Genomic DNA, 72,089 nt, shown 5'->3' on the forward strand with positions numbered 1-72,089 from the left:
CAACACGTGATGCATGAAAGCTTGAAAAACGTGGGAGCCATTTTGCAGTCCAAAAGGCATAACTCTGTATTCGTAGGTACCCAGTGGCGTGAACATGGCCGTCTTCCACTCATCCCCCTCCCGCATGCGAATGAGGTTGTACGCCCCTCGCAGGTCTAATTTGGTGAACACTTTTCCCTTCCGCACCTTCGCCAGGAGGTCGTCGATTCGGGGCATGGGGAAGTCCGACGGCTTGGTCACACTGTTTAAAATGCGATAGTCCACGACCAGTCTTTTTTGGGGCGTGTCTCGCTTTTTAACAAAGAATACAGGACTGCCCCCCGCTGCCTTGGACTCTCGGATGAAACCGCGCTCCAAATTATGATCGATGAACTCTTTGAGTTCCTGCAGCTCGTCCTCCGACATGGAATACAGTTTCCCTTTAGGCAGCGCCGCCCCCGGCAGCAGGTCAATTTTGCAGTCATATGGTCTGTGAGGGGGTAGCCTGTCCGCCTCCTTCTCGCAGAAAACTTCCAAAAATTCTGCGTACTTGTGGGGAATCGCTTGCAGCGTGCCTAGCAGCAGCTGTGACTCCTCTTCCTCTCCTTCCTGCCGGTGCATGATGCAGTGTTCAGCACAAAAGGAAGAGCCGAAGACCAGCTGCCTCTGGTACCAAGCCAGCGTTGGGCTGTGCTTGTCCAGCCAACTCATTCCCAATACAATGGGCGTATCCGATAGTTGAGTGACATTGAAGCTGATGATTTCTTTGTGATTCCCAAGTCGCATCGCCATTGGCGGCGTCTGCTTCACCACTTGCCCCCCTAGCAACTCCCTGCCATCCACCGTGACAACCTGCAGGGGCAGTGTGGCCGGCAGCAACTGTATAGCGTGCTTGTCGACAAAGTCCTGCCCTATAAAGTCCGCGTTGCTGCCCGAGTCCACTGTGATGGGCACGTCCATGGTGATTCCATTGGGCAGCTGGAGAGATGCGGTGAGCCTCACCACTGGTTTGGGCGGGAGGGGGTTCACGGGCTGTAAAATCTCTGGGGACTGCGGCACTAACACGTCTGGCTGGGCCCCAGGGCCTCTTCCTCCAGCCAGACTGCTTCGTTTCCCTGCTGTGTTCCTCCTTGCTGCGTTGCTGCAGTCACCATTGCCGAGGCTGCAGTGAGCTTGTGGAGCCTCTGGGGACACTCTTTCGCCATATGCCCTGGCTCCTCACAGACGTAACACTTCCTGTTCCCTCTAGGAGGCTTCGCTTTCACTGCTGCCGGTGCTAGGGCTCTGGTTGCTGACTGAGCCCTTGCACCTCCAACCTCCATAGGTTCGGCTCCTCCTCCTGGCGGAGGCGTGGATTGTGCCCGCGCTGCTTCTCTGGGAAGGAAGGAGGGGCCCCTGGCTGGTTCGCGCCCTCCACGCCCTTCGTCCCTGCTCCACGGGCGTTCTTCCAGCCTCACCCCCACTGCCAGTGCCCTCTGAACGACCTCCTGGGTGGTTCGGGGTCTCTCCCCCCTCGCGATCTCATCTTTAATCGAGCTGTGCAACCCCTCCCAAAAGAGGTCTCTTACAGGGGCCGAATCTCTGTCCCATTCCAGGGCACTGACCAAGGCGAAAAAGCGGGCATGGTACTGCCTGACGCTGGCCCTCCCTTGTCTTAGCCCATGCACCTCCTTCCGGGCAAGATCCACGTCAATGCTTGATAAAAAACACCCATCCATCGCTTTAATAAAGGCATCTGCATTCTGGAGCGCCGGATCCTTATCTCTCCATAAATTGCGTAGCCATGCTTTAGCATCCCCATGCAAATGAGACATGATGAATCCCACTCTCTCTTGCTCATCTCTAAAGTCTTTATGCAGCAGTTGCAGTGCGCACAGTACGTCTGCTCTAAAGTTGGGATACTGTTGCAGGTTCCCATCGAAGTGAGAGACCAGCCCGCCTGTGCGTCTCGCCAACCCAATTCCCTCCTGCCGGGGTGTCTGCTTTGTCAGCACATCTAACCTGACCTGGAGATCCCTGCAGGCGGCCGCTGCCTCCTCCTCTCTCTTCCTGGATGCGAGAGCCTCGGCATTCAGTTGTGCCACTGCTTTTCTGAGTTCCTCTATCTGCTGCTCAGCCGTCATGTTGTCTGCCGTTCGTGAGCTCGCTAGTGGGCACCTGCTTCTCTCCCCTCCTCGAGGTTGTAGATGCCCACAATTGAGTGAGACGGAGCTTACTGTCAGAGCTGCTTGAAGATCCTAGCTCACAGAGGATCACGCTAGCCAGCGATCATTAAGTAAAAGTCTTTATTGAATTGCAGTTTCCATTCTCACGCTGCTGCGCGCAACTCTACGTCTAGTAGCTAGATCGGCGAAGCTCCGTCTGAGTCTCCGCCCCTTGTGCACCAACTTAATATCCTAGCCCTGCTCCACCTTTTCCGCCTGACTGTCCTCCTCTGGGTCCCTCTACCCCCCGGGGTTTCTTCCTTCCTGGATTCTTCTGACGCTGACCCGGACCCTCCTGCCTCCTTGCGCCGGGCTTTAGGACCTGGTTCCCTTTCCGGGCTGCTTACTGCGCCGCCTTCCTCTGCATTTGAACTTGGCGCGCGCGCCCAACCTTCCACTTTCCTCTTAACCGTTTCTTCGCTCCCCGATGGAGGTGTGGCCACTCCTGACTCATGCCCTCCCTCCTGTGGTGAGCTGCCAGCGCTTGCCCCCTGGCTCCCTTCTTCTTCCCTGCTCCCTGGCGGTGACACTGGTCCCGATTTCCAACTGCTCTCCCCTGAGTCCCCTCTGGCTCTATCTTCCTGGGGTGCCCCCCTAGACTCCCCCCTTGCCCTGGCCACTGGTGCTCCTTTCTGTGAATCCTCTGATTCACTGGAAAGACTAGGAGATCTCGGGTCGTCGTCATCACTCATCTTTTCTTCTGCCTCCTCCCCTTCGCTCTCTGTTTCCTCCCTTGGCCTTGCCTCTGCTCCTAAATCCCTGACACCTGTGAAGAGATCCAAGATTTAGAACCTCAAAGCCAAAGTGAGAGCATTTGGGTCAAAATTAAGGGAGAGAAGAATAACAGAGATCTCATTGTGGGAGTTTACTATAGATCCCCAAGCCAAACGGAGGACATAGATGATGCCTTCCTGGAACAGATGGCCAAGCATGCAAAAGGAAGGGAGATAGTAGTAATGGGGGACTTCAATTACCCGGATATTTGTTGGATGTCAAACTCAGCCAAGAGCATAAGGTCAAACAGATTCCTCACTGGCCTTGCAGACAACTTCATTGTCCAGAAAGTGGGAGAAGCAACAAGAGGAACAGCCATTTTAGATCTGGTCCTAACCAATGTTGATGACCTGGTTAGTGGGGTAGAAGTGGAAGGATCATTAGGCGCGAGTAATCATGCTCTTCTGAAGTTTACTATACAGCGGAAAGGAGCAGCCAAGCATACTAGGACTCAATTTCTTGACTTTAAGAAAGCCGACTTCATAAAACTTAGGGAAGTGCTGGGTGAGATCCCATGGACAGTAATACTAAAAGGAAAGGGAGTTCATGATGGCTGGGAGTTTGTTAAGAGGGAGATAGTAAAAGCACAACGTCAGGCAATACCAATGAGACAGAAACATGGAAGGTGCTTAAAGAAGCCAGGGTGGCTATCTAAAGAACTTTTAACTGAGTTAAGATTAAAAAAGGATGTGTACAAAAAATGGAAAAGGGGGGAAACCACCAAAGAGGAATTCAAACAAATAGCCAGCACGTGTAGACACAAAGTCAGAAAAGCTAAAGCACAGAATGAACTCAGGCTTGCTAGAGAGGTTAAAAGCAAGAACAAAGGCTTTTATGGGTATGTTCGTAGCAAAAGGAAGAACAAAGAAACAGTGGGGTCACTCAGAGGAGAAGATGGTGAAATGCAAACAGGGGACACAGAAAGGGCTGAACTCCTCAATGCCTTCTTTGCCTCAGTCTTCTCCGATAAAGAAAACAATGCCCGACCTGAAGAATTTGGAGCAAATGATTCAGCAAAGGAAACACAGCCCAGAATAACTAAGGAGATAGTACAAGAATACTTGGCTAGTTTAGATGTATTCAAGTCTCCAGGGCCAGATGAACTGCATCCAAGAGTATTAAAAGAACTGGCAGATGCGATCTCAGAACCACTGGCAGTCATCTTTGAGAATTCCTGGAGAACAGGCGATGTCCCGGCAGACTGGAGGAGGGCAAATGTTGTCCCTATTTTCAAAAAGGGGAAAAGAGAGGACCCAAATAATTACCGCCCAGTCAGTCTGACATCAATACCAGGGAAGATTCTGGAGCAGATCATTAAGCAAACAGTCTGTGAGCACCTAGAAAAGAATGCTGTGATCACCAATAGTCAGCATGGATTTCTGAAAAATAAGTCATGTCAGACTAACCTGATCTCATTTTTTGACAGAATTACAAGCCTGGTAGATGAAGGGAACGCAGTGGATGTAGCCTACCTTGATTTCAGCAAGGCATTTGACAAGGTGCCCCATGATATTCTTGTAAAGAAACTGGTAAAATGCGGTCTTGACTATGCTACCACTCAGTGGATTTGTAACTGGCTGACTGACCGAACCCAAAGGGTGCTCATCAATGGTTCCTCTTCATCCTGGAGAAGAGTGACTAGTGGGGTGCCACAGGGTTCTGTCTTGGGACCGGTCTTATTCAACATCTTTATCAACGACTTGGATGATGGACTCAAGGGCATCCTGATCAAATTTGCAGATGACACCAAACTGGGAGGGGTGGCTAACACCCCAGAGGACAGGATCATACTTCAAAACGACCTTGACAGATTAGAGAACTGGGCGAAAACAAACAAGATGAATTTTAACAGGGAGAAATGTAAAGTATTGCACTTGGGCAAAAAAAAAAAATGAGAGGCACAAATACAAGATGGGTGACACCTGGCTTGAGAGCAGTACATGTGAAAAGGATCTAGGAGTCTTGGTTGACCATAAACTTGACATGAGCCAACAGTGTGACGCGGCAGCTAAAAAAGCCAATGCAATTCTGGGCTGCATCAATAGGAGTATAGCATCTAGATCAAGGGAAGTAATAGTGCCACTGTATTCTGCTCTGGTCAGACCTCACCTAGAGTACTGTGTCCAGTTCTGGGCACCACAATTCAAGAAGGACACTGACAAACTGGAACGTGTCCAGAGGAGGGCAACCAAAATGGTCAAAGGCCTGGAAACGATGCCTTATGAGGAACAGCTAAGGGAGCTGGGCATGTTTAGCCTGGAGAAGAGGAGGTTAAGGGGTGATATGATAGCCATGTTCAAATATATAAAAGGATGTCACATAGAGGAGGGAGAAAGGTTGTTTACTGCTGCTCCAGAGAAGCGGACACGGAGCAATGGATCCAAACTACAAGAAAGAAGATTCCACCTAAACATTAGGAAGAACTTCCTGACAGTGAGAGCTGTTTGACAGTGGAATTTGCTGCCAAGGAGTGTGGTGGAGTCTCCTACTTTGGAGGTCTTTAAGCAGAGGCTTGACAACCATATGTCAGGAGTGCTCTGATGGTGTTTCCTGCTTGGCAGGGGGTTGGACTCGATGGCCCTTGTGGTCTATTCCAACTCTATGATTCTATGATTCTCTTCTCATGAGGTGGCCAAAGTCTTGGAGCCTCAGCTTCAGGATGTGTCCTTCCAGTGAGCACTCTGGGCTGATTTCCTTCAGAATGGATAGGTTTGATCTTCTTGCAGTCCATGGGACTCTCAAGAGTCTCCTCCAGCATCATAATTCAAAAGCATCAATTCTTCGGCGATCAGCCTTCTTTATGGTCCAGCTCTCACTTCCATACATCACTACTGGGAAAACATAGCTTTTACTATACTGACCTTGTTGGCAAGGTGGTGTCTCTGCTTTTTAAGATGCTGTCTAGGTTTGTCGTGAGATGATTACCCCTCCTTTATTGCCTGTTCCGGGTTGCCCAACCACTACCCCAGAGTCCTCTCTTGGCAGATCAAGAGGAGCAGGTGACGGCAAAGGCGGCCGGGTTTTGAGCTGGGGCAGTCAGAATAAGGTCCACTCTCGATTCAAAACCCTCAAATGTATTTGATATCATTGATTTTTCATTTCTATTCCTTGCAGATCATCTCGTTGTTTTATTGCTACAACCAAGGGCTGATGCAAATTAAGAGGAAAATGATAATGATGATGATGATAATAATAATAATAATAATAATAATAATAATAATAATAATAATAATAATAATAATAATTATAATAATAAACTTTTATTTGTATCCTGCCCTCCCCGTCCGAAACCGGGCTCAGGGAGGCTAACACCAAATATGTAACACTGGTATAAAATCAAGCAATAACGAAATTACCTCCTGAAAACAAGCCAGGATCAAATTCAAATCCAATTAGATGGCTTTCCGCAGGATTAGGGTTGGGAACAGTAAACGCTCATCAGGCCCAACTCTTATATGGGCCTGTGAGAACACTGGGAGGCCTCTTTCATACTAGTCCTTACACAAAAAGAGAAGGGGAGTCAGGTTGAACCAAAGGCCCGGCGGAACAACTCCATCTTACAGGCCCTGCAGAAAGATGTCAGATCCCACAGGGTCCTGATCTCTTGTGGCAGAGAGTTCCACCAGGCCGGGGCCAAGGCTGAAAAGGCCCTGGCCCTGGTCGAGGCCAGCCTAATCTCCCTGAAGCCCAGGACCTCTAACATTTTTTTATTTGCAGACTGTTAGATCCTCCGTGGAGAGGCGGTCCTAGGCTGTATTCATTCGTTTGGCCCAACGTGGGGCTCGTACCCATGACCCCAAGATTCAGAGTCTCAGCGCTCTGCTGCCTGAGCTACTCACACAGCTGCCCTCTTGTGCACCTCACCTCAAATTTGTCCGAATTGTGCATGCCTGGGATTCACTGCATGAGATGGGAGGTGGGGTGGTTCCCAAAGTCAGAGCTCAGGTAGCCAACGCGGAGCCGGCCCTCACTGCCTTTCAGGTCCTTGGGGTGCTCGTAAGGCGGCTTGTGGAGCACGTTGATCTAGCAAGGGGATTCAAGAAAGCCGGGTTACGGAAATGACATGGGGGTGGGGGACATGAGGCCACATCTTTGAAGTTGTTCCAATGTTACAAATATACATACCTTTGACTTGACAGCCCAAGAAAGACACGCAGAAAATCTATGCTTTAACCGACTCTCCTCATTCCGCCATTTGAACGAATTTGGGCTCCACCTCCCTCCATGAGCCAAGAAGCAGGAAGTCATGTAGGCAGCAGGAACAGGGCATCCCGCCAGAATTCCCCAAGCCTGAGAGCACATACACGGCACCCCACCGAGGGAGGGACCAAGGGGGCAACCATAGACATCTGCCAAGGCAGTTTAGCAAGGCAGGTGTTCTGAATGCCCATCTCCAGACAAGTCCAGTGGGAAAGGACGTGTCAAGAGTTTTATTGTTCTTTCAGTGATGGAGATTTAAGGGGTCTGATAAAGGGACCTCATAGTGAATGCATAACCCTTGTATACCCCTCCTCATTTGTGATGTGCTAGTGATGTAGTGATGATGTATCAACGATGCTGCTTGAAGTGTATTCTGGGGGGAAGAAGGAAGTTTTAAAAGTTGACATTGCCCCATGCTCGGGGTTCTTACTCCTGGGCAGACCTGTGGTGCAACAGTAAGAATCATGGTCTACTGACCACTGTTTTGCTCCAAATTACCGGGCTGGGACTTCCTCCTTTTACTGACAGCATGGACCCATGGGGGACAAGTGCCCCGGTGAGCTAGGCTGTCAAGGAGTCACTCACCCTGGAATTTTTTCACTTAACAGCCATTGGCGCCAATACAGAGCAGGCTTCCTAAACCTTGGCCCTCCAGCTGTTTTCAAACTACAGTGCCCATCATCCCTGACCACTAGACCTGCTAGCTAGGGACCATGGAGCTGTAGGCCAAAAGCATCAGGAGGGCCAAGGTTGAGGAAGCCTGATAGAGAGCTCTACCTCTCTTTCAAATCAGAGCCGGCAAAGGCGGTGGAGTTCCTGCGCGGGTGCCTCGAGGCGGTTGGAGGATGGATGGCAGCTAACTGGTTGAGGTTGAATCCTGACAAGACTGAAGTTCTGTGGTGTGTGGGCGGGTGGGGGGGACTCCCTGGTCCTGAACGGGGCAACTGTGCCCCTGAAGGACCAGCTGCACAGTCTGGGGGTCATTTTGGACCCATGGAGGCACAGGTCTGTTCTGTGTCCAGGGCAGCTCTATCTGGGATGCAGGATAAGACCCTCCCTGCCCACGGACTCTCTTGCCAGAGTGGCGCATGCTCTTGTTATCTCCAGCTTGGACGACTGCAATGCGCTCTATGTGGGGCTACCTTACTGCAATTAATCCAGAATGTGGTAGCCAGACTGGGGGCCGTGAACAGCCGCAGAGACCACATAACACCAGTCTTGAAAGACCTGCATTGACTCCCAGTACGTTTCCGGGCACAATTCAAAGTGTTGGTGCTGACCTTGAAAGCCCTAAACAGCCCAGCAGATGAAACTTTCCTCTGGTTGTCAATATTAAGAGGATGCCAGCAAGATCAAGCCTTTCTGTAAAATAAAGGATTTAAATCCAGTCTGACTGAGACCACATACCACCGGTCCCAAGAGATCTGCTTTGGCTCCCAGTACGTTTCCAAGCACAATTCATAGTGTCGGTGCTGACCTTGAAAGCCCTCAATGGCCTCGGCCCAGTAGACCTGAAGGAGCATCTCCACCCCGGACACCGGGGTCCCTCTCCCGAGGGCCTTCTGGCGCTTCCCTCCCTGCAAGAAGCCAAGTTACAGGGAAGCAGGCAGAGGGCCTTCTCGTGGTGACGGCCGCCCTGTGGAACGCCCTTCCATCAGATGTCAAAGAAATAAGCAATTATCTCACTTTTAAAAGACATCTGAAGGCAGCCCTGTTTAGGGAAGTTTTTAAATATTTAATGCTGTCTTGTGTTTTTAATATTTGGTTGGCAGCCACCCAGAGTGGCTGAGGATACCCAGACAGATGGGCAGGGTAGAAATAATAAATTATTATATATTATTATATATCCAAAGCCAACATGAAAGCATTCAAACTCTGACGGAACGGAGCGGCGCACACCTCTTCACAGCATAGACCCACCTTGTCCAGGCAAAGGTTCCCATGTCTCTCGGCAATAGCCTTTCGGAAGCCGTGAGACAGTGGATACAGCATGCTGTGATGGGGGTGCACCGAAGGGAGCCGGTTCTTCTCCAGCTGGTCAGCCACAATACTGACAAGCTTCTTCATTCTCTCGTCGTAATCGGTCCAATCACAGACGATCTGAAAGGGGGCAAAGAAAACCAGGGTTCTAGATTCAGGTAGGTAGCCATATTGGTCTGATGAAGTCAAAATATATATAAAAATTGTCCAGTAGTGCCTTAGAGATCAACAAAGTTTGTTCTTGGTATAAGCCAGGCACCCCAAACCTTCGGCCCTCCAGATGTTTTAGACTACAATTCCCATCATCCCCGACCACTGGTCCTGTTAGCTAGGGATCATGGGAGTTGTAGGCCAAAACATCGGGGGGGGCGCAGGTTGGGGATGCCTGATATAAGCTTTTGTGTGCATGCACACTTCTTCAGATACACTGAAGCGGAAGTCCCCAGACCCTGATATACAGAGGGAGAAGTCCCCAGACCCTGCTATATAAGAGTAAGGAGAAGCCCCCAGACCCTGATATATAGTGGGAGGGTGAGTTGGGGTTTTCTCCGAAGGGTAGTAGGAGTCAATGGGTATGGTCCACCTGCTGGCAACTGTGAATGACTGAAAAAACAAGGGATGGTACGCAGATGACCTGAAATAGTTTTAGGATATGTAATGAGACACAGTCGTCCACAGGTTGACCATACCGATTGAGTCCTACTACCGTTCAGAGAAATACCCCGCCCCACCCTCCCTCTAAATATCAGGGTGTGGGGACTTCCGCTTCAGTGTATCTGAATAAGTCTGCCTGCACATGAAAGCTTAGACACAGAACAAACTGAGTTGGTCTCTAAAGTGACATTGGACAATTCCTGAATTAGGTGACGCTTTTACCATTACCGTGGTACCTTGGGACTCAAACGCCTCGGTTCCCAAATGCCGGAAACCCTGGGAGTGTTGGCCCTTAAAACTCTGCCTCACCTGCAAACAGTGCGCCAGGTTGCAGTAAGCGTCAGGAAAATCCGGCTTCAGTTTCAAGGCGGTGCAATACGAAGCAATTGCCTCTGGGATGTTTCCGGAATCCTAGAAAGGGAGGGATATTTCAGCAATTGCCACTAGCTTTTTTTCTCAACCATCAAAACCAAAGATGAAGAACAAACAGAAGGCACGATGATCCACACCTGGTAGACTTATAAAGTAACATTCAACAATCATTGGAATAGAACAGGGGTCGGCAAACTTTTTCAGCAGGGGGCCGTCCACTGTCCCTTAGACCTTGTGGGGGCCAGACTAGATTTTGGGGAGGGGGAAAAAGGAACGCATTCCTATGTCCCACAAATAACCCAGAGGTGCATTTTAAATAAAAGGACACATTATACTCGTGTCAAAACATGCCGACTCCCGGCTAGATTGAGAAGGCCATGGGGCCGTAGTTTGCCTCCCCATGCTATAGAATAATATTGAGTATCAGCATGTAAAAATTCAATAGAAACCTACTCTTAACAATTACAATAAATTGTAATTAATCGTACAATAAATGAATATTACAATGAATGATTATTGTAATTGATCATAGAATAAATGTTACAATAAATGGTTATAAAACAATGGCAAGTCACAGTGTCTACAATAGCCGCAGCGAGAATCTTAACAGACAAAGGATGGAAAGGAGAATCCCATCCCTACTAAGTTGGCGTAGCTAGCAAAAAGGCTAAAATACGCAGAATTAGCAAGATTATAATACAGGCAGAATTACGAGAGGTTTTGGAAGAAACATTTCATAGAGAACAGGACACTTGCAGAGTACAGTGGTACCTCTGGATGTGAATGGGATCCGTTCCGGAGCCCCGTTCGCATCCTGAAGCGAATGCAACCCGCATCTGCACGTCGCAATTCGCCGCTTCTGCGCATGACATCATTTTGAGGGTCTGTGCATGCGGCGAAACCCGCAAGTAACGTGCTCCGTTACTTCTGGGTCACTGCGGAGCGCAACCCAAAAATATTCATCCTGAAGCATATTTAACCCGAGATAGGACTGTATTGTCTAAATTTACAGGGGTGCCCAAATTTTCCCAAAGAGGGCCAGATTTGACATGAGGGCGGGGCAAATTTGTTGAGCTGTTTTAGGATTTAACCCCAAGGTTGTTGAGCTCTTTTTAGGATTGAAGTTGTTGAGCATTTGGGGGGGGGGGGGTTGCCCCAGTAAGTAAACCAGGTTACGCTCCCTGGCCACACGCTGGACATGTGTGGTCTAAAAAAAAATGTTGGGAAAATTTAAATTCTTTGGCAGGTGTGGATTGACAAAGGACAGCAGGAAATATGACAAAACCAATGCATTTTGAGATCTAGGAGAGACGAGCAAAAGGGCGCCATCGGAAATGTGACGTAGGGGTGATTGGAAGTCACAATGAGATTTTTGGGTGTGGAACTCCACCATACTTTCCGTCTATATAAGCCACCCTCTATTTGGGGGGGGGGCTCAAATTTAAGAAAATGAGCCATTCACCCACCCAATCACCCGTATAAGACCTCCCCCCCATTTTTATTTCAAAGTAAAAATAGCAATTTTTTCATTTTCCTTTTAAAAAAATTATTTACAAACAAACACATAGACACAAAACAAAATTCGTATTACCCTACCACCCAAAATTTCAGACATTAAAACCACCCTTGTGGCTTCCCTCCACCGCCCCTCACCCTCCTATATAATATTTCACATTGCCATTTTTATTTCCCCCCTATTTATTTATTTATTTTTGATTTCATTTTACATGCTAGTTGCCGTACATTTTCAACACTATACATTACATATATGGATTCCCCACATCTAACCCTATACACAACTCAGCATTTACCCAAATACCCACGTGACTTCCTTCACTCACATTGCAATTTTTATCTAAATTTATATTTCTTAACTCTTTTAACTTACTATTTATTATTATTATAAACCAGATTTACAAACATTAAACCAAACATATCAACATGTTAGTTTTTGAGCAGTACTTGAACACATAATCTTCAAACCATTTCCATTATATTTTTATTTTCCAGTTTGATTGGTACCTTATTACTGCACTTGACCTTGCCAGTTCTATAAATTCAATTAGTTTCTTTATCCAGTCATCCTTTGTGGGTATATATTTCCTGTTCCAGTTTTGTGCAAGGAGTAGCCTTGCTGCAGCTGTCGCGTATAAGAATAATATCTTCCCATCTTGTGGTATTTCTTTACCTCTTATACTCAGTAAATATGCCTCTGGTTTCCCCCTCTAAATTAATTCTGATCATCTTTTTTATTTCCTCATGAATTTTTTAACGTTTCTGTAGCCCCACCATAAACGTATCGGCGTGCCCTCTGCCTCCTCAGACTTCCAGCATAAATTCCAATTCTCCCCTTTTTCTTTTTGTGCCCCATCTCGGTTTGGGACGGCTTTTGCCAGTTGTTTTCCTTTTGTAAAAACTAAGATTCCCCTGCTGCCCCCCCCCCCCCAGTTTTTTTTTAAAAAAAATAGATTTAGCAGAGACACAAAGCTTACCTTATGGATGGAAGCGAGGTTGCTGTGGGCATCGGCAAACGCAGGATTTATCTGGATTGCTCTTGTGTAGCATTGCAGAGCTCCCTGGACGTCTTGCATTTCCTTCAAGGTGTTCCCCATGTTGGAATAGGCGTCTGCAAAAGTGGGACTGATTCTGACATGGAGGGGGAGAGAAAAAGTGCCATTTTGGTACAAAAATACTCTGAAGTTACGCTGGAAATGTAAGGGTCAAGAAGGCTCTTTCTATCCTATACGGTGGTCTTTAGGGCAGTTCATTAAAAAAACTTTTTTTAAAAATGCCTTCTCCAAAGCCTTCACAAAATAGGAAAACGTCCAAGAAAACAGCTGTTTTCATGGAGGGTTGAGATATTAACTGATATGCACAAAATTTCAGATATAGCTATATAATCCCTAGTGTAGTAAGATAAGACCTTGGGAGCAGGCATCTTCAAAAAAGTGTTTTTTATGAACCACCCTAGTGGTCATGTGAGACAGTGAGACCTTGGTTCTCAAATGTTTTTTATACAGGTTTCTTTATACAGAAGGTTTTTTATACAGAAAGGTTCAGCATTGTGGCATCCTCTTCATACGGACAAGCAGCACTTTCCTTTTGGGAAATTCCATGCTCCTCAATTCTGGCAATTATTAATCACTCTCAATTCCACCCTAATAATTGCCACCTGCCCGGATTTTAACTTGTCTGAATTAATTTTTATTTGAATTACTTGATGTCTGCTTTTAGGCTCGTTGTGTTGTTTTTATGATGTTAGCTGCTCTGAGCCCAGCCTTGGCCGGCGAGGGTGGGATACAAACAAAAACAAATTATTATTATTATTATTATTACTACTACTCAAACGCTTTGGTTCCCAAATGCCGAAAACCCAGAAAAAGTGTTCCAGTTTCCAGGCGTTTTTCGGAAGCCAAACATCAAATTTGGCTGTCAGCTATTCTTTCTGGGGCGCCTGCACCAATCAAACAGACTTCGGGAACAGATTAAGTTTGGTGCTTTGGTTTTTGCAATTTATGTGGTGTTTTTGTTTCGGAGGCTTTTTTGGTTCATTTGTTTTTGCGACTGTGCGGATCCCAGTTTAGTTACTGATTGATTGATTGATTGATTGATTGTGTGATTGCAGAAACGGATAGAAGCCCCGGTCCCCATCCGAACAATGACTATCATCAGTGCAGGTGAGGAAAAAAAATAATTTTCATTTTTATCATTTACAAGACTGTTGTATTTATTTTAGAGTACAGTACATGGATGACTGCTTTCATTTTAGGGATCAGTGGTCTCGTTAGATAGTAAAATTCATGTTAAATGGCTGTTTTAGGGATTGATTTTCAAAGTCTGGTACGGATTAATCCGTTTTGCATGACTTTCTATGGGAAAGTGCACCTTGGTTTTGGAACACATTCAGTTTGAGAACCAAGGTACCACTGTATAATTAACTGGGGGGGGGGGGGAGAGAGAGAACATTTGTGTAAAAACCAGAAGCCTTTCTAATAGGTTTAACGGGTGAAGAAATACCAAGAGACCTAAAAAGACAGTGTATTCTATTTATGCCAGAATGTTCTTAGCCCGGATGTGGAAGGAAGAGAAGGTCCCAACAAAAGAAGAGTGGATTATCAAAATGACTGTGAAGATCAGACATCAAGATGATAGGAAATTTAAGCAAAGAAAAAAGTTAAAAGGACAAAATGGGGAAAATAATGAAGATGAAATGTGAAAAAGCATGGTGCAAAAACCTTAAGGATATAACCATCGTTAGTTCAAAGATGGCAAAATTAAGGGAGAATGAGATAGGCAGGAGAAGTAAATATTTAAAAAACCAGAAGAGGGAAGCTGGGGGAGATTGGGATTCATCTATGCTGTCTGCAAGAATGATGTTTGTGTTGAATATAAAATGCTAAAACTTAATAAAAACTATTTATATATATAAAAAAATTAAACAAGAATGGGAAAAATTTATTGAATACCTTAAAGATACATATTTAGAAATAATAATAATAATAATAATAATAATAATAATAATAATAATAATAATAATAATAATTGTATCCCGCCCTCCCTGGCCGAAACCGGTCTTAGGGCAGCTAACATCAAATATATAACATTAGTATAAAATCAAACAATAATTAAATTACCTCCTAAAAACAAATCGGGATCAAATTAAAATCGAATTAGATGGTTTTCCACAGGCAGGATTGATATAACATTGATGAAGCCAAAGTAGCAAATAAGGAAATGGAATAGAACGAATCATTGTAATTACATGCAAGAAAAGATGGCAAAATATGGAAACGGGGGGTGGGGGGTGGGGGAGAGTCCAAGGGGTTTGTATAATCCCAGTATTGTATATATTGAAAATGTTTGGAGTGTATGGAAATAAAATGATAAAATAAAAAAACTGAATAATAATAATAATAATAATAATAATAATAATAATAATAATAATAATAATAAAATTATTTATATCCTGCCCTCCCCAGCCGAAGCCGGGCTCAGGGCGGCTAACAACAATCAAAATAGTCCAACATTTTAAAACATTCATTATAAAATTAATTAAATCAAATTAAAATCAAATTAATGGCAACCATCAAGCAAAATTCTGTGCAGGTTGCCAGAGGAGGGAGTCAGTCTGCGCCCTGACCAAAGGCCTGGTGGAACAGCTCTGTCTTGCAGGCCCTACGGAAGGATGTCAGGTCCCACAGGGCCCTAGTCTCTTGTGACAGAGCGTTCCACCAGATTGGAGCCGCAGCCGAGAAGGCCCTGGCTCTAGTTGAGGCCAACCTAACCTCTCTGTGACCTGGGATCTTTAGGGTGTTTTTATTTGCAGACCGTAAATTTCTCTGTGGGACATACCAGGAGAGGCAGTCCCATAGGTACGAGGGTCCTAGGCCGTATAGGGCTTTAAAGGTTAAAACCAGCACCTTAAACCTGATCCTGTACTCCACCGGGAGCCAGTGCAGCTGGTACAGCACCGGATGGATATGATCTCGCAGCAAAGACCCCGTAAGGAGTCTCGCCGCGGCATTCTGCACCCGCTGGAGTTTCTGGGTCAGTCTCAAGGGCAGCCCCACGTAGAGCGAGTTACAATAATCCAGTCTGGAGGTGACCGTCGCGTGGATCACAGTGGCTAGGTCAGGGTGAGAGAGATAAGGAGCCAACTGCTTAGCTTGGCGGAGATGAAAAAATGCCGCCTTTGTTATAGCTGTAATCTGCGCCTCCATGGAAAGGGAGGTGTCGAAGATTACACCCAAACTCTTAACGGACGATGCTGGCACTAATTGCACCCCCGCAAGAGATGGGAGTTGCCCCCTCAATCCCATATCGCTCCGTCCCAGCCAGAGGACCTCTGTCTTCGAAGGATTTAACTTCAACCGGCTCCCACGTAACCATCCAGCCACAGCTTCCAGACATCTGGTCAGTGTATCTGGGGCCGAGTAAGGATGGCCATCCATCAACAGATAGAGTTGGGTGTCATCGGCATACTGATGGCAACCCAGCCAAAAACTCCGGACAAGCTGGGCGAGGGGGCGCATAAAGATGTTAAAAAGCATCGGGGAGAGTATCGCACTCTGAGGCACTCCACACACCAAGGAGTGGCGCGATGACAATTCCCCCCCCAAGCGCCACCCTCTGTCCCCGACCGGAGAGAAACGAGCGCAGCCATTGAAGGACTGTGCCCTGGATCCCCACGTCGGCAAGGCGGTGGTCCAGAAGTTCGTGATCGACCATGTCGAAGGCTGCTGACAGGTCTAGAAGAATCAGCAGCCCCGACCCGCCTCGATCCAGCTGCCTGCGGAGATCATCTGTTAGGGCGACCAGAGCCGTCTCGGTCCCATGACCAGCGCGGAAGCCGGACTGGAATGGATCGAGAGCAGATGTTTCATCCAGAAACCTACCAAGCTGTTCAGCAACCGCTCTCTCAATCACCTTACCCAGGAATGGAAGATTCGAAACCGGGCGGTAATTGGATAGATCTAAAGGATCTAATGATGTTTTCTTTAAGAGCAGACACACCACTGCCTCCTTCAGTTTCCCTGGGAATATCCCAGTGCCAAGGGACAAATTGATGATATCCCCCAGGGGGGCCCGCACCTCGTCTGGGCACGCTCTAATCAGCCAGGACGGGCACGGGTCAAGAGGACAGGTGGTGGGCTTTCCAGCTCGGAGGAGTCTGTCCACATCGGCTGGGGATATCCGGTCAAAGTGGTCCAATACTGGACCCGAGGACAGTCGAGGGGCCTCCAGTTCCTTTATTGTATCCAAATTGGCAGGGAGGTCATGGCGGAGCAACAGGACCTTCTCCGCAAAAAAGCTCGCAAATGCCTCGCAGCTGTGTGTCGAATTGTTATTTAAATTTGGCTGTCCTTCAAGGGACAAAAAATAAAATAAAAATAAAAAATAAAAAATAAAAAAACCTAAAAGAAAAAGAGAAAGTGCTTTATCCACAAGAGGAGAGCTTTCCCACAGGCACCAGACCAGCGCATGAGGAGTAATAATAATTATTAACAACAGCAACAATAATTTATTATTTATACCCAGCCACTCTGGGCGGCTTCCAGCAAAAGATTAAAATACAGTAAGGAGGAGCTCTTTCAATCTATTTTCCCCATGGCTTTGGAAGCTCACCTGATGGCCTCCTTGTAGTGCATGAGGGCCTCCTGGAGCTTCCCCTGCTGTTGCAAAACACTGGCTAAATTTGAATGCGCAGCTGCAAACTCCGGGAAGACCTGCGGGGAAGAAGCTCACTCTTAGTTTCCCTGAGAAGCATTCTAAAGAGACGGAGGCTGCTCTTTGAGGCTCAAAGGTTGTGGGCGTGAAATAAATCCTCATTTGGATTGACTTGCAAAAATTAAGGAGGAGGAGGAACCTATGGACTGCCTTTTTAGCATGCATAGGAAATACTGTTGGGAGATCAGACTGTCAAATGACCAATGCCATATTTTAAAGAGCCCCTCTTTGATGCTCAAATGTGGCAGGGGCTGGCTGCAAAATAAATCACCGTTTGGAATGATTTGTGGTAATGATAATAATAATAATAATAATAATAATAATAATAATAATAATAATAATAATGGGCCTATGAACTGCCTTTTTCGTACGCATAGGAAATACTGTTAGAAAATAAGACTGTCAGGGGATCAAGCTCAGCCGACACAGAGAACAGCATGTGCCCAGCTTTTATTTCAATTTCTGTACCGTTCCTTAACACCTTGCATTGTTCTTCTGATGAAAAAGCAGATTTTTGGTCATTCCAGGAGGCCTAGGAATATAAAAAGGGGGACAGACCCTCTTCCTTCCAAAGGGGACTTATCGGACCATGCTTTGTCGAGCCTCAAAATGCTACTTCACTTTCACTTCTTCACCATTATTTCCGTTATTGATCAAGAAAAATTTGATCGGCGATTTTTAAAAAGACCCAGACTAGGAGTCCAGGGTACGCATGCCTAACCCTTATATGTCAATTTAATTGTTGTAATTCTCCACGCACGTACCTCAAGAGCTTTCCGGTAGAGGCGGACAGCCTCCTCGATATTCCCTTGTTCTCGCTTGATGTTCGCCAGGTTATTAAGAGAATCCGCGTGAGTCGGACATAAACGGAGAGCTGTATTGTAGCATTCCTCGGCTTCGGCAACCTTCGAAACACAAAACAGAGTTTTTACACGAATATTAGTATGTCTTTCACAGGAGCCCAAAAGGCTGCTCTGTGATGTGATGGCTGGATTGAGGTTTGATACGGCCCCTCAGCTCCTGACGGTAACTTGGTATTAGAGCGGTTCATAAAAAACTCTTTTTTTGAAAATGCCTGCTCCAAAGTTCTTCTCTTACCAACAGTAGAGATTATATAGCTATATCTGGAATGGCATGCATATCAGTTAATATCTTTTATATATATATGCCAGCTGTCCTTTGTCAACAACCAATTGTTGCTGTTTTTTATATTGAATATATGCTATATGGTAACTGTTGCACCTCATAGGTAACTCAAGCCTTCTGCACGTCACAAAAGATGTATTTTATCAAAGTCATTGTTGAACTGAAATACAATTAAGAAGTATATTAATAGTGAAATGCAATTAAGAAGAAGCATATTAACAGTAAAACCCCACAATTGTTGAGCCTTTTTAAAGAATTTGACCCCAGAGGTGCTGACCTTTTTTTAGGATTAAGGTTCTTGAGCTTTTTGGGGGGAAGTTTTGCCCTAGTAAATAAACCGCCACGAGGGCCGGATTAAATCGACCAGAGGGCCAGATTAGGCCCCTGAACTGGACTTTGGACATGCCTGGTCTAAAAGAACATTGGGAAAATTTAAATTCTTTGGCAGGATAGCAGGAAATATGACAAAACCAATGCATTTTGAGATCTAGGAGAGATGGGTGGAAGGCCCCCAAAGTGGACTTTGGACATGCTTGGTTTAGGGGAACATAAATACAAGAGCAGACTAATCCGATTCAAACTCTCTTTCCCGCACACTTACCGTCTTTTGCAAGATGTATTTAAGGAAGACAGTAAGGGAAATGGTTTTGGTCATACTAAATCAAAATTAAGAGACAGAGTTGCTAGATAGTAAAAGAAAATCATTGCCAAAAACGTATAAGAATGGCATACAAAGGATGAAGAAGTTAAGTCGGTTATGATTAAATGGGCTCAAGATTTTGGTCATAACATTGAATTAGATAAGTGGGAAAGATTATGGGCAAAAACAATTTATTGAATGTACAGCACTAATTAAAAATTTAATGAAGGTGACGTATAGGTGGTATTTGACGCCGACTAAACTTGCTAAAATATATATAACTCAAGATAAGGCACGCTAGAAATGCAAGGAGAAGGAAGGGAATTTCGTCCATAGGTGGTGGATGTGCACTAAAGTCAAAGTCTACTGGGATATGATTTACAAAGAATTGAAAAAGATCTTTAAATATACTGTTATTAAAAAAACCAGAGGCTAATTTTTGAAAGTGATTTACAAATGCTAAAGTAAATTGTTTTAAGTAGAGTAAGAAGGTAAATAGGGCGATATATGTTCAGGTAGGCAGCTGTGGTGGTCTAACGCAGTTGAAATATATAAAAAATATATAAATTGTCCAGTAGCACATTGCAGACCAACTCAGTTTGGTCTTGGTAGAAGCTTTTGTATCTGAAGAATTGGACCTGCATACAAAAAATTATACCAAGAAGAAGCCAAGTTTAGCAAGCCCTGTTTAGGGAAGCTTTTAATGTTTGACGGACTATTGTATTTTAATATTTTGTCGCCAAGAGTGGCTGGGGAAACCCAGCCAGATAGGCGGGGTATAAATTTTATTATTATTATTATTATTATTATTATTATTATTATTATTATTATTATTATTATTATTATCATCATCATCATCATCATCAGGTGCTACTGGACAATTTTTAAAGGGTGATATAGAAATGCTAAGAGGATCGTGACTGCTTAAGAAAGCCAGGGAGTGGGAGCGGGGGAAGGGGGAGGGGAGTCGACGCTTGGTATGAGCAAAGTTGTATGTGACGATATGACAAAGGAAAAAATAAAAGAGGACTTCTTCTAGGTTCTGTACCCCAAATCCCCCCCCCCAAAGAGCCCAATTTCGAGGTCACCATCATCCGGAAGGCTTTTTTCAGCAAACCCTCTGACATACAGAAAGCAAAAGGGACCGGTTTCATTTTCTTTTTTTAATTTTTATTTTATTTATAACATAGTCCACAACAACTCATACATACAAACAGACCCACCACCATTGACTAATTATCAAAATTAAACTCCTATCCCCTTACACAAAGAAAACATAACATAAAAATAAAAGACTTTATTCTGTTAAATGGCCGCCTTATTTACCTCTTGTATACTATTTCTTTTGTATGGGATTATTACAATTTTTCCTAATTATGACTTAAACCACAAAGTCTCCTGTAGAAATTAATTGAAACAAGTCCAAGTGTATATTTTGGGGCACTGTTTGGTAAAGTATTCTCTGCATTTTCCCCATTCCTTTTGGAATTCTTGTCTGGGTTGTGCCCTAATTGTCTCTGTTAATCTGGCCAATTCAGCATGGGGTAAAAGCCTAAGAAAAAGCTAAACAACTTCAATCCTAAAAAAAGTTCAACAATTTAAACCCTAAGAAAAGAGCTCAACAACTTCAATCCTTAAAAAAAGTAAACAACTTTGGTCGGCCCTTATGGCCCTTCACTTCATCAAATCTGGCCCTCTTTGAAAAAAGTTTGGACACCACTGCCTAATAGGAAAGTTTCTGTATTTTTTTTTCACAGGCCCACCAGAAATGTATAAGTGTCCCTTCTTCTTTACTGCACCTCCAGCACAGTTTTTTTGTTTTATACATTTTAGCTATTTTGGCAGGTGTTAAGTACCATCTATAAAACATCTTTTATATAGATGTTCCCCCCACCCCAAGGCAAAAGGGACCAGTTTCTTACGCTGCCTTTCTCTTTCAGCGCGTTGGCCAGGTTGCAGTAGGCGTCAGGGAAGTGGGGCTGGAGCTCAATGGCCCTCTTGTAGGTATCGATTGCCAGATCGATCAGCCCCTGTTCGTAATACACACATGCCAGGTTGCCGTGGACAACAGCGTGGTTGGGACTCAGGCTCAGGGCCCGTAGGTAGGCTGCAACGGCTCTGAAATGAGATCAAGGACTGGTTCAGTTTCATTGTCACCAGGGTGGATAAAAATCTGTTTTTTAAAAAATAAAATGCTTTGGGAGGACGATTAAGAGGATCGAGGCGGGCCGGGACTGCTGATTCTTTTAGATTTGTTAGCGGCCTTCGACATGGTCGATCACAAACTTTTGGACCACCGCCTTGCCAACGTGGGGATTCAGGGCACAGTCAGACAATGGCTGTGCTCCTTTATCTCAAGTCGGGGACAGAGGGTGGCGCTAGGGAGGGAGTTGTCGCTGCGGCACTCCTTGTTGTGTGGAGTGCCGCAGGGCACAATCCTTTCCCAGATGCTTTTCAATATCTTTATGCGCCCCCTTGCCCAGATTGTCCGGAGTTTAGGGCTGAGTTGTCGTCAATATGCTGATGACACCCAACTTTATCTGTCAATGGACTCGGCCCCAGACACACTGACCAGATGCTTGGAAGCCGTGGCTGGGTGGCTGCGTGGGAGCCAGTTGAAGTTAAATCCTTCGAAGACAGAGGTCCTCTGGCTGGGTCAGGACAACATGGGGTTGGGGGGCCAACTCCCATCTCTTGTGGGGGCGCAATTAGTGCCAGAGCCTTCTGTCAAGAGCTTGGGTGTAACCTTCGATGCCTCTCTTTCCATGGAGGCACAGGTTGCAGCCACAGCAAAGGTGGCATTTTTCCACCTCCGCCGTATTAAGGAATTGGTTCCTTACCTTTCTCGCCCTGATCTGGCCAGTGATCCATGCGATGGTCACCTCCAGGCTTGATTATTTTAACTCGCTCTATGCTTAGACTCACTCTGACACCCTATATGGGATTTGGTATATAAATTTTCCCGTGGCTTTTTTGCTGGCCCATGTAGCACCAGCATGGATAGCTGGCTTGGGTGAATAGCTGATGTTTCCTCCCTTTGTAGTCTTGATGAGGCTGCATTTTAAGCTGTATTTTAATTAACTGGGGTTTTTTTCTATTCTATTTTATTGTAATTTATATTTGGTGTTAGCCGCCCTGAGCCAGGCCCTGGCCAGTGAGAGCGGGGTAGAAATAAATAAATAAATAAATAATTCGGGGAAGAATTATTTGTTTTAAGTTTTTCATGTGTGCGAAAACTCAGTCCAAGTTTTTCTTGGGGAAAAAATGTTTCAGCACATCAGTTAAGCAACATGGATACATATGCTACCATTTTACTGTTTTAGTGAAATAAATTGCTTAAATTGTTATGAAGGAAATGTTTCTTTTCTCCTTCCAATCAAGTACAGCAGAAAAGTTGTTCAAATAAAAAGTGTTCACTTATTAAAACTCACCATCATTTCGTCACAATCGGGCTGTATATAGCAGAACCAAATCATTTTGATATAACTGTAGAAAAGACTCTGAAGTTAGGATTCCAAAAAGGAAACCTGCCTCCGATTGTCAATATTAAGAGGATGCCAGCAAGGCTGAACCTTGCGGTAAAAGGGGGATTTAAATCAAGTCTTATGGATTTGGGATTTAAATCAGTTTGCTTTAAATAAAATCAACCCTCTAGGCAACAATGGGAGTTAGTTTGGGTATGGGTGCAACCACTAAACTGAGAATATAAGACGTAATGTGATTATACGCAAAACCAATAAAAAACATTTATATAAAAAAGAGAATATAAGCTCTATGCCTATTTGCTTACCTGTCAAATATACGCGCCTCCTTCAAGACGTTCCCCAGATTAATGTAAGCATCCAGGAAGTTGGGGTCCAGGGTCACCGCCTGAAAATATTTAAGATAATAGATTTTTGTTACTAATACAGTCATACCTCAGGTTGAAGTAGCTGCGGGTTAAGCATTTTCGGGTTGTGCTCCGTGGCGACCTAGAAGTAACAGAGCCCGTTACTTCCGGGTTCTGCAGCTTGCGCACGTGCAGACACTCAAAATGATGCCACACGCATCTACGGAAGCAGCAAATTGTGACCCGAGCATGTTCGCTTCAGGATGCGAACGGGGCCCCGGAACGGATCCCGTTCGCATCCAGAGGTACCACTGTATAACAGCATGGTTACTTTTAAATAAGTGGGTCAACTTTGACCTAGGCTGCCTCCTACCTACCTTCCTACCTTATCGATCTACCGACTTTATCTTATTATCTATCTACTTGCCTACCTATCTTATCTATCTATCTATCTATCTATCTACCTACCCTATCTATCAAATCTATCTACCTACCTACCATCTAATCCAGGTGTGGCCCAACTTGGCCCTCCAACCCCCATCATCCCTACCTAACAGGACCAGTGGTCAGGGACAATGTGAGTTGTAGTCCCAAAACAGCTGGAGGGCCAGGTTTGGCCATGCCTGAATCTATCTACCTACTCAATCAATCAATCTAACTAATCTATCTATCCATCTACCAACCTTTCTTATATATGTATCTATCTAATCTACCTACCTAATCTATCTAATCTAATCTAATCTAATCTAATCTAATCTAATCTAATCTAATCTAATCTAATCTAACTATCTATCATCTATCTAATCTATCTATGCAAGGAATATCAACTGTACGAGAAATGGTACCAACTAATGTACTAACAGGACACCGGAGGCCCATTGCAGCTGAAAAAATGCCTCCAGTTTTAATATAAAAAAGAATGGGAAACGTTTATTGCATATTGACAAAAGCAGTGCACACAGGTTAATACATTAGCAGGATTAATTTTTTTAAAAAAAACCCACCTGTAATGGTTAAATTTAAAGTAGAATCATAGAATCATACAGCTGGAATAGACCACAAGGGCCATCGAGTCCAACCCCCTGCCAAGCAGGAAACACCATCAGAGCACTCCTGACATATGGTTGTCAAGCCTCTGCTTAAAGACCTCCAAAGTAGGAGACTCCACCACACTCCTTGGCAGCAAATTCCACTGTCAAACAGCTCTTACTGTCAGGAAGTTCTTCCTAATGTTTAGGTGGAATCTTCTTTCTTGTAGTTTGGATCCATTGCTCCGTGTCCGCTTCTCTGGAGCAGCAGAAAACAACCTTTCTCCCTCCTCTATGTGACATACTTTTCTATATTTGAACATGGCTATCATATCACCCCTTAACCTCCTCTTCTCCAGGCTAAACATGCCCAGCTCCCTTAGCCGTTCCTCATAAGGCATCGTTTCCAGGCCTTTGACCATTTTGGTTGCCCTCCTCTGGAGTAAGGACAGTCCCCGGATTTACAAATCAGTCCCCATACAAAATCCATTTAAGTTGAAAAGTATCCCCGGACTCATTGAAAAAAAATCTGATAACCTTAAATTAGTGATGATGATTTTATTGAAGAAGAAGAAGAGTTTGGATTTGATATCCCGCCTTTCACTCCCTTTAAGGAATCTCAAAGCGGCTAACATTCTCCTTTCCCTTCCTTCCCCACAACAAACACTCTGTGAGGTGAGTGGGGCTGAGAGACGTCAGAGAAGTGTGACTGGCCCAAGGTCACCCAGCAGCTGCATGTGGAGGAGTGGAGACGCGAACCCGGTTCCCCAGATTATGAGTCTACCGCTCTTAACCACTACACCACACTGGCTCTCCAGTGATGATAATGAATGATGATAATACAAAGGAACCAGGGGAGGCAAGTCAAATAATCCCATAATGTGGGATTAACATTGATTGTGTATACAGTTGTTTTTTAAAAAAATATTATTTAATTTAATGATTTGGTTTTTTGTGAAAACTAAAAAAATATTATACAGTGGTAGCTTGGGTTAAGTACTTAATTCGTTCCGGAGGTCTGTTCTTAACCTGAAATTGTTCTTTTTTAAAATAATAATAATAATTTTTATTAAATTTTCCTATTTACAAATTCGCCATCCCAAACAGTATTCACAAATTTCAACTTTTTGGACTTCCACAAGCTTTTCCACCAATCCATATTTTCTATTTTTATGCATTCTCTAAATTTATATTGCCATTTAATATTATCCTTTCAGTTCTATTTCTTTTTTACAATACATCTTTAACTTTCACAAAGCCTCTTTAAATCCCACTAGCGTTGTCTGTTCGTCACATATGCTTTTCCGATAATCTGTAAACTTTCCCGAGTCCTCGATGAACTTGTGATCCCATTGATATCTAATCTTCCCAGTCAGTTTATCCAGTTCTGCATAGTCCATAAGTTTCATTCTCCACTCTTCAAGGGTCGGTAGCTCCTCTTGTTTCCATTTTTGGGCCATTAATATTCTTGCCGCTGTTACTGCGTATTGGAAAAGTTTGTAATCCTTTCTATTTATCTCTCTTCCAGTTATTCCTAACAAAAAGGCTTCTGGTTTCCTTACAAATGTGTATTTAAGCATCTTCTTCAACTCATTATATATCATTTCCCAGAAACCCTTTACCTTCTTACATTCCCACCACATATGGAAAAAAGATCCTTCTTTTTCTTTACATTTCCAACACTTATTACATGTTTTGAACATTTTTGCTAACTTAACCGGTGTTATGTACCATCTATATACCATTTTCATAATATTTTCCTTTTTCCATTTTCATAATATTTTTCCCAGTCAGCCAATTGTATATTATAACCAAAGTCTCTGGCCCAATGTATCATAACCGACTTTACCTCCTCGTCCATCGTTTGCCAATCCAACAACATTTTATACATTTTTGACAATATCTTATAATCATTGTTTATCATCTCTATTTGAAATTTCGATTCTTTTTCCGTATATCCACTCTTTTAAATCCTTTTTAAACATTTCATTTACCTGAAAATAATGCAACCAATCAAACACATGTTCTTTTACTTGTTCATATGGCTTCATTTTCCATTTCCCCCCTTCTTTAATTATTAGCTCTCCGTAAGTGATCCAATTCCCTCTCATATTGATTTTCTTTACACTCATAACCTCTAATGGAGACAACCAGTGTGGAACTTTGGGTTCTAATATATTTTTACACCTATCCCATATTTCTATTATGGAGCTCCTGAAAATGTGATTCTCAAAACCCTTGTGACTTTTCTTCTTCTCCAACCACAAATACACGTGCCACCCAAATCTATTATCAAATCCTTCTAACTCTAACAGTTTATTGTTTTTTAATTTTATCCATTCCCTTAACCAGCAGAGACAAGACGCTTCATAATATAATTTCAAATCTGGCAGCGCAAAGCCTCCTCTTTCCTTTGCATCTGTCAATAACTTACATTGTATTCTTGGCTTTTTGCCCTGCCAGATATATCTTGAATTTGCCACTCTTTGAAAGTCGTTGTCCCCCTAATTATAGGAATCATTTGGAACAAAAATAACATCTTTGGAAGCACACTCATTTTGATCATTGAGATTCTACCCCAAAAAGAAAGTTTCATCCTTCCCCAAACTTACAAAACTTTTTTGATTCTGTTCCACACCGGTATATAGTTGTTTTGAAATAAATCAATATTTCTTGGAGTTAACCATATTCCCAGATATTTTACCTTCTTCGCCACTTCAATCCCTGATTCTCGTTGCATTACTTCTATTGCACTTTGGTCCATATTCTTAATCATTACTTTGGTTTTTTTCTTATTTAATTGTGGGAGCCAGGAAGTCATGGAAAAGGCTTGTAGTGCCACCTGGTGCCTTGCTGACCTCGGTGACCAGCACTCTGAGCTTACAATGTATTAGAATGTATTGACCCTATAAGGAGTTAGGTTCCCCCCTCTGGGCACTGTAACCCTATATGGTTTGTGGGTGGGTTAAAGCTTGACCGGATGAGGTAACGTGAGACATTGGAATGCAGCCATGCGGCTGGAGAGAACAAAGGATAATAAAATCGGAGGAGAGAGAGGAAGGAGCTTTTTTGCCCTCCGTCCATGGAGACATTTGCCTTTGTGTGTGTTTTTTCTTTGCCTTGCACCCCAAAATGACGGCTGGTTTCCGTCAACTGGTTCCCACAAGTGGTGCCCTCTCTGAGGCAGAATAAAAGGATACGGCTGAGGTTTTTAAAAGGGAAAAAAGAAGCAACTGGAAGCAAACAGTCTGAGGCAGACTAAGAGGATTTTAAAAGAAACTGAGAGGATTTTTGATCCAAGCAGTGGTTATCATCGACTCACTACGTCCGGCAAGGATTGCAAAGCGCTCTACATCTTTAAAAAAGATCCCGGTGAGTTCGATCCCTTCTATTATATTGATTTTTGAAAAATGGGCAGCTCTTTGACTACTCCCCAACAGAAATTTTTAAAAGACTTAAAATTTCTCCTCTCCTCCAACAAACTGGAAGTTCCCGAGGGTGATTTGATACAGCTCATTCTGGCCATTGATGAACATTCTCCCTGGGACTTGGGTGTAATTGCAAATGGGACTTGGGAACTGAAACTTTGGGACAAGATTGGTGAACATTTTCATGAGCTCCCCAGCATCAGTACTCGGATTTTAAATGCATGGTGCAAGGTTCATTACGCTATGGGCTCTTTATCACCAAAAAATATCTCCCTGGCTGCATTGCCATCACAACCTCCAGCTTCTTTAATCCAGTCTGCTGTGTTAGAGTTTGTTCCAATCCTTGCCCTGCCAGCAGCTCCAGAACCCAAGCCTCCAGATTATAGTTCCTCACTAGAGGACCCAATCCTGCAAAAATATCGTGGTCTGGCTGGAAATGACCCTGCTCTTTCAGCAGCAGAACCAGCTACCCCCTTTCAACGTGCAGCCCTTGCCTGTTCCTTATCTCAGGATACCATGGCATTCCCTGTTATTGTGCCCCCTGCTGGTGCTCCAGCAGGAACTCAAGCCCAGCACCAACCTTTTGACTTTAAAATCTTGAAAGAGCTCCAATTGTCAGTCAGGACAAATGGACTGCAAGCACCATTCACACAGGCTCTTTTGGAAGCCACATTAGCCCAGCTGTTGGTTCCAGATGACATCAAGCTTTTGGCACGTACAGTTTTACCTCCATCAGCTGGTGTATTATTTGCTCATGAATGGGAAATCGCCTGTCATGGTTATGCTCCTGCCTTACTGCAACAAGCAAGAGGGAATAATCCTAATATTACCCTCGCAGATGTGATGGATGCTATGATGGGCCGTGGGCCCTTTGCTCAGGCTTCAGTACAAGCCACACTGCTGCAGATTTTATTGAGGGATACTGCTCTTGCTGCTCAACAAGCAATGAGAAAAATCCCAGAACCCACCAGTATTCAATCAAGGTGGGGTTCAATCAGGCAAGAGGCAAGAGAATCATATTCTTCCTTTATGGACAGGCTGATTACAGCAGTGAGTAGACAAATTGAAAATCCTGAAGCCAAACAAATAATTATCAAACAATTGGCCTTTGAATATGCCAAAGAGGATTGTAAGGTTGCGTTAAGACCGATAATACACAATCCTGCCACAGACACAGCAGCCATGCTTCGCATTTGTCAGTCTGGTGATACAGCCACCCACAAGATTCATCTGCTAGCAGCAGCGCTCAATGAAAACCAGCCTGTAGCCACCGATACAACGTTTCCAGCGTGGCGAACCAGGATCACCGATACCTCAGTGTGGGTAGAACGGTGGCCTCCACCAAAAGAAAAATCCGCAGCAATGGCACCATCCTGTTTCTGAACAGCTTATCTCTGAACAATTGACTTTCGGCCACATTGAACCATCTTCATCCCACTGGCTCCAGCAGACAAGGAACAGTTTGCTTTTACATTGCCAGTATATCACGATTCGCAACGTTATCAGTGGATTGTCCTCAAGGCATGCGGAACTCCCCTACACTTTGTCAACATTTTGTGGGTGAAGCATTGAAACCTTTCCACATGCGCCACCTAGAGGTGCTGCACACGAGCTGCACCTGGCCGTATTTGCTACATCGTTGCCAACAGGAATTTTATATGCTCAGGCGGAACAAGAAGAAGACTATCTGCATTATAGAATGGTTACATCTACCACATACCCCACCGAAGAACATTTATTCAGTAATTGAATCCACATCAGACATTGTTATCAAAGGACGTTCACGTGCAAATTGCTTTAGCTGATTTTATAGGTGTCATCATTTTTAACCCTCCAAAGGATGACCGTTTGACATTTCTGACACAGGTCACCTATGTTTGGCTACCCCCTTGTCTCTCACACCTCTCCCCTCTGCACTAACCCTCTTCATGGATAGAACAAGAAGTAGGGGGGTGGTGACATGGGAGGAGGGAGGAAAATGGAAATGTTTATATACCCCTCCACAGTCTTCTGCCCAGTGAGCTGAGCTAGCAGCTGTGATTCTTGCCTTTCAATCCTTTCCTACTCAACCTTTCAATCTTATTGTGGATACTCAGTATGTATATCGCCTTTTTGCTAGTTTACCAATATCTTATATAACTCCTTCCTTGGATTCTGACTTGTTTTCCTTGTTTCTTGGCCTGCAGGCCTTACTTCAGCACAGAGGGTTATCTTATTATGTTGCACATCTTCGCTCCCACACATCACACCCAGGGTATTTAGCAGAGGGCAATGCAAGAGCAGATGTGGCTCTGAGGGACATTTCTACCTTTTCTCTCTTTTCTGACCCTATACTAGGTCATAACACCTTTCACCTTCCTGCGAAAGCATTGGCAAAGCATTTTTCTATTCCTTTGGCCCAAGCAAGGGATATAGTTTCCCAATGTGCTTCTTGTTCTAAATCTCAGCTGGCCATTCCTTTTGATGCTGTCAATCCTAGGGGCACGTCTGCATTGGCGTGTTGGCAGATGGATGTCACACACACACCTGTGTTGGCTCCACTCTCCAAGGTTCACCTCACGGTGGACACCCACTCTGGATTCATATGGGCTACGCCCATGAGGGGGGAAACAGCTCGGCATGTCATTCAGCACACTATCCGCTGTTTCTCAGTCATGGGTAAACCTGCGCGTATCAAAACTGATAATGGTCCAGCATATATTTCTAAAACATTTTCGGAATTTTGTATGTTGTGGAATGTGAAATTAACTCATGGCATACCCTTTAACTCCACAGGTCAAGCTATAGTGGAAAGAGCACACCTGACGTTCAAAACACTATTGCTTAAACAGCTTGGCGGCCGAAGCATACCAACGGCAGATATCCCTTCGGCTGTTCACCAAGTTCTTTTTGTACTTAACCATCTTTTATATCCACATAATAGGACCCATACTCCCGCGGAATTGCATTTTAGGAAGGAGGAGGCACTCCCCCGCCCCTTGGTGGTGTACCGACGCTTGCCTGATCCCGCGTGGCATGGACCTGTTCCGCTGATCACGTGGGGACGAGGGTACGCGGCAGTGGACGTCGAGGACAAGCCTTTGTGGGTTCCAGCTCGATGCGTGCGGCCATGGCGAGTCCCTTCAACTACAGAAGTGCCTTCCTAACCATTTGCCTTGCCATCTTTTGCTGCATCATTATACAAGGATGAGAAGCAGACGACACAATCCAGTTGCAGCCACCATATTTCACCTTATCGGCTGGCAAGCAGCTGTCGCCTGAATCCTACTCTGGCTGGCAGTATCCACGGCTCAGCCACTCTCGAACTATAAGAACAGCATTGTTGAATAAGACTTTTAGGGGAGAAAATTATCATAAGATATGGAGGAATAATATTTTTGTACAAGATATGATTAAGTTTACCAGTTTATTGCATGCTTCTAAATGTTGGTTATGTATGCACATGCCGCCCTTTGCCAGTCATTCAGGCATAATGCTTCATGGCGTGCCTGTCAATGGATCTTTTCAATTTACTGATATTATATCCCCTAAGCAAACTTTTTGGCCTCCAGTACAATTGACCCTCCATGAGCCTGCCCCCATTTGTTTTCAAATTAAAGAGGGGAAAGAATCATGGGGCATATATCCAAACTGTCAATATACATTGAAATTCATGTTTAATAGCTCTTGTTCTCTTACAGGAACATACAGTGACCAATCTCAGTGCTTTAGAAGCGATACCAGTGCATGGCTAAAAACTAGGAAAGAAACCTACCATGCAAATTGGAGTCTGAATTCTTCTATCCCTGGCTTAGCAAATGCCACAGATGAGCAATTTCATATCAGTTCCTTATTTACTGAAGCCTTTAATTGGTCCCAACAGAGTAGTAATATCAGCTATTTACTCCAAAGAGAGTTATGGTTGCTTTGTGGCGAAAAAGCATACAAAGCCATTCCTCGAAACCTCACAGGCACATGTACATTGGGTCTCGTGGTTCCGTTGTTGTATAAGGTTGATAAGTTACCATCTTCTCTTAGACTACGAAATCGTCGGGAGGTAAATTCACCCATAAATCAATATATCGGTACCCAGGTCTCTCGGGCCTTGCTGCCCTCGGTGGGTGCAGCAATGAACTATAGGGACCTCCATCGGCTAGCAAATTGGACTGAAGGATTATTCAATGATACCATAAAAGCTTTGAAGGAACTCAACCAGGAGGTGTCTGCAATGAGAGAAGTGGTTTTACAGAATCGTTATACTTTGAATGTGATTTTAGCTTCAAAAGGAGGAATTTGTGCGCTTGTTCATTCTCACTGTTGCATGTTTATTCCTGATAATAATGTCAGCATATCTGCGACAATCGACCATATGGAAACCATGGTAGCCCACAATCCGTTTGCCCCCCCTCCTTCCGTTGATCCATGGGCATGGTTATATTCTTGGCTTCCGGATGGAAGTTGGCTTCGACATTTATTGATTTTAGTGATCATTATAGTAGTTATTTGCATTATTTTGTGTTGCTGTATACAATGTATTCCTTCTTTAATTTCTGTATGTACTGCATGGTTCTCCAGTCCGCGGCCCGCTTCCGGTCTCACAAGAGTCGCCTATCGCGCTCGATATAACCGTATTGGTACTGACATATATGACTCTGATTAAATAAATAAAGAAAGAGGGCATGTGGGAGCCAGGAAGTCATGGAAAAGGCTTGTAGTGCCACCTGGTGCCTTGCTGACCTCGGTGACCAGCACTCTGAGCTTACAATGTATTAGAATGTATTGACCCTATAAGGAGTTAGGTTCTCCCCTCTGGGCACTGTAACCCTATATGGTTTGTGGGTGGGTTAAAGCTTGACCGGATGAGGTAACGTGAGACATTGGAATGCAGCCATGCGGCTGGAGAGAACAAAGGATAATAAAATCGGAGGAGAGAGAGGAAGGAGCTTTTTTGCCCTCCGTCCATGGAGACATTTGCCTTTGTGTGTGTTTTTTCTTTGCCTTGCACCCCAAAATGACGGCTGGTTTCCGTCAACTGGTTCCCACATTTAATATAAACCCGGCCACCTTGCCAAATTCCATCTCCACATTTAAACTCTTTAAAGGATCTTCTATCGTTATTACCAGGTCATCAGCAAAGGCTTTAACTTTATATTCGTTTTGACCTACTGTCACCCCTTTTATTAATTCATTTCGTCTAATTGCACTCAAGAGGACTTCCAGAACCATTATGAATAACAGTGGCGAGAGAGGACAACCCTGTCTTATACCCTTCCATATCTTCACTTCTTCTGTTATTACATTATTCACAATCAATTTAGCTCTTTGCTCTGTATAAATCGCCCTTATTCCATTATAGAAATCGTTCCCCACTTCCATAAATTCTAAATTTTTTAACACAAATTCCCATGATATACAGTGGTGCCTCGCAAGACGAATGCCTCGCAAGACGGAAAACCCGCTAGACGAAAGGGTTTTCCGTTTTGGAGGCGCTTCGCAAAACGAATTTCCCTATGGGCTTCCTTCGCAAGACGAAAGCCCATAGGGAAATCTCCGGGACAGCGGGGAAGCGCAGCACGTCTTCCCCACTGTCCTCGGACCTCCTCCGAAGGCTGGCGGTGGTGTGGAGACCTCCTCCCGCCGCCAGCCTTTGGAAGGCTGCTCTGAAGCCTGGCGGTGGGGTGGAGAAACCTCCTCCCGCCGCCAGGCTTCGGAAGGATGCTCCGAAGCCTGGCGGCGGGAGGAGGTCTCTCTGCCCCACCGCCAGCCTTCAGAAGGCTGCTCCGAAGCCTGGCGGCGGGAGAAGGTCTCTCCGCCCCACCGCCAGCCTTCAGAAGGCTGCTCCGAAGCCTGGCGGTGGGGCGGAGAGACCTCCTCCCGCCGCCAGGCTTCGGAAGGCTCTCCGAAGGCTGGCGGTGGGGCGGAGAGACCTTCTCCCCGCGCCAGCCTTCGGGTGGCTGTCCTGAAGACTTGCGGTGGGAGGAGGGTTTTCCTTCCCACCGCCAACATTCAGAATGCTGTTCTGAATGTTGGCGGTGGGGAGGAAAAACCCTCCTCCCACCGCAAGCCCCGGGAACAGAGGAGAAGCGCTGCGCCCCTTCCCCTCTGTTCCCGTATCTGTCCTGAAGGCTTGCGGTGGGGAGAAAAGCCCTTCTCCGCACCGCCAGCCTTGAAAGCGGTTTCCATAGGAACGCATTAATTGATTTTCAATGCATTCCTATGGGAAACGGTGCTTCGCAAGACGAAAAACTCGCAAGAAGAAAAAACTTGCGGAATGAATTAATTTCGTCTTGCGAGGCACCACTGTATTATCAAATGCCTTCTCCGCATCTACAAACATTAGTATAGCTTGTTTCTCATTCCTAGCAGACAGATATTACAAAACATTTATTATATTTCTCACATTATGTTTCATCTGCCTGCCTGGAAGAAACCCTGCTTGATCATCGTGAATAAATTCTCTCAATACCTTTTTTAATCTTTTTGCTAATATTCCAGCAAAAATCTTATAGTCTGTGTTTAACAATGAGATCGTGTGTTAAATCAGAATCTTGCTTGGGAATAAGTATGATGAAGGCTTCTTTCCAAGTTTCCAGAATATCTTTTTCCTTCAAAATATTATTCATAACTTCTTTCAGTGGTACCGTCAGGGTGTGCCTCAATTCTTTGTAATAACTGGCTGTAAATCCATCTGGTCCTGGAGCCTTTCCTTTTTTCAATTCTTTTATGACCTCTATTATTTCCTCATTCTCAATTGGGGCATTCAGTCTGTCTTTCTTTTCTGTCGGGATCTTTTGCACCTTTTTTTCTTTTAAATATCTTTCTATTCTCTTCAAATTGTTCTTTTCTCTGTTGCTGTACAAATGATTATAAAAGTCCAAGAATCCTTTTCTAATGCCTTTCGGGTTCTCAATCTCTTCTCCATCCACAATAATTTTGTTGATTATGTTTTGTTCCTTTCTTTTCTTAATTTGCCACGCGAGCCATTTACCTGACTTATTGGCATTGTCCATAAAATATTCCATCAACTTCTTTTGCGCCTCTTGTATGATTTTTTGATCACCCAAGAGGTAATCGTTAATTCTCCATCTAAATGATCTTTCTTCATAACCTTTAATTTCCAATTTTATTGGACTGTGGTCTGAAATTACTCTTGGCTGAATTTCAATTTGCCGAATTCTTGGAGTTAGTTCATTCGAGACCCAAATTTGATCTATTCTTGACATTGACTGATTTGGTTCCGAATAAAATGTAAACTGTTTCTCCAGTGGATGTCTAAGTCTCCAAACATCAATTAGATTACAGTTTTTCGTCATTGAAAAGAAAGTCTTGGGTAGTTTTCCTTCTTTGCTAACCTGAAATTGTTCTTAACCTGAACTTTAGCTAATGGGGCCTCCTGCTACCATTGAGCCGCCAGAGCACGATTTCTGTTCTCATCCTGAAGCAAAGTTCTTAACCTGAAGCACGATTTCTGGGTTAGCGGAGTGTATAACCTGAAGTCTATGTAAAACGAGGTACCACTGTATATATTTAAAAATTGCATCCAATTTTGACAGTGTTATTACAAACCACTTCATTCAGCCCTGCAACATCTTGCGAAGCAGCGATATACTAATATGCATCTGTTATTATGTGACATTGGTCAAGGCTTTCTGGGAAATAATATATGATGAATTTAAAGAAAATGTTTGAAAATACATTTGTCAAAAAAGCCAGAAGCCTTCTCACTAGGTATAAGACTTCTTATGTCTGCAACGACGGCAGCAAGAATGCAACTAGCCCAATGGGGCTTAAATTGGATTGTTATGAATGAAAAAAATTAGTAAAAAAATATTTCAAAAGAGAATGCTACTTGCCCAATTAATGGGGCTTAGATCAGGTTATTCATGAAAGAAATGATAAAAAAATATTTAAAAGAAGAGAGAATGCTACTAGCCCAGTTAATGTGGCTTATATTTGATTGTTATTAATAAAAAAATTAATAAAAAATAATTTAAAAAGAGAATGTCACTAGCCCAATTAATGGGGCTCATATGGGATTGTTATTAATGAAAAAAATAATGAAAAAATAATTTACAAAGAGAATGCCACTTGCCCAATTAATAGGGCTTAAATCAGATTGCTATGAATGAAAATAATAAATTCTTTAAAAGAAGAAGAGAGAACGCTACTAACCCAATTAATGGGGCTTCTAATGGATTGTGATTAATGAAAAATTAATAAAACATTATTTAACAGAAGAAGAGAGAACGCTACTAGCCCAATTAATGGGGCTTATATTGGATTGTTATCATTATCATTATTTTTCCAGGCCTTCCCATCTAGAGCCCAGAAACTCTGTAACAGTTACCTTCTCAAAGTGATGAATCGCCAGCCAGATTTCCCCTTGCGCATTGAACACACAGCCGAGGTTACTCCATGCCACAGCAAAGTTGGGTTGGGTCTCGATGGCTTTCAGGTAGCAGGCCTTGGGAGGGTCGAGAGGTAGGTAGGTACAGGGGGAAGGGGGTATTTGCACAAAAGAAAAGCAAGAGAAAAGTCCCAGTTAGCAGAGGCTTGACAACCATATGTCAGGAGTGCTCTGATGGTGTTTCCTGCTTGGCAGAGGGTTGGACTCGATGGCCCTTGTGGTCTATTCCAGCTGTATGATTCTATGATTCTACTTTAAATTTAACCATTACAGGTGGGGTTTTTAAAAAAAATTAATCCTGCTAATGTATTAACCTGTGTGCACTGCTTTTGTCAATATGCAGTAAACGTTTCCCATTCTTTTTTATATTAAAACTGGAGGCATTTTTTCAGCTGCAATGGGCCTCCGGTGTCCTGTTAGTACCATTAGTTGGTACCATTTCTCGTACAGTTGATATTCCTTGCATAGATAGATTAGATCAGTGTTTCCCAACCGGTGTTCCGCGGCACACTAGTGTGCCGCGAGAGATTGCCTGGTGTGCCGTGGGAGGGAGGCGGGCGAGTCGGGCGGCGAGAGGCGGGGCGGCGGCGGCGAGGATCCGCGTCGAGCCGGGGGCGGCTCCTCGGTGGTGGTGCCGAGGTTTCTCTCTCCATTCTCCCCTCACACACACACATAGGAAATAACACAGGATCAGCTGACAGGACCCGGCCAATGGGGCGGCGGTGGGGCAGCGCGCGCAAAAGGGAGGAGCGCGAGACAGCGGACAAGGAGGTGGCCGGCATGTCCGGGCAGCAGCAGCAACAGCAGCAGCAACTCCCGGCGACTGCTCCTCAAGCCCCGGGCAACCCTACTCCCTCACCGGCCTCGGCCGCCCTCCTGCTCCACCGCCGCCGCCTCCCCCGCCGCCGCCGGCTACCTCGGCCCCGCCGCCGCTCCCTCCTCCGCCCGCTATCGCCGCCACCACCACAACAGCCGCCGCCGCCTCAGCTGGGCCCATGCCTGCCGGGAGCGGTGGCGGCAGCAGCAGCAGCAGCAGCGCCCCGGCGCCCTTCCCTCACGGCGGCGACCCGGCCCTGCAGTGGCGTAGCGTGGGGGGTGCAGGGGGGGCCGGCCGCACTGGGCGCAACATCTGCGGGGGGCGCACTCGCAGCTCTCTGCCCCTCCCGAGGTACTATTTCTGGGTTAGCGGAGTCTGTAACCTGAAGCGTATGTAACCCGAGGTACCACTGTACTTCCAAGTCAGCGTGCAAGGGATTGCAGGACCGGCGGACTTGGCGGTGGGGGTGGTTGCTGGAGCCTTGTCTGTCCTTTCAGCCCCGCACCCACCGCAGACCCCTTCCTATGCCACTGGTAGCTAGGCGAGGCGGGGGGCACTGGGCGCCACACCTCGGTGCCTGCAGCGTGCCTGAGCCATGCGTCTGCGGGCGAACTGCCCGCAAGCTCCGCTCTGGCCTCTGCCCACCGCCTCAGCCTCCCTACAGCTGAGGGGGAGGCTGCAGCGAGGCTCCACGCAGCGCGCCCTGCCATGGCTCGCCCCCATGGCACTCGCCCCTGGCTGCAGGACGCGCGCGCCGCCCCGGGCCCCTGAGCGGCTAGCTGCGCCGCTGCGCTGAGCGCAAGGAATACGTCCTCTCCGAGTTCGGCGTCCTCTTCGTGGGCAGCGCGAACCGCATCTCCAGCTTCGGGTGGAACTTTGGCCAGGTAGGGGGAAGCCTTTGGGCGGGGGGGGGGGGGGCTGGAGACCGGGGTGGGGAGGGGTTAGGAGAGACGCTACCGGCCCCGTCCAGAAATGCCCAGAGCAACTGGAGCTCAGCTACACGCACACATGCGCCCTCCAAATCCCGTTTCCCACCCCTTTCTCAAAAGAAGAGAGAAAAAATGGGTCCTGGGTGTGAAACCAAAGGACCTTTCCAGCTCCTCCTCAATTCCAGGTGTGGATGGCAATGCCTCGTGTCTCCTCCCCCGCGACCAGAGCACACTTCCTAGGCTGGTTGGACGGTCCCTGGGGGTCTTCGGGTTGCCACATTTTGAAGAGCAAAAAACAGGACACATTTGTCGACTTCTGCTTTTAGCTATGGATCAGTGGCCTAGCGTGGGGGGTGCAGGGGGGGCCGGCCACACCGGGCGCAACATCTGGGGGTTAGTGTTAGGGGGCGCAAATCCACGGGTTAGGGGGCGCAAATTACTTGCATTGTCCCGGGTGCTGACAACCCACGCTACGCCACTGCGGCCCTGAACGAGCAGGAGAAGGAGCTCAAGTGACGCTGCACGCTGACGTCACGGGGCTGTAATGGTGGTGTGCCTCGAGATTTTTTTCATCAAACAAGTGTGCCTTTGCCCAAAAAAGGTTGGGAAACACTGGATTAGATAGATGATAGATAGTTAGATTAGATTAGATTAGATTAGATAGATAGATTAGGTAGGTAGATTAGATAGATACATATATAAGAAAGGTTGGTAGATGGATAGATAGATTAGTTAGATTGATTGATTGAGTAGGTAGATAGATTCAGGCATGGCCAAACCTGGCCCTCCAGCTGTTTTGGGACTACAACTCACATTGTCCCTGACCACTGGTCCTGTTAGGTAGGGATGATGGGGGTTGGAGGGCCAAGTTGGGCCACACCTGGATTAGATGGTAGGTAGGTAGATAGATTTGATAGATAGGGTAGGTAGATAGATAGATAGATAGATAGATAGATAGATAGATAGATAGATAAGATAGGTAGGCAAGTAGATAGATAATAAGATAAAGTCGGTAGATCGATAAGGTAGGAAGGTAGGTAGGAGGCAGCCTAGGTCAAAGTTGACCCACTTATTTAAAAGTAACCATGCTGTTATACAGTGGTACCTCTGGATGCGAACGGGATCCGTTCCGGGGCCCCGTTCGCATCCTGAAGCGAACATGCTCGGGTCACAATTTGCTGCTTCCGTAGATGCGTGTGGCATCATTTTGAGTGTCTGCACGTGCGCAAGCTGCAGAACCCGGAAGTAACGCGCTCTGTTACTTCTAGGTCGCCACGGAGCACAACCCGAAAATGCTTAACCCGCAGCTACTTCAACCTGAGGTATGACTGTATTAGTAACAAAAATCTATTATCTTAAATATTTTCAGGCGGTGACCCTGGACCCCAACTTCCTGGATGCTTACATTAATCTGGGGAACGTCTTGAAGGAGGCGCGTATATTTGACAGGTAAGCAAATAGGCATAGAGCTTATATTCTCTTTTTTATATAAATGTTTTTTATTGGTTTTGCGTATAATCACATTACGTCTTATATTCTCAGTTTAGTGGTTGCACCCATACCCAAACTAACTCCCATTGTTGCCTAGAGGGTTGATTTTATTTAAAGCAAATTGATTTAAATCCCAAATCCATAAGACTTGATTTAAATCCCCCTTTTACCGGAAGGTTCAGCCTTGCTGGCATCCTCTTAATATTGACAAACGGAGGCAGGTTTCCTTTTTGGAATCCTAACTTCAGAGTCTTTTCTACAGTTATATCAAAATGATTTGGTTCTGCTATATACAGCCCGATTGTGACGAAATGATGGTGAGTTTTAATAAGTGAACACTTTTTATTTGAACAACTTTTCTGCTGCACTTGATTGGAAGGAGAAAAGAAACATTTCCTTCATAACAATTTAAGCAATTTATTTCACTAAAACAGTAACATGGTAGCATATGTATCCATGTTGCTTAACTGATGTGCTGAAACATTTTTTCCCCAAGAAAAACTTGGACTGAGTTTTCGCACACATGAAAAACTTAAAACAAATAATTCTTCCCCGAATTATTTATTTATTTATTTATTTCTACCCCGCTCTCACTGGCCAGGGTTGGGCTCAGGGCGGCTAACACCAAATATAAATTACAATAAAATAGAATAGAAAAAAACCCCAGTTAATTAAAATACAGCTTAAAATGCAGCCTCATCAAGACTACAAAGGGAGGAAACATCAGCTATTCACCCAAGCCAGCTATCCATGCTGGTGCTACATGGGCCAGCAAAAAAAGCCACGGGAAAATTTATATACCAAATCCCATATAGGGTGTCAGAGTGAGTCTAAGCATAGAGCGAGTTAAAATAATCAAGCCTGGAGGTGACCATCGCATGGATCACTGGCCAGATCAGGGCGAGAAAGGTAAGGAACCAATTCCTTAATACGGCGGAGGTGGAAAAATGCCACCTTTGCTGTGGCTGCAACCTGTGCCTCCATGGAAAGAGAGGCATCGAAGGTTACACCCAAGCTCTTGACAGAAGGCTCTGGCACTAATTGCGCCCCCACAAGAGATGGGAGTTGGCCCCCCAACCCCATGTTGTCCTGACCCAGCCAGAGGACCTCTGTCTTCGAAGGATTTAACTTCAACTGGCTCCCACGCAGCCACCCAGCCACGGCTTCCAAGCATCTGGTCAGTGTGTCTGGGGCCGAGTCCATTGACAGATAAAGTTGGGTGTCATCAGCATATTGACGACAACTCAGCCCTAAACTCCGGACAATCTGGGCAAGGGGGCGCATAAAGATATTGAAAAGCATCTGGGAAAGGATTGTGCCCTGCGGCACTCCACACAACAAGGAGTGCCGCAGCGACAACTCCCTCCCTAGCGCCACCCTCTGTCCCCGACCTGAGATAAAGGAGCACAGCCATTGTCTGACTGTGCCCTGAATCCCCACGTTGGCAAGGCGGTGGTCCAAAAGTTTGTGATCGACCATGTCGAAGGCCGCTAACAAATCTAAAAGAATCAGCAGTCCCGGCCCGCCTCGATCCTCTTAATCGTCCTCCCAAAGCATTTTATTTTTTAAAAAACAGATTTTTATCCACCCTGGTGACAATGAAACTGAACCAGTCCTTGATCTCATTTCAGAGCCGTTGCAGCCTACCTACGGGCCCTGAGCCTGAGTCCCAACCACGCTGTTGTCCACGGCAACCTGGCATGTGTGTATTACGAACAGGGGCTGATCGATCTGGCAATCGATACCTACAAGAGGGCCATTGAGCTCCAGCCCCACTTCCCTGACGCCTACTGCAACCTGGCCAACGCGCTGAAAGAGAAAGGCAGCGTAAGAAACTGGTCCCTTTTGCCTTGGGGTGGGGGGAACATCTATATAAAAGATGTTTTATAGATGGTACTTAACACCTGCCAAAATAGCTAAAATGTATAAAACAAAAAAACTGTGCTGGAGGTGCAGTAAAGAAGAAGGGACACTTATACATTTCTGGTGGGCCTGTGAAAAAAAAATACAGAAACTTTCCTATTAGGCAGTGGTGTCCAAACTTTTTTCAAAGAGGGCCAGATTTGATGAAGTGAAGGGCCATAAGGGCCGACCAAAGTTGTTTACTTTTTTTAAGGATTGAAGTTGTTGAGCTCTTTTCTTAGGGTTTAAATTGTTGAACTTTTTTTAGGATTGAAGTTGTTTAGCTTTTTCTTAGGCTTTTACCCCATGCTGAATTGGCCAGATTAACAGAGACAATTAGGGCACAACCCAGACAAGAATTCCAAAAGGAATGGGGAAAATGCAGAGAATACTTTACCAAACAGTGCCCCAAAATATACACTTGGACTTGTTTCAATTAATTTCTACAGGAGACTTTGTGGTTTAAGTCATAATTAGGAAAAATTGTAATAATCCCATACAAAAGAAATAGTATACAAGAGGTAAATAAGGCGGCCATTTAACAGAATAAAGTCTTTTATTTTTATGTTATGTTTTCTTTGTGTAAGGGGATAGGAGTTTAATTTTGATAATTAGTCAATGGTGGTGGGTCTGTTTGTATGTATGAGTTGTTGTGGACTATGTTATAAATAAAATAAAAATTAAAAAAAGAAAATGAAACCGGTCCCTTTTGCTTTCTGTATGTCAGAGGGTTTGCTGAAAAAAGCCTTCCGGATGATGGTGACCTCGAAATTGGGCTCTTTGGGGGGGGGGGATTTGGGGTACAGAACCTAGAAGAAGTCCTCTTTTATTTTTTCCTTTGTCATATCGTCACATACAACTTTGCTCATACCAAGCGTCGACTCCCCTCCCCCTTCCCCCGCTCCCACTCCCTGGCTTTCTTAAGCAGTCACGATCCTCTTAGCATTTCTATATCACCCTTTAAAAATTGTCCAGTAGCACCTGATGATGATAATAATAATAATAATAATAATAATAATAATAATAATAATAATAATAATAAAATTTATACCCCGCCTATCTGGCTGGGTTTCCCCAGCCACTCTTGGCGACAAAATATTAAAATACAATAGTCCGTCAAACATTAAAAGCTTCCCTAAACAGGGCTTGCTAAACTTGGCTTCTTCTTGGTATAATTTTTTGTATGCAGGTCCAATTCTTCAGATACAAAAGCTTCTACCAAGACCAAACTGAGTTGGTCTGCAATGTGCTACTGGACAATTTATATATTTTTTATATATTTCAACTGCGTTAGACCACCACAGCTGCCTACCTGAACATATATCGCCCTATTTACCTTCTTACTCTACTTAAAACAATTTACTTTAGCATTTGTAAATCACTTTCAAAAATTAGCCTCTGGTTTTTTTAATAACAGTATATTTAAAGATCTTTTTCAATTCTTTGTAAATCATATCCCAGTAGACTTTGACTTTAGTGCACATCCACCACCTATGGACGAAATTCCCTTCCTTCTCCTTGCATTTCTAGCGTGCCTTATCTTGAGTTATATATATTTTAGCAAGTTTAGTCGGCGTCAAATACCACCTATACGTCACCTTCATTAAATTTTTAATTAGTGCTGTACATTCAATAAATTGTTTTTGCCCATAATCTTTCCCACTTATCTAATTCAATGTTATGACCAAAATCTTGAGCCCATTTAATCATAACCGACTTAACTTCTTCATCCTTTGTATGCCATTCTTATACGTTTTTGGCAATGATTTTCTTTTACTATCTAGCAACTCTGTCTCTTAATTTTGATTTAGTATGACCAAAACCATTTCCCTTACTGTCTTCCTTAAATACATCTTGCAAAAGACGGTAAGTGTGCGGGAAAGAGAGTTTGAATCGGATTAGTCTGCTCTTGTATTTATGTTCCCCTAAACCAAGCATGTCCAAAGTCCACTTTGGGGGCCTTCCACCCATCTCTCCTAGATCTCAAAATGCATTGGTTTTGTCATATTTCCTGCTATCCTGCCAAAGAATTTAAATTTTCCCAATGTTCTTTTAGACCAGGCATGTCCAAAGTCCAGTTCAGGGGCCTAATCTGGCCCTCTGGTCGATTTAATCCGGCCCTCGTGGCGGTTTATTTACTAGGGCAAAACTTCCCCCCAAAAAGCTCAAGAACTTTAATCCTAAAAAAAGGTCAGCACCTCTGGGGTCAAATCCTTAAAAAAGGCTCAACAATTGTGGGGTTTTACTGTTAATATGCTTCTTCTTAATTGCATTTCACTATTAATATACTTCTTAATTGTATTTCAGTTCAACAATGACTTTGATAAAATACATCTTTTGTGACGTGCAGAAGGCTTGAGTTACCTATGAGGTGCAACAGTTACCATATAGCATATATTCAATATAAAAAACAGCAACAATTGGTTGTTGACAAAGGACAGCTGGCATATATATATAAAAGATATTAACTGATATGCATGCCATTCCAGATATAGCTATATAATCTCTACTGTTGGTAAGAGAAGAACTTTGGAGCAGGCATTTTCAAAAAAAGAGTTTTTTATGAACCGCTCTAATACCAAGTTACCGTCAGGAGCTGAGGGGCCGTATCAAACCTCAATCCAGCCATCACATCACAGAGCAGCCTTTTGGGCTCCTGTGAAAGACATACTAATATTCGTGTAAAAACTCTGTTTTGTGTTTCGAAGGTTGCCGAAGCCGAGGAATGCTACAATACAGCTCTCCGTTTATGTCCGACTCACGCGGATTCTCTTAATAACCTGGCGAACATCAAGCGAGAACAAGGGAATATCGAGGAGGCTGTCCGCCTCTACCGGAAAGCTCTTGAGGTACGTGCGTGGAGAATTACAACAATTAAATTGAGATATAAGGGTTAGGCATGCGTACCCTGGACTCCTAGTCTGGGTCTTTTTAAAAATCGCCGATCAAATTTTTCTTGATCAATAACGGAAATAATGGTGAAGAAGTGAAAGTGAAGTAGCATTTTGAGGCTCGACAAAGCATGGTCCGATAAGTCCCTTTTGGAAGGAAGAGGGTCTGTCCCCCTTTTTATATTCCTAGGCCTCCTGGAATGACCAAAAATCTGCTTTTTCATCAGAAGAACAATGCAAGGTGTTAAGGAACGGTACAGAAATTGAAATAAAAGCTGGGCACATGCTGTTCTCTGTGTCGGCTGAGCTTGATCCCCTGACAGTCTTATTTTCTAACAGTATTTCCTATGCGTACGAAAAAGGCAGTTCATAGGCCCATTATTATTATTATTATTATTATTATTATTATTATTATTATTATTATTATTATTATCATTACCACAAATCATTCCAAACGGTGATTTATTTTGCAGCCAGCCCCTGCCACATTTGAGCATCAAAGAGGGGCTCTTTAAAATATGGCATTGGTCATTTGACAGTCTGATCTCCCAACAGTATTTCCTATGCATGCTAAAAAGGCAGTCCATAGGTTCCTCCTCCTCCTTAATTTTTGCAAGTCAATCCAAATGAGGATTTATTTCACGCCCACAACCTTTGAGCCTCAAAGAGCAGCCTCCGTCTCTTTAGAATGCTTCTCAGGGAAACTAAGAGTGAGCTTCTTCCCCGCAGGTCTTCCCGGAGTTTGCAGCTGCGCATTCAAATTTAGCCAGTGTTTTGCAACAGCAGGGGAAGCTCCAGGAGGCCCTCATGCACTACAAGGAGGCCATCAGGTGAGCTTCCAAAGCCATGGGGAAAATAGATTGAAAGAGCTCCTCCTTACTGTATTTTAATCTTTTGCTGGAAGCCGCCCAGAGTGGCTGGGTATAAATAATAAATTATTGTTGCTGTTGTTAATAATTATTATTACTCCTCATGCGCTGGTCTGGTGCCTGTGGGAAAGCTCTCCTCTTGTGGATAAAGCACTTTCTCTTTTTCTTTTAGGTTTTTTTATTTTTTATTTTTATTTTTATTTTATTTTTTGTCCCTTGAAGGACAGCCAAATTTAAATAACAATTCGACACACAGCTGCGAGGCATTTGCGAGCTTTTTTGCGGAGAAGGTCCTGTTGCTCCGCCATGACCTCCCTGCCAATTTGGATACAATAAAGGAACTGGAGGCCCCTCGACTGTCCTCGGGTCCAGTATTGGACCACTTTGACCGGATATCCCCAGCCGATGTGGACAGACTCCTCCGAGCTGGAAAGCCCACCACCTGTCCTCTTGACCCGTGCCCGTCCTGGCTGATTAGAGCGTGCCCAGACGAGGTGCGGGCCCCCCTGGGGGATATCATCAATTTGTCCCTTGGCACTGGGATATTCCCAGGGGAACTGAAGGAGGCAGTGGTGTGTCTGCTCTTAAAGAAAACATCATTAGATCCTTTAGATCTATCCAATTACCGCCCGGTTTCGAATCTTCCATTCCTGGGTAAGGTGATTGAGAGAGCGGTTGCTGAACAGCTTGGTAGGTTTCTGGATGAAACATCTGCTCTCGATCCATTCCAGTCCGGCTTCCGCGCTGGTCATGGGACCGAGACGGCTCTGGTCGCCCTAACAGATGATCTCCGCAGGCAGCTGGATCGAGGCGGGTCGGGGCTGCTGATTCTTCTAGACCTGTCAGCAGCCTTCGACATGGTCGATCACGAACTTCTGGACCACCGCCTTGCCGACGTGGGGATCCAGGGCACAGTCCTTCAATGGCTGCGCTCGTTTCTCTCCGGTCGGGGACAGAGGGTGGCGCTTGGGGGGGGGAATTGTCATCGCGCCACTCCTTGGTGTGTGGAGTGCCTCAGAGTGCGATACTCTCCCCGATGCTTTTTAACATCTTTATGCGCCCCCTCGCCCAGCTTGTCCGGAGTTTTTGGCTGGGTTGCCATCAGTATGCCGATGACACCCAACTCTATCTGTTGATGGATGGCCATCCTTACTCGGCCCCAGATACACTGACCAGATGTCTGGAAGCTGTGGCTGGATGGTTACGTGGGAGCCGGTTGAAGTTAAATCCTTCGAAGACAGAGGTCCTCTGGCTGGGACGGAGCGATATGGGATTGAGGGGGCAACTCCCATCTCTTGCATGGGTGCAATTAGTGCCAGCATCGTCCGTTAAGAGTTTGGGTGTAATCTTCGACACCTCCCTTTCCATGGAGGCGCAGATTACAGCTATAACAAAGGCGGCATTTTTTCATCTCCGCCAAGCTAAGCAGTTGGCTCCTTATCTCTCTCACCCTGACCTAGCCACTGTGATCCACGCGACGGTCACCTCCAGACTGGATTATTGTAACTCGCTCTACGTGGGGCTGCCCTTGAGACTGACCCAGAAACTCCAGCGGGTGCAGAATGCTGCGGCGAGACTCCTTACGGGGTCTTTGCTGCGAGATCATATCCATCCGGTGCTGTACCAGCTGCACTGGCTCCCGGTGGAGTACAGGATCAGGTTTAAGGTGCTGGTTTTAACCTTTAAAGCCCTATACGGCCTAGGACCCTCGTACCTATGGGACTGCCTCTCCTGGTATGTCCCACAGAGAAATTTACGGTCTGCAAATAAAAACACCCTAAAGATCCCAGGTCACAGAGAGGTTAGGTTGGCCTCAACTAGAGCCAGGGCCTTCTCGGCTGCGGCTCCAATCTGGTGGAACGCTCTGTCACAAGAGACTAGGGCCCTGTGGGACCTGACATCCTTCCGTAGGGCCTGCAAGACAGAGCTGTTCCACCAGGCCTTTGGTCAGGGCGCAGACTGACTCCCTCCTCTGGCAACCTGCACAGAATTTTGCTTGATGGTTGCCATTAATTTGATTTTAATTTGATTTAATTAATTTTATAATGAATGTTTTAAAATGTTGGACTATTTTGATTGTTGTTAGCCGCCCTGAGCCCGGCTTCGGCTGGGGAGGGCAGGATATAAATAATTTTATTATTATTATTATTATTATTATTATTATTATTATTATTATTATTATTATTATTATTCAGTTTTTTTATTTTATCATTTTATTTCCATACACTCCAAACATTTTCAATATATACAATACTGGGATTATACAAACCCCTTGGACTCTCCCCCACCCCCCACCCCCCGTTTCCATATTTTGCCATCTTTTCTTGCATGTAATTACAATGATTCGTTCTATTCCATTTCCTTATTTGCTACTTTGGCTTCATCAATGTTATATCAATCCTGCCTGTGGAAAACCATCTAATTCGATTTTAATTTGATCCCGATTTGTTTTTAGGAGGTAATTTAATTATTGTTTGATTTTATACTAATGTTATATATTTGATGTTAGCTGCCCTAAGACCGGTTTCGGCCAGGGAGGGCGGGATACAATTATTATTATTATTATTATTATTATTATTATTATTATTATTATTATTTCTAAATATTTATCTTTAAGGTATTCAATAAATTTTTCCCATTCTTGTTTAATTTTTTTATATATATAAATAGTTTTTATTAAGTTTTAGCATTTTATATTCAACACAAACATCATTCTTGCAGACAGCATAGATGAATCCCAATCTCCCCCAGCTTCCCTCTTCTGGTTTTTTAAATATTTACTTCTCCTGCCTATCTCATTCTCCCTTAATTTTGCCATCTTTGAACTAACGATGGTTATATCCTTAAGGTTTTTGCACCATGCTTTTTCACATTTCATCTTCATTATTTTCCCCATTTTGTCCTTTTAACTTTTTTCTTTGCTTAAATTTCCTATCATCTTGATGTCTGATCTTCACAGTCATTTTGATAATCCACTCTTCTTTTGTTGGGACCTTCTCTTCCTTCCACATCCGGGCTAAGAACATTCTGGCATAAATAGAATACACTGTCTTTTTAGGTCTCTTGGTATTTCTTCACCCGTTAAACCTATTAGAAAGGCTTCTGGTTTTTACACAAATGTTCTCTCCCCCCCCCCCAGTTAATTATACAGTGGTACCTTGGTTCTCAAACTGAATGTGTTCCAAAACCAAGGTGCACTTTCCCATAGAAAGTCATGCAAAACTCTATCTAGTGAACAATAGTGAACAATGTGGTGACAGAAGAGCTTCAGATTGAAAAAGGTACACGTCAGGGGTGCCCCCTGTCCCCTTTATTGTTTATCTCAGTCCTGGAGGTTTTGCTGAACATGATAAGGAAGGATCGGCAGGTACAAGGAATACGGGTCGGAGTGAAACAATATAAACTGAAAGCATTTGCAGATGACTTGGTTTTAACATTACAGGAGCCAGAATCTAGTACAAAAAGAGTTCTGGAACTGATACAGAAATTTGGTCGGGTGGCGGGTTTCAAGTTGAACAAACAAAAAACTAAGGTGTTAGGGAAAAATTTGACAGCTACTGAAACAGAAGGGTTTCAGAAGGAAACAGAACTAAATATTGTTAAAAAAGTGAAATACCTGGGGGTCAATCTCTCCTCCAAGAACCTGAATTTATTTAAAGATAATTATGAGAAATGTTGGTCAGAAGTTAAAAAGGATCTAGAAATTTGGTCAAGACTGAAGTTGTCCTTGTTAGGCCGAATTGCAGCTATAAAAATGAACGTTTTGCCAAAGATGTTGTTTTTGTTTCAGGCCTTGCAGATTGTGGACAGAGTGGAATGTTTTGGAAAGTGGCAGAAGGATATCTCTAAATTTGTCTGGCAGGGCAAAAAGCCCCGAATAAAGTTTAAAATACTAACTGATGCAAAGGAAAGAGGGGGATTTGCCCTGCCGGACTTAAGGATATATTACGAAGCTGCAGCCTTCTGCTGGATGAAAGATTGGATCTTGTTGGAAAACACTGATGTCCTAGATCTGGAAGGCTTTAATAACTCGTTAGGTTGGCATGCGTATTTGTGGTATGACAAGGCAAAAACATATGGAATGTTTAAAAACCATATTGTCAGGAAAGCAATATTTATGGTCTGGAAAAAATACAAAGACTTACTAGAAAGCAAAACTCCGAGGTGGGTATCACCAATAGAGGCCAAGGCTCGGAAAAAACCCAATATGGAGGCCGGTTGGCCGAAATATTGGGAAATAATAGAAAACATTGGAGATAATTGGAGGTTGCAGAGCTTTGAAAGGTTAAAGGGTAAAGTGCAAGATTGGTTTCATTATGCCCAAATTAATGAGGTTTTTAAGCTAGATAAAAAAACAGGATTCCAGGTGGAAAAAATCGAAACTTGAGACAGAATTGTTAGAACCAAAGACCAAGCTATTATCGAGAATGTATAACTTGCTGCTTAAATGGAACACTCAGGATGAGACAGTTAAATCAGCCATGATAAAATGGGCCCAGGACATTGGTTATAACATCATGTCTGAGGACTGGGAAAGGTTATGGACCACCGGTATGAAGTTTACGGCATGTAATGCCTTGAAAGAAAACATTATGAAAATGGTATACAGGTGGTACATGACCCCAGTCAAGCTTGCTAAGATCTACCACTTGTCCGATAATAAATGCTGGAAATGTAAGGAGGCTGAAGGGACATTCTTTCACCTCTGGTGGACCTGTCCAAGAGTGAAGGCCTTCTGGGAAATGATATATAACGAGTTAAAAAAGGTGTTTAAATACACTTTCCCTAAGAAACCAGAGGCATTCCTCCTGGGCATTGTCGGCCAGAAGGTGTTAAAGAAGGATAGAACTCTTTTTATGTATGCTACTACTGCAGCAAGGATTCTTATCGCTAAGCATTGGAAGACTCAAGATTTGCCCACACTGGAGGACTGGCAGACGCAACTGATGAACTACATGGAACTAGCCAAGATGACTGCAAGGATTCGAGACTTGGGAGAAGAAGCAATGGAGGAGGACTGGTGTAAATTTAAGGACTATTTGCAAAAGTATTATAAGTTATATGAATCTTAAGACGCCGTATGATTTGGAATATCAGCCCCAGCAACAAAATGGTTTATATAAGAAATTGGATAATTTTTACGAAAGAATCAAGGTTTAAATGGGTAAAAATGACAATATGTTATATTTTAAAAGTAAATTGAAAACAAGAGATTTAAACTTAAACTGCAATTGAAAGTAAAAAGAAACACATGAAACAAGGTTATAATTTGCTGATAATTTTATTGTTAAGAATGCACTATGTGGGAGATGTGGGGAAGCCCGATAGAAATCTGAAATAAGTTGTTGAAATGGTTGAGATTTTCTGTTTTTTCTTTCTTTCTACTGTCTATGTTCTTTCTTTTCTATTTGTAATCTGGAAAAAAACGTAATAAAAATTATTATATAAAAAAAAAAGAAAGTCATGCAAAACGGATTAATCCGTACCAGACTTTGAAAAACAATCCCTAAAACAGCCATTTAACATGAATTTTACTATCTAACGAGACCACTGATCCCTAAAATGAAAGCAGTCATCCATGTACTGTACTCTAAAATAAATACAACAGTCTTGTAAATGATAAAAATGAAAATTATTTTTTTTCCTCACCTGCACTGATGATAGTCATTGTTCGGATGGGGACCGGGGCTTCTATCCGTTTCTGCAATCACACAATCAATCAATCAATCAATCAATCAGTAACTAAACTGGGATCCGCACAGTCGCAAAAACAAATGAACCAAAAAAGCCTCCGAAACAAAAACACCACATAAATTGCAAAAACCAAAGCACCAAACTTAATCTGTTCCCGAAGTCTGTTTGATTGGTGCAGGCGCCCCAGAAAGAATAGCTGACAGCCAAATTTGATGTTTGGCTTCCGAAAAACGCCTGGAAACTGGAACACTTTTTCTGGGTTTTCGGCATTTGGGAACCAAAGCGTTTGAGTAGTAGTAATAATAATAATAATTTGTTTTTGTTTGTATCCCACCCTCGCCGGCCAAGGCTGGGCTCAGAGCAGCTAACATCATAAAAACAACACAACGAGCCTAAAAGCAGACATCAAGTAATTCAAATAAAAATTAATTCAGACAAGTTAAAATCCGGGCAGGTGGCAATTATTAGGGTGGAATTGAGAGTGATTAATAATTGCCAGAATTGAGGAGCATGGAATTTCCCAAAAGGAAAGTGCTGCTTGTCCGTATGAAGAGGATGCCACAATGCTGAACCTTTCTGTATAAAAAACCTTCTGTATAAAGAAACCTGTATAAAAAACATTTGAGAACCAAGGTCTCACTGTCTCACATGACCACTAGGGTGGTTCATAAAAAACACTTTTTTGAAGATGCCTGCTCCCAAGGTCTTATCTTACTACACTAGGGATTATATAGCTATATCTGAAATTTTGTGCATATCAGTTAATATCTCAACCCTCCATGAAAATAGCTGTTTTCTTGGACGTTTTCCTATTTTGTGAAGGCTTTGGAGAAGGCATTTTTTAAAAAAGTTTTTTTAATGAACTGCCCTAAAGACCACCGTATAGGATAGAAAGAGCCTTCTTGACCCTTACATTTCCAGCGTAACTTCAGAGTATTTTTGTACCAAAATGGCACTTTTTCTCTCCCCCTCCATGTCAGAATCAGTCCCACTTTTGCAGACGCCTATTCCAACATGGGGAACACCTTGAAGGAAATGCAAGACGTCCAGGGAGCTCTGCAATGCTACACAAGAGCAATCCAGATAAATCCTGCGTTTGCCGATGCCCACAGCAACCTCACTTCCATCCATAAGGTAAGCTTTGTGTCTCTGCTAAATCTATTTAAAAAAAAAAAACTGGGGGGGGGGGGCAGCAGGGGAATCTTAGTTTTTACAAAAGGAAAACAACTGGCAAAAGCCGTCCCAAACCGAGATGGGGCACAAAAAGAAAAAGGGGAGAATTGGAATTTATGCTGGAAGTGTGAGGAGGCAGAGGGCACGCCGATACGTTTATGGTGGGGCTACAGAAACGTTAAAAAATTCATGAGGAAATAAAAAAGATGATCAGAATTAATTTAGAGGGGAAAACCAGAGGCATATTTACTGAGTATAAGAGGTAAAGAAATACCACAAGATGGGAAGATATTATTCTTATACGCGACAGCTGCAGCAAGGCTACTCCTTGCACAAAACTGGAACAGGAAATATATACCCACAAAGGATGACTGGATAAAGAAACTAATTGAATTTATAGAACTGGCAAGGTCAAGTGCAGTAATAAGGTACCAATCAAACTGGAAAATAAAAATATAATGGAAATGGTTTGAAGATTATGTGTTCAAGTACTGCTCAAAAACTAACATGTTGATATGTTTGGTTTAATGTTTGTAAATCTGGTTTATAGTAATAATAAATAGTAAGTTAAAAGAGTTAAGAAATATAAATTTAGATAAAAATTGCAATGTGAATGTGAGTGAAGGAAGTCACGTGGGTATTTGGGTAAATGCTGAGTTGTGTATAGGGTTAGATGTGGGGAATCCATATATGTAATGTATAGTGTTGAAAATGTACGGCAACTAGCATGTAAAATGAAATCAAAAATAAATAAATAAATAGGGGGGAAATAAAAATGGCAATGTGAAATATTATATAGGAGGGTGAGGGGCGGTGGAGGGAAGCCACGAGGGTGGTTTTAATGTCTGAAATTTTGGGTGGTAGGGTAATACGAATTTTGTTTTGTGTCTATGTGTTTGTTTGTAAATAATTTTTTTAAAAGGAAAATGAAAAAATTGCTATTTTTACTTTGAAATAAAAATGGGGGGGGGGGAGGTCTTATACGGGTGATTGGGTGGGTGAATGGCTCATTTTCTTAAATTTGAGCCCCCCCAAATAGAGGGTGGCTTATATAGACGGAAAGTATGGTGGAGTTCCACACCCAAAAATCTCATTGTGACTTCCAATCACCCCTACGTCACATTTCCGATGGCGCCCTTTTGCTCGTCTCTCCTAGATCTCAAAATGCATTGGTTTTGTCATATTTCCTGCTGTCCTTTGTCAATCCACACCTGCCAAAGAATTTAAATTTTCCCAACATTTTTTTTTAGACCACACATGTCCAGCGTGTGGCCGGGGAGCGTAACCTGGTTTACTTACTGGGGCAACCCCCCCCCCCAAATGCTCAACAACTTCAATCCTAAAAAGAGCTCAACAACCTTGGGGTTAAATCCTAAAACAGCTCAACAAATTTGCCCCGCCCTCATGTCAAATCTGGCCCTCTTTGGGAAAATTTGGGCACCCCTGTAAATTTAGACAATACAGTCCTATCTCGGGTTAAATATGCTTCAGGATGAATATTTTTGGGTTGCGCTCCGCAGTGACCCAGAAGTAACGGAGCACGTTACTTGCGGGTTTCGCCGCATGCACAGACCCTCAAAATGATGTCATGCGCAGAAGCGGCGAATTGCGACGTGCAGATGCGGGTTGCATTCGCTTCAGGATGCGAACGGGGCTCCGGAACGGATCCCATTCACATCCAGAGGTACCACTGTACTCTGCAAGTGTCCTGTTCTCTATGAAATGTTTCTTCCAAAACCTCTCGTAATTCTGCCTGTATTATAATCTTGCTAATTCTGCGTATTTTAGCCTTTTTGCTAGCTACGCCAACTTAGTAGGGATGGGATTCTCCTTTCCATCCTTTGTCTGTTAAGATTCTCGCTGCGGCTATTGTAGACACTGTGACTTGCCATTGTTTTATAACCATTTATTGTAACATTTATTCTATGATCAATTACAATAATCATTCATTGTAATATTCATTTATTGTACGATTAATTACAATTTATTGTAATTGTTAAGAGTAGGTTTCTATTGAATTTTTACATGCTGATACTCAATATTATTCTATAGCATGGGGAGGCAAACTACGGCCCCATGGCCTTCTCAATCTAGCCGGGAGTCGGCATGTTTTGACACGAGTATAATGTGTCCTTTTATTTAAAATGCACCTCTGGGTTATTTGTGGGACATAGGAATGCGTTCCTTTTCCCCCCTCCCCAAAATCTAGTCTGGCCCCCACAAGGTCTAAGGGACAGTGGACGGCCCCCTGCTGAAAAAGTTTGCCGACCCCTGTTCTATTCCAATGATTGTTGAATGTTACTTTATAAGTCTACCAGGTGTGGATCATCGTGCCTTCTGTCTGTTCTTCATCTTTGGTTTTGATGGTTGAGAAAAAAAGCTAGTGGCAATTGCTGAAATATCCCTCCCTTTCTAGGATTCCGGAAACATCCCAGAGGCAATTGCTTCGTATTGCACCGCCTTGAAACTGAAGCCGGATTTTCCTGACGCTTACTGCAACCTGGCGCACTGTTTGCAGGTGAGGCAGAGTTTTAAGGGCCAACACTCCCAGGGTTTCCGGCATTTGGGAACCGAGGCGTTTGAGTCCCAAGGTACCACGGTAATGGTAAAAGCGTCACCTAATTCAGGAATTGTCCAATGTCACTTTAGAGACCAACTCAGTTTGTTCTGTGTCTAAGCTTTCATGTGCAGGCAGACTTATTCAGATACACTGAAGCGGAAGTCCCCACACCCTGATATTTAGAGGGAGGGTGGGGCGGGGTATTTCTCTGAACGGTAGTAGGACTCAATCGGTATGGTCAACCTGTGGACGACTGTGTCTCATTACATATCCTAAAACTATTTCAGGTCATCTGCGTACCATCCCTTGTTTTTTCAGTCATTCACAGTTGCCAGCAGGTGGACCATACCCATTGACTCCTACTTGTTGTAAATAAAAATATGCCCTTTTCCCTTATGGGGTATCCAAGAGCCCATATAGAGTCCTTACATAGGTTCCCTATTGGTAGGAGAAAATAACAGAGGCCAACCAGAGAATATTGAGAAGCAAAGCAGCTAGTAAGCTTGATCTTTATTGATCTGTTGCAACAGGGTACCCCCCTCACACGCAGGAGAGGAAGAGGACCCAGAACAATGGCCTGCGAGGCCTTATAAAGACTTTTGAAATTCCCCTTCTCTAGATCAGGACCACCCCCAGAAACATTATGCATACATCACAGAAGGGGTGTAACCTAAGACCACCCCTCAGATACATCCCACCTACATCACAGAAATTTAAATGTTGTTTTTCTCTTCTCCTTGTTTATCTCCTGTCTAGCAGGTTACTTGATTGGATTTTCTGGGGAGCCTGGCCATTCCTTTGTAATGCTAAAATACTTATTTCCTGGGCCAGGTCACAGGCTCACACCTTATTCAAACACAGATTAAAGGAAGAGACAATGGGGAGGCTTTTCCATTTTTAACCTTGCAGAGAAAGGATTTGGTCAGTTTAGGAATCAAAATGGTTCCAGGTCGGCCTTCTTGTACTGATCTATGTATGTGCAGTTATGAACATTACTATATATCTAAAACCATAAAATTCCTATCACAATATTCCCCCCTTTGGGGCTAGAATTTTTCTTAAAAATTTTTGCCCCACAAATAATAACATCGGATGTTGTAAATGGATGTGTTTGTATAAATATATCATAAAAATAACACATGTTGCGTTTTGCTACTAAATTACTTGTGGCATTTTAACACCTTGGGAGAGACCATTTACTCAATAGTGTTCTATGCTTTACACCTAGCAGGAAGGTAAGGTCCACTAATGACTGAAAAGTGCAGTTTGCTTCCCCCCCCCCGCCATTTTTGTGTTCTCAGGTGTCAAGGTAGCTCTTCTGTGGTCTCACACTGACATAGTGCTACAGCAACACATCCCTTCTGTTGAATCCCCTCAGGGCTTTCATTTAACCATGTCGCCTGGCATTCACCATAGCTGGCACAGGTTTTGGGCATCTCGTGAGGGAGAGGTCTTCGCCTTGGCCTTTAGCTATGGTTTTTTATTATAGGCTGTGGTCTCGCACTCGCACAATGGGAAGTTGCTCACTTGCACTTAAAGGACCAAAAGCTAATTGCAGCCTGGATACACTTGCCCAATTCAAACTGAGTCCAATTTGAATTTATCTTGCCCCATGGTTCTCAACTCTTCAAACCAATCTGTTAAAGAAAACCATTCTTAACAAGGGCAGTTGTCCAAATAAGTCAATTTAAGTCTATAAGAAATCATTCCTGCTAAACCAAAGCATATCCACCCTCATGTTTCTTAGAAGCTTCTCCTTGGTTTAGCACATTTTTTAAAATGGGTAGGGAAGGTTGGCATAGTGCCAGGTGGGACAACGAATTGTGGATATCTAAACATTGGACTACACAATAGTGTGAGCTATTAGAAAGTATAAAATGCATGAGAATTCTCCATTGGTGTGTAAGCAATAAGACATTAAACATAAAAACAGTTACACACAATATTCCCCCCTTTGTGGAAATTACACTGTCAGACACATTTCAACATTCTTACATAATAAGACATAATACAAAACAAAATAATTCAATATCTGTTGCATATCTTGACACAATTGTGATCTTTTACGTATGTATCTTTTGAATCCTGGAGCAGAGGCTTGAGGTTCAAGTGAAAAAATGTCCTTGCAATTCAACTCCTCCCCCCTTTGTCAGTTCAACCCCTCCCCCCTTTGTCAGCCCCACTCCCCCCTCAGTCTATAGCCTTTGAAAGAGATAACTGTGGGCACTTTGAAAACTCTGGTGTTGCAGGTCTTGTGAGTTGAGGGGTTGTTGCTGCTTTTCATCATTGCACATCTGTAGAAGTGATATCCTGTAAGGGGGCAGGGTTTTGGGGAGACTTAAACACAGTTAGACAAGGAAGGGGGAAAAGGCAAAAGGGATGTCCTTGAGTTTTCCGTGGGAAGCTGCAGATAAATAAAAATCTTAGCACATTAAGCATTTTATTTATTTCAATATTATTATCACATTTCCACATAATTACTGTTATTATCTGCTAAGTTTGTTTGCTTTCCTTCACTTAATTTTTGTTGTTGTTGTTCTTTTCATATTATAAAATAAAAATTACTCCACATGTATAGAAAGAGAACTGTAAAAAATACAAAGGTTAAAAAATAAAAAGAAAGCAAAAAATTAGATTACCAGTTAGATGAAAATGGACTTGACACAAAGACATCAGATTCAGAAAATAACTATTATTAAATAGTACAAAGATATTATCAAAACCACACAGATTACTACTGGACTGGGGGAAAAAGGGAAAACAATGGGGAAAACTTAAAATTCACCATGTGCTATCCAATAAAAGGACTTCATGAAACTGACTTTCAACATGTGATGAACATGTCCCCAAAGTAAAACACACACACACAAATGACCTATGAGGAACCAAAAATAAATAAATGCTAAGACACACAATTAATAAGCAACCTGAAGTAACCTGAAGTAATCTGTTTTGGCATTCTAACATCACAAATGAAAATAAAAGTGTTTCTTGATGTGACATCAGCTGTAATGTTAATAGCGGAATATTGGGAAATGAGTTAATACCAATAAAAATGAATGGCAATTTAAAGTTGTGCAGGTACCTTGCACTAGCCAAAATGACAGAATTAGTAAGAAATGCTCAAACAATGTTTGGTTGTGCTTCGATTAACTTCATAGACATCATGGAGAAACTGATTAAATAAATGAAAACAGATTATTTGTAACTTAAAGTGTCAAAGGCACAAAGAGATGGAAGTTACTAATACAGCAGGGATTCAGACTTGTTTCACAGAACAGAAAGAAAGTTGCTGTTTGGCTTTAAGGGAAGAAAGACAAAAAGAAAAACAAATGCAATTACTTTTTATAGAGTATTTAAATCACTGTTTGCATCCCCTCATTATCATTTGTGCTGTGGGAGAAAAGAAAGGACACTCTGTTGAAAGGGAAAATTATTTCATGTGAGAGGTCTGTCAGGAAATGCTGTTCCTAAAATGCATAGGCATATACACACCTGTTGAAAGGGAAAATTATTTCATGTGAGAGGTCTGTCAGGAAATGCTGTTCCTAAAATGCATAGGCATACACACACACACACACACACACACACACACACACACTGTTATAAAATCTACTCAAGAGAGGAACTCACAGTGGGAGTGCTTTGATATTACCTGTGAAAAGAATTTGACATGTCCAGTACTTAACTCTTTTGTATTAAGTAGCCCCTGGAGCAAAACACATTAAGGGTGATTTCCCTCAATGGCTATTTGGAAAGGTTTCTCCCTGCAGCACACTGCTCTCCAAACCTTCTCTCTCCCCCCTCCAATCTCTCTCTCTCTCTCTCTCTCTCTCTTTTTTTTTTAAGCTGATCTAGCCTCTGTGCATGTGCAGAGTTCATGCCTCAGCAAACCTTTTATACCATTGAAAATGTTGCATCTTTTGGCTCAATTAGAATAAGGAAGGGAAAGGTAAGGAGTAGATTTTAAAAATATGGTTAGATTTTAAAACAAAAAAGAGAAACTCAGCAATTCAAGTATTCACCATTCAGCCCAAGCAAAGGAGTGCTTCCTTTATGTACAGGAAAGGGCTAATATCCCTCTGGCCATTCGCGGAACAATCAACCGCTCTCTTATTTATGAGTAAAAATGGCCAGAGAGTTAGAATTCATAGGATTATTTTATTTTATTTTTTTAACATTCTCAGTCATGGTCAAGGCTAATTCTACTTAACTATATGAATTTTTATGTGCTTAAACTTTGAGTAGACTTTTAAGTCTGATTTTTGTAAATAATAGACAAAATGATAAACACTAATCACTTAAATGCCTGATATCACCAGTTCTGCTTCAAACATCACGAGCAAATCTGGGCTGAATTTCAACACATCAGTTACAAATTGGGAAAGTTGAAAGGGACCTGGGGTCATCTAGTCCAACCCTAAAATACAGGGTTCATAGCAAGATTTGTACTACCAGAAACACACACATTCACCTCTCACCTTTAAAAACAAAGAGCAAATCTGGGCTGGATTTCAACTCATCAGCCACAAATTGGGAAAGTTGAAAGGGACCTGGGGTCATCTAGTCCAACCCTAAAATACAGGGTTCATAGCAAGATTTGTACTACCAGAGAGACACACACATACTTATGTACACAGACACAACTGGGGAAGAGACCACAAGCCATGCGCCTATCATGTACTATGGAAGAGGAAAATAAAAGTACCCAACCCTTTTAGCAGATCTTGAAGCTAGTTTGAGTGAGTGTTTACTTCCTTAGACTAAAGAGTGAAAGTTCCTAGATAAATTATCTTTAAAGACTGAAGTGAACATTTTTCCTAAGATAGGGAGAGGATCTCTTATAAAGCATAGTTAAAACAACCATAGATTTGATTTAAAAGGAATACAAAAGTGACAATTTTTCCTGAACTTGCAGAGGAATAGTAAGCCTAATCTATGCCCCCCCCTTTGCAGTTTCCTTTAAAGGAAGCTTACTCGGGAGTAAATTTACCTGTGTGATAGGAATTTTATGGTTTTAGATATATAGTAATGTTCATAACTGCACATACATAGATCAGCACAGGAACCATTTTGATTCCTAAACTGACCAAATCCTTTCTCTGCAAGGTTAAAAATGGAAAAGCCTCCCCATTGTCTCTTCCTTTAATCTGTGTTTGAATAAGAAGAGTGACTAGTGGGGTGCCACAGGGTTCTGTCTTGGGCTTGGAGAAGAGGAGGTTAAGGGGTTATATGATAGCCATGTTCAAATATAGAAAAGGATGTCATATAGAGGAGAGAGAAAGGTTGTTTTCTGCTGCTCCAGAGAAGCGGACACGGAGCAATGGATCCAAACTACAAGAAAGAAGATTCCACCTAAACATTCGGAAGAACTTCCTGACAGTAAGAGCTGTTCGACAGTGGAATTTGCTGCCAAGGAGTGTGGTGGAGTCTCCTACTTTGGAGGTCTTTAAGCAGAGGCTTGACAACCATATGTCAGGAGTGCTCTGATGGTGTTTCCTGCTTGGCAGGGGGTTGGACTCGATGGCCCTTGTGGTCTCTTCCAACTCTATGATTCTATGATTCTATGATTCTAAGGTGTGAGCCTGTGACCTGGCCCAGGAAATAAGTATTTTAGCATTACAAAGGAATGGCCAGGCTCCCCAGAAAATCCAATCAAGTAACCTGCTAGACAGGAGATAAACAAGGAGAAGAGAAAAACAACATTTAAATTTCTGTGATGTAGGTGGGATGTATCTGAGGGGTGGTCTTAGGTTACACCCCTTCTGTGATGTATGCATAATGTTTCTGGGGGTGGTCCTGATCTAGAGAAGGGGAATTTCAAAAGTCTTTATAAGGCCTCGCAGGCCATTGTTCTGGGTCCTCTTCCTCTCCTGCGTGTGAGGGGAGTACCCTGTTGCAACAGATCAATAAAGATCAAGCTTACTAGCTGCTTTGCTTCTCAATATTCTCTGGTTGGCCTCTGTTATTTTCTCCTACCAATAGGGAACCTATGTAAGGACTCTATATGGGCTCTTGGATACCCCATAAGGGAAAAGGGCATATTTTTATTTACAACAGATGGCGACCACGCACGAAGGGACTTTTGGTTACCCAGATTCTGGAAGCGAGGAAGGACTGGTTATCCAGCGCGCACCAGGCAGTTTGCCAGGAGGAATAACCAGTCTTCCATCGGTCCCAGGGTCTGGCAATAACTGGAGTTTCAGCGGGGCTAACCAGAGGAAGCAAATCTTGATCAGGCCGGCCTTAAAAAAACCAGTCAAGAGATCCCGGGATCACCAGGACAGCGCTTGCGAAGTGAGTATGAGTAGGAAAAATGGGTAGTGGGGTGGGATTCTGCAAACCACAGCAAACCTATACTTCTCAAATCCTTACTTCTTTCCTCACTTTAACTCTTGAAAAATTGCCTTCTCCTCCTTTCTGTCCCCTCGATCTCAACACCAGCCTTAGCCCTTCGGAGTATGCCCAGGCAAGGGTTGTGTGTGACTTCTTTCACTTAATTCTTTATGCCGACCTATTCCTTCGGAGTTTTGCCCAGAAAGGTCGTGCAATTTCTTCTGCACTGAAAACTATAATTCCCAAGACTATAACTCCCAGCGCAGCCGCACCTCTGCCATGGCGATCTTTGTTAGAAATGACCTGTGAACAGAGAACGCAAGGGCGCTGAATTCCTTTCCATCTTTCATATTCCAGAGTCTCAATCTGGCATTGCAAGTGTGCAAGCGTTCAGTAGGGACTCTGAGTTAGATTGTAAAAGGCAGGGAGGTTGCTGTGGGTTGTAGAATAGAGATTAAGTCAGGTATCCCCAGGTTTTCCCCTCGGAGATTTGTCCAGGTATCCCCAGGTTTTTCCCCTCGGAGATTTGTCCAGGTATCCCCAGGTTTTCCCCCTCGGAGATTTGTCCAGGTATCCCCAGGTTTTTCCCCTCGGAGATTTGTCCAGGTATCCCCAGGATTTTCCCCTCGGAGATTTGTCCAGGTATCCCCAGGTTTTTCCCCCTCGGAGTTTTGACCAGGTTTCCCCTTTTCCGGACCCTTCGGAGTTTTGCCCAGGTCCAAACCCCTTTTAATTGAAAATGGGTGCACCTCAGTCAAAAGAAAAAAAGTCCCCAGACCCCTGGCGTGAAAGAAGCCCAGTTGGTGCTTACTTCCCGCCTGGACTCTGACAGTCCCCTTCAATTTGTGTTTAAGAAACGTTTTTCCTGTGTTTAAATTGTACTTAGGCAACATCCAGCAGCTGCTTATCTTAAATGTGCCATCTAAAATAAAAATGCAAGCTTGCTCCAAATTCTAAATCTAAGGAAGCCATGTTGAACCTTATCAGTCTTTAAACAAGACAAAAATTGAGAATGAAGTGTGCAAATGTTTGTTAAAGAGGCTCTAAAAGAGAGTTTTTCTCCCAAGTGGTAAAATCCTGTATACGTGCTACTTGTGTTCTGAAAGGAGGATTACCCCACCCCCTTTCTCTAGTTTCAGTGGGGAGGGTGATTTTAAGTCTAATGGTAAATGATGTTGTGTTGTAACTTTTGAGTTTGTGAGTACACCTGTGTTCCAGTCTAAGTTAACCTAATGTTTCTGCTGCAAAAGCCTAGTTGAGCCAACTGCTCTCTCAAGCTAAAATGCAGTGTATGTATTTCATTAAGCATATGCCTATGAAAGTATGGTGTTCCTTCTAAGAAAATCTGAGTCCAGTTTTAACTTTGATCTGGTTGGACAGAAGAGTTATTGTAAGGCTCCTGGTATCAGTCTCTATAAGACGTCCTGGCCTCTTTTCTTAGAAAATGCCCCCCCCCCCCTGTTTCATTCTGTCTCTTTCAGGTTTTTTTTGTTTTTTTTCCCCCTTCTCCTTCTTATTCTGTGCCAGGTAAATTTACTCCCGAGTAAGCTTCCTTTAAAGGAAACTGCAAAGGGGGGGGGGCATAGATTAGGCTTACTATTCCTCTGCAAGTTCAGGAAAAATTGTCACTTTTGTATTCCTTTTAAATCAAATCTATGGTTGTTTTAACTATGCTTTATAAGAGATCCTCTCCCTATCTTAGGAAAAATGTTCACTTCAGTCTTTAAAGATAATTTATCTAGGAACTTTCACTCTTTAGTCTAAGGAAGTAAACACTCACTCAAACTAGCTTCAAGATCTGCTAAAAGGGTTGGGTACTTTTATTTTCCTCTTCCATAGTACATGATAGGCGCATGGCTTGTGGTCTCTTCCCCAGTTGTGTCTGTGTACATAAGTATGTGTGTGTCTCTCTGGTAGTACAAATCTTGCTATGAACCCTGTATTTTAGGGTTGGACTAGATGACCCCAGGTCCCTTTCAACTTTCCCAATTTGTGGCTGATGAGTTGAAATCCAGCCCAGATTTGCTCTTTGTTTTTAAAGGTGAGAGGTGAATGTGTGTGTTTCTGGTAGTACAAATCTTGCTATGAACCCTGTATTTTAGGGTTGGACTAGATGACCCCAGGTCCCTTTCAACTTTCCCAATTTGTAACTGATGTGTTGAAATTCAGCCCAGATTTGCTCGTGATGTTTGAAGCAGAACTGGTGATATCAGGCATTTAAGTGATTAGTGTTTATCATTTTGTCTATTATTTACAAAAATCAGACTTAAAAGTCTACTCAAAGTTTAAGCACATAAAAATTCATATAGTTAAGTAGAATTAGCCTTGACCATGACTGAGAATGTTAAAAAAATAAAATAAAATAATCCTATGAATTCTAACTCTCTGGCCATTTTTACTCATAAATAAGAGAGCGGTTGATTGTTCCGCGAATGGCCAGAGGGATATTAGCCCTTTCCTGTACATAAAGGAAGCACTCCTTTGCTTGGGCTGAATGGTGAATACTTGAATTGCTGAGTTTCTCTTTTTTGTTTTAAAATCTAACCATATTTTTAAAATCTACTCCTTACCTTTCCCTTCCTTATTCTAATTGAGCCAAAAGATGCAACATTTTCAATGGTATAAAAGGTTTGCTGAGGCATGAACTCTGCACATGCACAGAGGCTAGATCAGCTTAAAAAAAAAAAGAGAGAGAGAGAGAGAGAGAGAGATTGGAGGGGGGAGAGAGAAGGTTTGGAGAGCAGTGTGCTGCAGGGAGAAACCTTTCCAAATAGCCATTGAGGGAAATCACCCTTAATGTGTTTTGCTCCAGGGGCTACTTAATACAAAAGAGTTAAGTACTGGACATGTCAAATTCTTTTCACAGGTAATATCAAAGCACTCCCACTGTGAGTTCCTCTCTTGAGTAGATTTTATAACAGTGTGTGTGTGTGTGTGTGTGTGTGTGTGTGTATGCCTATGCATTTTAGGAACAGCATTTCCTGACAGACCTCTCACATGAAATAATTTTCCCTTTCAACAGGTGTGTATATGCCTATGCATTTTAGGAACAGCATTTCCTGACAGACCTCTCACATGAAATAATTTTCCCTTTCAACAGAGTGTCCTTTCTTTTCTCCCACAGCACAAATGATAATGAGGGGATGCAAACAGTGATTTAAATACTCTATAAAAAGTAATTGCATTTGTTTTTCTTTTTGTCTTTCTTCCCTTAAAGCCAAACAGCAACTTTCTTTCTGTTCTGTGAAACAAGTCTGAATCCCTGCTGTATTAGTAACTTCCATCTCTTTGTGCCTTTGACACTTTAAGTTACAAATAATCTGTTTTCATTTATTTAATCAGTTTCTCCATGATGTCTATGAAGTTAATCGAAGCACAACCAAACATTGTTTGAGCATTTCTTACTAATTCTGTCATTTTGGCTAGTGCAAGGTACCTGCACAACTTTAAATTGCCATTCATTTTTATTGGTATTAACTCATTTCCCAATATTCCGCTATTAACATTACAGCTGATGTCACATCAAGAAACACTTTTATTTTCATTTGTGATGTTAGAATGCCAAAACAGATTACTTCAGGTTACTTCAGGTTGCTTATTAATTGTGTGTCTTAGCATTTATTTATTTTTGGTTCCTCATAGGTCATTTGTGTGTGTGTGTGTTTTACTTTGGGGACATGTTCATCACATGTTGAAAGTCAGTCTCATGAAGTTCTTTTATTGGATAGCACATGGTGAATTTTAAGTTTTCCCCATTGGTTTCCCATTTTTTTTTTCAGTCCAGTAGTAATATGTGTGGTTTTGATAATATCTTTGTACTATTTAATAATAGTTATTTTCTGAATCTGATGTCTTTGTGTCAAGTCCATTTTCATCTAACTGGTAATCTAATTTTTTGCTTTCTTTTTATTTTTTAACCTTTCTTGTATTTTTTACAGTTCTCTTTCTCTACATGTGGAGTAATTTTTTATTAAGTGAAAGAAAGCAAACAAACTTAGCAGATAATAACAGTAATTATATGGAAATGTGATAATGAATAAAATGTTTAATCCACTAAGATTGTTATTATCTGCAGCTTCCCACGGAAAACTCAAGGACATCCCTTTTGCCTTTTCCCCCATCCTTGTCTAACTGTGTGTTTAAGTCTCCCCAAAACCCTGCCCCCTTACAGGATATCACTTCTACAGATGTGCAATGATGAAAAGCAGCAACAACCCCTCAACTCACAAGACCTGCAACACCAGAGTTTTCAAAGTGCCCACAGTTATCTCTTTCAAAGGCTATAGACTGACGGGGGGGGGGGCTGACAAAGGGGGGAGGAGTTGAATTGCAAGGACATTTTTTCACTTGAACCTCAAGCCTCTGCTCCAGGATTCAAAAGATACATACGTAAAAGATCACAATTGTGTCAAGATATGTAACAGATATTTAATTAGTTTTTTTTTTTGTATTATGTGTTATTATGTAAGAATGTTGAAATGTGTCTGACAGTGTAATTTCCACAAAGGGGGGAATATTGTGTGTAACTGTTTTTATGTTTAATGTCTTATTGCTTACACACCAATGGAGAATTCTCATGCATTTTATACTTTCTAATAGCTCACACTATTGTGTAGTCCAATGTTTAGATAACCACATTTCATTGTCCCACCTGACACTATGCCAATCTTTCCCTATCCATTTTAATATGTGTTAAACCTCGTTTTGCCAAGGACAAACTTCTGGATCCATAAAACACCAGGTACATGAAGGTGGATATGCTTTAGTTTAGCAGGAATGATCCCTTATAGAGTTAAATTGACTTATTTGGACAAAGTGCCCTTTTTAAGAATGGTTTTCTTTAACAGATTGGTTTGAAGAGTTGAGAACCATGGGGCAAGATAAATTCAAATTGGACTCAGTTTGAATTGGGCAAGTGTATCCAGGCTGCAATTAGCTTTTTGGTCCTTTAAGTGCAAGTGAGCAACTTCCCATTGTGCGAGTGCGAGACCACAGCCTATAATAAAATCCCATAGCTAAAGGCCAAGGCGAAGACCTCTCCCTCACGAGATGCCCAAACCTGTGCCAGCTATGGTGAATGCCAGGCGACATGGTTAAATGAAAGCCCTGAGGGGATTCAACAGACAGGATGTGTTGCTGTAGCACTATGTCAGTGTGAGACCTCAGAAGAGCTACCTTGACACCTGAGAACACAAAAATGGCGGGGGGGAAGCAAACTGCACTTTTCAGTCATTAGTGGACCTTACCTTCCTGCTAGGTGTAAAGCATAGAACACTATTGAGTAAATGGTCTCTCCCAAAGTGTTAGAATGCCACAAGTAATTTAGTAGCAAAACGCAACATGTGTTATTTTTATGATATATTTATACAAACACATCCATTTACAACATACGATGTTATTATTTGTGGGGCAAAAATTTTTAAGAAAAATTCTAGCCCCAAAGGGGGGAATATTGTGATAGGAATTTTATGGTTTTAGATATATAGTAATGTTCATAACTGCACATACATAGATCAGCACAGGAACCATTTTGATTCCTAAACTGACCAAATCCTTTCTCTGCAAGGTTAAAAATGGAAAAGCCTCCCCATTGTCTCTTCCTTTAATCTGTGTTTGAATAAGGTGTGAGCCTGTGACCTGGCCCAGGAAATAAGTATTTTAGCATTACAAAGGAATGGCCAGGCTCCCCAGAAAATCCAATCAAGTAACCTGCTAGACAGGAGATAAACAAGGAGAAGAGAAAAACAACATTTAAATTTCTGTGATGTAGGTGGGATGTATCTGAGGGGTGGTCTTAGGTTACACCCCTTCTGTGATGTATGCATAATGTTTCTGGGGGTGGTCCTGATCTAGAGAAGGGGAATTTCAAAAGTCTTTATAAGGCCTCGCAGGCCATTGTTCTGGGTCCTCTTCCTCTCCTGCGTGTGAGGGGAGTACCCTGTTGCAACAGATCAATAAAGATCAAGCTTACTAGCTGCTTTGCTTCTCAATATTCTCTGGTTGGCCTCTGTTATTTTCTCCTACCAATAGGGAACCTATGTAAGGACTCTATATGGGCTCTTGGATACCCCATAAGGGAAAAGGGCATATTTTTATTTACAACACCTGGCACAGAATAAGAAGGAGAAGGAAAAAACCTGAAAGAGAGAATGAAACAAGGGGGGGGGGCATTTTCTAAGAAAAAAGGCCAGGACATCTTATTGAGACTGATATCAGGAGCCTTACAATAACTCTTCTGTCCAACCAGATCAAAGTTAAAACTGGACTCAGATATTTTTCTTAGAAGGAACACCATACTTTCATAGGCATATGCTTAATGAAATACATACACTGCATTTTAGCTTGAGAGAGCAGTTGGCTCAACTAGGCTTTTGCAGCAGAAACATTAGGTTAACTAGAAACATTAGGTTAACTTAGACTGGAACACAGATGTACTCACAAACTCAAAAGTTACAACACAACATTTACCATTAGACTTAAAATCACCCTCCCCACTGAAACTAGAGAAAGGAGGTGGGGTAATCCTCCTTTCAGAACACAAGTAGCACGTATACAGGATTTTACCACTTGGGAGGAAAACTCTTTTAGAGCCTCTCTCAAATAAACATTTGCACACTCCATTCTCCATTTTGTCTTGTTTTTAAGACTGATAAGGTTCAACATGGCTTCCTTAGATTTAGAATTTGGAGCAAGCTTGCATTCTTATTTTAGATGGCACATTTAAGATAAGCAGCTGCTGGATGTTACCTAAGTACAATTTAAACACAGGAAAAACGTTTCTTAAACACAAATTGAAGGGGACTGTCAGAGTCCAGGCGGGAAGTAAGCACCAACTGGGCTTCTTTCACGCCAGGGGTCTGGGGACTATTTTTCTTTTGACTGAGGTGCACCCATTTTCAATTAAAAGGGTTTTGGACCTGGGCAAAACTCCGAAGGGTCCGGAAAAGGGGAAACTTGGACAAAAAAACTTGGGGATACCTGGAGAAATCTCCGATGGGAAAAACCTGGGGATACCTGGACAAATCTCCGAGGGGGAAAACCTGGGGATCCGAGGGGAAAACTTGGGGAAACCTGGACAAATCTCCGAGGGGAAAACTTGGGGATCCAAGGGAAAAAACCTGGGGATACCTGGACAAATCTCCGAGGGGAAAAACCTGGGGATCCGAGGGGAAAACTTGGGGATACCTGGACAAATCTCCGAGGGGAAAACTTGGGGATCCAAGGGAAAAAACCTGGGGATACCTGGACAAATCTCCGAGGGGAAAACCTGGGGATCCGAGGGGAAAACTTGGGGAAACCTGGACAAATCTCCGAGGGGAAAACTTGGGGATCCAAGGGAAAACTTGGGGATACCTGGACAAATCTCCGAGGGGAAAACTTGGGGATCCAAGGGAAAAAACCTGGGGATACCTGGACAAATCTCTATTCTACAACTCACAGCAACCTCCCTGCCTTTTACAATCTAACTCAGAGTCCCTACTGAACGCTTGCACACTTGCAATGCCAGATTGAGACTCTGGAATATGAAAGATGGAAAGGAATTCAGCGCCCTTGCGTTCTCTGTTCACAGGTCATTTCTAACAAAGATCGCCATGGCAGAGGTGCGGCTGCGCTGGGAGTTATAGTCTTGGGAATTATAGTTTTCAGTGCAGAAGAAATTGCACGACCTTTCTGGGCAAAACTCCGAAGGAATAGGTCGGCATAAAGAATTAAGTGAAAGAAGTCACACACAACCCTTGCCTGGGCATACTCCGAAGGGCTAAGGCTGGTGTTGAGATCGAGGGGACAGAAAGGAGGAGAAGGCAATTTTTCAAGAGTTAAAGTGAGGAAAGAAGTAAGGATTTGAGAAGTATAGGTTTGCTGTGGTTTGCAGAATCCCACCCCACTACCCATTTTTCCTACTCATACTCACTTCGCAAGCGCTGTCCTGGTGATCCCGGGATCTCTTGACTGGTTTTTTTAAGGCCGGCCTGATCAAGATTTGCTTCCTCTGGTTAGCCCCGCTGAAACTCCAGTTATTGCCAGACCCTGGGACCGATGGAAGACTGGTTATTCCTCCTGGCAAACTGCCTGGTGCACGCTGGATAACCAGTCCTTCCTCGTTTCCAGAATCCGGGTAACCAAAAGTCCCTTCGTGCGTGGTCGCCATCTGTTGTAAATAAAAATATGCCCTTTTCCCTTATGGGGTATCCAAGAGCCCATATAGAGTCCTTACATAGGTTCCCTATTGGTAGGAGAAAATAACAGAGGCCAACCAGAGAATATTGAGAAGCAAAGCAGCTAGTAAGCTTGATCTTTATTGATCTGTTGCAACAGGGTACCCCCCTCACACGCAGGAGAGGAAGAGGACCCAGAACAATGGCCTGCGAGGCCTTATAAAGACTTTTGAAATTCCCCTTCTCTAGATCAGGACCACCCCCAGAAACATTATGCATACATCACAGAAGGGGTGTAACCTAAGACCACCCCTCAGATACATCCCACCTACATCACAGAAATTTAAATGTTGTTTTTCTCTTCTCCTTGTTTATCTCCTGTCTAGCAGGTTACTTGATTGGATTTTCTGGGGAGCCTGGCCATTCCTTTGTAATGCTAAAATACTTATTTCCTGGGCCAGGTCACAGGCTCACACCTTATTCAAACACAGATTAAAGGAAGAGACAATGGGGAGGCTTTTCCATTTTTAACCTTGCAGAGAAAGGATTTGGTCAGTTTAGGAATCAAAATGGTTCCAGGTCGGCCTTCTTGTACTGATCTATGTATGTGCAGTTATGAACATTACTATATATCTAAAACCATAAAATTCCTATCACATACTACCCTTCGGAGAAAAACCCCAACTCACCCTCCCACTATATATCAGGGTCTGGGGGCTTCTCCTTACTCTTATATAGCAGGGTCTGGGGACTTCTCCCTCTGTATATCAGGGTCTGGGGACTTCCGCTTCAGTGTATCTGAAGAAGTGTGCATGCACACAAAAGCTTATATCAGGCATCCCCAACCTGCGCCCCCCCCCGATGTTTTGGCCTACAACTCCCATGATCCCTAGCTAACAGGACCAGTGGTCGGGGATGATGGGAATTGTAGTCTAAAACATCTGGAGGGCCGAAGGCTTGGGGTGCCTGGCTTATACCAAGAACAAACTTTGTTGGTCTCTAAGGCACTACTGGACAATTTTTATATATATTTTGACTTCATCAGACCAATACGGCTACCTACCTGAATCTAGAACCCTGGTTTTCTTTGCCCCCTTTCAGATCGTCTGTGATTGGACCGATTACGACGAGAGAATGAAGAAGCTTGTCAGTATTGTGGCTGACCAGCTGGAGAAGAACCGGCTCCCTTCGGTGCACCCCCATCACAGCATGCTGTATCCACTGTCTCACGGCTTCCGAAAGGCTATTGCCGAGAGACATGGGAACCTTTGCCTGGACAAGGTGGGTCTATGCTGTGAAGAGGTGTGCGCCGCTCCGTTCCGTCAGAGTTTGAATGCTTTCATGTTGGCTTTGGATATATAATAATATATAATAATTTATTATTTCTACCCTGCCCATCTGTCTGGGTATCCTCAGCCACTCTGGGTGGCTGCCAACCAAATATTAAAAACACAAGACAGCATTAAATATTTAAAAACTTCCCTAAACAGGGCTGCCTTCAGATGTCTTTTAAAAGTGAGATAATTGCTTATTTATTTGACATCTGATGGAAGGGCGTTCCACAGGGCGGCCGTCACCACGAGAAGGCCCTCTGCCTGCTTCCCTGTAACTTGGCTTCTTGCAGGGAGGGAAGCGCCAGAAGGCCCTCGGGAGAGGGACCCCGGTGTCCGGGGTGGAGATGCTCCTTCAGGTCTACTGGGCCGAGGCCATTGAGGGCTTTCAAGGTCAGCACCGACACTATGAATTGTGCTTGGAAACGTACTGGGAGCCAAAGCAGATCTCTTGGGACCGGTGGTATGTGGTCTCAGTCAGACTGGATTTAAATCCTTTATTTTACAGAAAGGCTTGATCTTGCTGGCATCCTCTTAATATTGACAACCAGAGGAAAGTTTCATCTGCTGGGCTGTTTAGGGCTTTCAAGGTCAGCACCAACACTTTGAATTGTGCCCGGAAACGTACTGGGAGTCAATGCAGGTCTTTCAAGACTGGTGTTATGTGGTCTCTGCGGCTGTTCACAGCCCCCAGTCTGGCTACCACATTCTGGATTAATTGCAGTAAGGTAGCCCCACATAGAGCGCATTGCAGTCGTCCAAGCTGGAGATAACAAGAGCATGCGCCACTCTGGCAAGAGAGTCCGTGGGCAGGGAGGGTCTTATCCTGCATCCCAGATAGAGCTGCCCTGGACACAGAACAGACCTGTGCCTCCATGGGTCCAAAATGACCCCCAGACTGTGCAGCTGGTCCTTCAGGGGCACAGTTGCCCCGTTCAGGACCAGGGAGTCCCCCCCACCCACCCACACACCACAGAACTTCAGTCTTGTCAGGATTCAACCTCAACCAGTTAGCTGCCATCCACCCTCCAACCGCCTCGAGGCACCCGCGCAGGAACTCCACCGCCTTTGCCGGCTCTGATTTGAAAGAGAGGTAGAGCTCTCTATCAGGCTTCCTCAACCTTGGCCCTCCTGATGCTTTTGGCCTACAGCTCCATGGTCCCTAGCTAGCAGGTCTAGTGGTCAGGGATGATGGGCACTGTAGTTTGAAAACAGCTGGAGGGCCAAGGTTTAGGAAGCCTGCTCTGTATTGGCGCCAATGGCTGTTAAGCGAAAAAATTCCACGGTGAGTGACTCCTTGACAGCCTAGCTCACCGGGGCACTTGTCCCCCATGGGTCCATGCTGTCAGTAAAAGGAGGAAGTCCCAGCCCGGTAATTTGGAGCAAAACAGTGGTCAGTAGACCATGATTCTTACTGTTGCACCACAGGTCTGCCCAGGAGTAAGAACCCCGAGCATGGGGCAATGTCAACTTTTATAACTTCCTTCTTCCCCCCAGAATACACTTCAAGCAGCATCGTTGATACATCATCACTACATCACTAGCACATCACAAATGAGGAGGGGTATACAAGGGTTATGCATTCACTATGAGGTCCCTTTATCAGACCCCTTAAATCTCCATCACTGAAAGAACAATAAAACTCTTGACACGTCCTTTCCCACTGGACTTGTCTGGAGATGGGCATTCAGAACACCTGCCTTGCTAAACTGCCTTGGCAGATGTCTATGGTTGCCCCCTTGGTCCCTCCCTCGGTGGGGTGCCGTGTATGTGCTCTCAGGCTTGGGGAATTCTGGCGGGATGCCCTGTTCCTGCTGCCTACATGACTTCCTGCTTCTTGGCTCATGGAGGGAGGTGGAGCCCAAATTCGTTCAAATGGCGGAATGAGGAGAGTCGGTTAAAGCATAGATTTTCTGCATGTCTTTCTTGGGCTGTCAAGTCAAAGGTATGTATATTTGTAACATTGGAACAACTTCAAAGATGTGGCCTCATGTCCCCCACCCCCATGTCATTTCCGTAACCCGGCTTTCTTGAATCCCCTTGCTAGATCAACGTGCTCCACAAGCCGCCTTACGAGCACCCCAAGGACCTGA

The 72,089-nt window shown here is 43.6% G+C and overlaps 1 protein-coding gene, 1 long non-coding RNA gene and 1 pseudogene across 3 annotated transcripts in view; 2 read left to right on the forward strand and 1 right to left on the reverse strand.

Annotated features, from left to right (window-relative positions):
• Nucleotides 1-6,788: 6,788 nt before the first annotated feature.
• On the reverse strand, nt 6,789-35,925 carry LOC308578139 (annotated as a pseudogene). The gene is made up of 9 exons: nt 35,788-35,925; nt 22,967-23,046; nt 21,099-21,294; nt 18,155-18,295; nt 17,289-17,389; nt 12,656-12,809; nt 10,101-10,202; nt 9,078-9,257; nt 6,789-6,980 (listed from the first exon to the last, which is right to left on the reverse strand). The product of its transcript is annotated as an uncharacterized misc_RNA (transcript).
• Nucleotides 35,926-38,960: 3,035 nt separating this feature from the next.
• LOC308578278 lies at nt 38,961-44,701 on the forward strand. Its single transcript, XR_014003854.1, has 4 exons — nt 38,961-39,042; nt 40,716-40,911; nt 43,695-43,835; nt 44,607-44,701. It is a non-coding gene; the product is annotated as an uncharacterized lncRNA (long non-coding RNA).
• Nucleotides 44,702-69,798: 25,097 nt separating this feature from the next.
• Nucleotides 69,799-72,089, forward strand: part of LOC308577956 (UDP-N-acetylglucosamine--peptide N-acetylglucosaminyltransferase 110 kDa subunit-like) — a 2,448-nt gene continuing 157 nt past the window's right edge. Inside the window, exons 1-2 of the mRNA XM_081178290.1 lie at nt 69,799-69,946; nt 72,044-72,089. The exon at nt 72,044-72,089 is cut by the window's right edge and continues 157 nt beyond it. Coding sequence (XP_081034416.1) covers nt 69,800-69,946; nt 72,044-72,089 — 193 coding nt within the window. The 5' untranslated portion in view covers nt 69,799. The remainder of the gene's footprint in view (nt 69,947-72,043) is intronic.

This window comes from Podarcis bocagei, assembly GCF_964188305.1.
Source record: "Podarcis bocagei genome assembly, chromosome: W".
Classification (NCBI taxonomy): Eukaryota; Metazoa; Chordata; class Lepidosauria; order Squamata; family Lacertidae; genus Podarcis; species Podarcis bocagei.